At 31.4% G+C, this 72,089-nt stretch overlaps 3 protein-coding genes and 2 long non-coding RNA genes across 5 annotated transcripts in view; 2 read left to right on the top strand and 3 right to left on the bottom strand.

Annotated features, from left to right (window-relative positions):
* The window catches only part of LOC128035493 (uncharacterized), a 3,223-nt gene extending 562 nt beyond the window's left edge, over positions 1–2,661 (top strand). The window contains exons 3-7 of the mRNA XM_052625240.1: positions 223–539; positions 981–1,074; positions 1,654–1,965; positions 2,068–2,266; positions 2,640–2,661. Of these exons, the coding sequence (XP_052481200.1) occupies positions 223–539; positions 981–1,074; positions 1,654–1,965; positions 2,068–2,266; positions 2,640–2,661 (944 nt within the window). The remainder of the gene's footprint in view (positions 1–222; positions 540–980; positions 1,075–1,653; positions 1,966–2,067; positions 2,267–2,639) is intronic.
* A 32,776-nt stretch (positions 2,662–35,437) lies between these two features.
* LOC105763724 (scarecrow-like protein 6) lies at positions 35,438–37,820 on the bottom strand. The gene has a single exon (XM_012582050.2). The coding sequence runs from the start codon at positions 37,618–37,620 to the stop codon at positions 35,689–35,691; it is 1,932 nt and encodes a 643-aa protein (XP_012437504.1). The 5' UTR covers positions 37,621–37,820; the 3' UTR covers positions 35,438–35,688.
* Positions 37,821–39,409: 1,589 nt separating this feature from the next.
* LOC128035575 (uncharacterized) lies at positions 39,410–40,480 on the top strand. The gene is made up of 2 exons (XR_008192049.1): positions 39,410–39,661; positions 39,808–40,480. It is a non-coding gene; the product is annotated as an uncharacterized LOC128035575 (long non-coding RNA).
* Positions 40,481–47,167: 6,687 nt separating this feature from the next.
* Positions 47,168–49,929, bottom strand: LOC105763721 (scarecrow-like protein 6). Its single transcript, XM_012582049.2, has one exon. The coding sequence runs from the start codon at positions 49,643–49,645 to the stop codon at positions 47,549–47,551; it is 2,097 nt and encodes a 698-aa protein (XP_012437503.1). The 5' UTR covers positions 49,646–49,929; the 3' UTR covers positions 47,168–47,548.
* A 20,065-nt stretch (positions 49,930–69,994) lies between these two features.
* On the bottom strand, positions 69,995–70,670 carry LOC105762410 (uncharacterized). Its single transcript, XR_001123898.2, has 2 exons — positions 70,411–70,670; positions 69,995–70,177 (listed from the first exon to the last, which is right to left on the bottom strand). It is a non-coding gene; the product is annotated as an uncharacterized LOC105762410 (long non-coding RNA).
* Between the last annotated feature and the right edge of the window lie 1,419 nt (positions 70,671–72,089).

Genomic DNA, 72,089 nt, shown 5'->3' with positions numbered 1-72,089 from the left:
ATCCTTTAGGCAAATATGTCTTAGTCGATATGGTTTGCAGGAATTGTCCTCTGATGATTCAAGGTCACTGTTTCCCGGTTAATTTGATGTTGTTATCATTTGATGAGTTTGATGTTAATTTGGGGATGGATTGGTTGATATTGCATGATGCCAAGGTAAATTGTAGACAGAAAATCCTTGAATTGAAGTGTGAAAACGGTGAAATTCTCTGGGTTGAAGCAGAGGAGCCGAATAAACTGCCTATAGTGATTTCGCACATGTCTGCTCAAAAATACTTGAGAGAAGGATGTGAAGCCTATATTGCTTATGTGTTGAATACTAGTATAACTGGGTCGAAGCTTGAACCAGTGCCGGTAGTTTGTGAATTTTCGGATGTATTTCCAGAGGAATTACCTGGGTTACCTCCGATTAGAGAAGTGGTGTTTGCTATTGACTTGTTACATGGTACTGTGCCGATTTCTATTGCTCCGTATCGGATGGCTCCGACTGAGTTGAAAGAATTAAAAGCTCAATTACAAGAGTTTACAGATAAAGGATCTGTGAGACCGAGTTTTTCTCCCTGGGGTGCTCCTGTTTTATTTGTGAAAAAGAAATACGTCTCTATGAGACTTTGTATTGATTATCGTTAGCTCAACAAAGTGACTATAAGGAACAAGTATCATTTGCCAAGAATTGATGATTTGTTTGACAAACTAAAAGGAGCAACAGTGTTTTCAAAGATTGATCTAAGGTCTGGTTACTATCAGTTGAGAGTTAGGGAGTCCGATGTGCCAAAAACCGCTTTCAGAACGAGGTATGGACATTATGAATTTCTGGTAATGCCTTTTGGGTTGACTAATGCTCTGGCTATTTTTATGGATTTAATGAACTGAATTTTTCGATCGTATCTGGATAAGTTTGTGGTGGTGTTCATAGATGATATTTTAGTTTATTCTCGGGATGAATTTGAGCACGTCAAACATTTGAGAACTGTGTTACAGATTCTGAGAGGGAAGAAATTGTATGCTAAATTCAGCAAAAGTGATTTTTGGCTTCGTGAGGTCGAATTCTTGCGACATATAGTTTCAAGTGAAGGTATTCAGGTTGATCCAAGCAAAATTTTAGCAATTGTTGATTGGGAGCCACCAAAGAATGTGAACGAGGTTAGAAGCTTTCAGGGCTTAGCCAGGTATGACAGACGGTTTGTCAAGGGATTCTCGATGATTGCCTCTCCTATGACTAAGTTACTGCAGAAGAATGTCAAGTTTGAATGGACCGATAAATGTCAACAAAGTTTTGAGAAATTGAAGGCATTGTTGGTGCAACCTGAGTCAGGGAAGGAGTTTGTAATTTACAATAATGCATCGTTGAATGGTCTTGGGTGTGTGTTAATGCAAGAGGGCAAAGTAATAGCTTATGCTTCGAGATAGTTGAAACCACACGAGAAGAATTATCCGACGCATTATTTAGAATTGGCTGCCATTGTTTTTGCTTTAAAATTTTGGCGTCGTTATCTGTATGGTGAGAAATGTCAAATCTTCACTGATCATAAGAGTTTGAAGTATTTACTGAATCAAAAAGACTTGAATTTGCGACAACGAAGATGGCTCGAGCCAATAAAAGATTATGAGCTAGTGATTGATTATCATTCTGGAAAAGCTAATGTTATTGCAGATGCCTTGAGCAGAAAATCTTTATTTGCTTTGAGAGCTATGAGTACGAGATTAATTTTATCTAATGATGGTTCAATTTTGGCTGAATTGAGGGCTAGACCGTTATTCCTTCAGCAAATTCGAGAAGCACAAAATAATGACAGTAAATTGCAAGCCAGGAGAGCTCAGTGTGAAGCAGGTGTTGACTCAGATTTTCAAATTGGTTCAGATGATTGCCTGATGTTCCGGGATAGAGTATGTGTACCGAGAAATGATGAGTTAATTCGGACCATTTTATGTGAGGCACATAGTGGTGATTTCTTAGTCCACCCAGGTAGTGTGAAAATGTATAATGATTTGAAGAAATTCTATTGGTGGCCGGGTATGAAAAAGGATATCTCAGAATTTGTATCAAAGTGTTTAATTTGTCAACAAGTGAAAGCTGAGCATCAAGTATCATCGGGTTTACTTCAGCCGATAATGATTCCAAAGTGGAAGTGGGACAGTATCACGATGGATTTTGTGACAGGATTGCCTTTAACTCCAAAGAAGAAGGATGCTATTTGGTTAATTGTTGATATACTGACAAAGTCAGCCCATTTCATTCCGGTACGCATTGATTACTCACTTGACAGGTTGGCGGAGTTATATGTTGCTGAAATAGTGAGATTACACGGGGTGCCTAAGTTTATTATATCAGATAGAAATCCGAGGTTTACATCGAGGTTTTGGATAAAGTTGCAGGAAGCTTTGGGTACAAAATTGAACTTTGGTATTGCATTCCATCCGTAAACTGACGGCCAATTAGAAAGAGTGATTCAAGTTCTTGAAGACATGCTCCGGTGTTATATTTTAGAATTTGAAGGCAGTTGGGAGCAATATCTACCATTGGTTGAATTTGCTTACAACAATAGCTATCAGTCAAGTATACGAATGGCACCGTATGAAGCATTATATCGGCGTAAGTGTAGAACTCCTTTATATTGGACTGAACACGGTGAAAACCAGATTCATGGAGTTGACTTGGTGAAAGAAACTGAAGAAAAAGTGAAAATAATATGTGACTATTTAAAAGCTGCTTCAGATCGGCAAAAGTCATATGCGGATTTAAAGAGGAAAGAAATTGAGTTTCAAGTGGGTGATAAAGTGTTCTTGAAAGTATCTCCATGGAAGAAGATTCTGAGATTTTGTCGTAAAGGCAAATTGAGTCCACGTTTTATTGGACCGTATGCAGTTATTGAAAGAATTGGACCTGTGCTTATCGGTTAGCTTTACCGGTAGAGTTGGAAAGGATACATAATGTATTTCATGTATCGATGTTGCGACGCTATCGTTCGGATCCTTCACATATAGTTTCTCCTACAGAGATTGAAGTTCGATCGGATATGACTTATGAGGAGGAACCGATAAAGACTCTGGCTCGAGAGGTCAAATAGTTAAGGAATAAAACCGAAAGTGTTGTGGCAAAAACATGGAATGGAAGAGGCTACGTGGGAACCGGAGGAAGTTATGAGGAAACAATATCCAAACCTCGTTTTCGGTAAGATTTTCGGGGACGAAAATCCCTAAAGAGGGGAGAATTGTAATAGCTCGATTCTGGGCCTAGTCGAAACAGTGGTTTCCGGACCACAAATCCGACGAGAGAAAATATGATTATCATTATATTTTTACGGTCTACAGTTTCATGGAAAAGTTTCATAAAAATTTCATTCGAAAATTTCGACGTTTGGGCACTCAATTTAATCAAAAGGACTAAATTGTAAAAAGTGCAAAAGTTGAGTTCTACGTGTTAGAAGTGTCTAATTGTTATGAAATTATAAATTGGGGTTCCTTATACAGTAATTAGACCATTAGTTAATTGATGGACAAAAATAGACGTAAGAAATGGGTGAAATAGATTTTTTTTAAATGGGGGCATTTTAGTCATTTAGTAATAAAAAGAATTAAAAAGGGAAAAAGATGGAAAAATGTGCTCATCTTCTTCATGGTGAACGAAATCAGCAAGGGGGAAGCCATTTTTAGGGTTTTTAAGCTTCCAAGCTCAATAGTAAGTGATTCCAAGCCCCGTTTTTAATGTTCTTTTACGTTTTTGAAGTCCCGGTAACTTAATTTAGCTTATTCTAGCAATAATTTAACCTAGGGTTTATATTTGGAAAAATGCCCATAGGTGAAAAGTGTTTATTTTTCTGTTTTATGGTGGAATATGAAGCTAGAAATTATGTTAAACAACTTTTGCTAAGCGATTTTAAACGAAAACGGGTAAATTGACATAATCGGTAAAAATACCTAATCTTCAAAAGTGTGTGCTAGAGTGAGAATTTTATGTTGTCATAGAAGGGAAAAATGTTCAACATGTCATAAAACATAAGAATAAGAGATGAATTTTAATTTTCGAGCTTAGGGACAAAAGTGTAAATATGTAAAAGTTTGGGGGCAAAATTGTAATTTTTCAAAAAGTTGGGTGGAGGACTATTTTATTAAATGTGAACATTAAATGAGTTAAATTTGCAATTATAGATCAAGAAAGACGAGAAGACTACCTCAAATGGGGAAAAGAGAAGATAGTGGAGTAAATTGCAAAATTACGATATTTTGCACCGAGGTAAGTAAACATGTGATTTAATGCATTATTTTGATATTATTCAATATATGTTGGGATTTAATAGAATATAGAATAAATATTCGGCAAGATCCTAAAAATGTGGTTAAGTTAGGAAAGGTGGTAAAATGTTGAAAATATGGGTTCCGGTTGAACACTCAGAATAAGCCGGAGTACATTGAATATAAAGGGGGTTGCTAAGTGTTGATTCCCCGACTCATTGATGGTTGCTAAGTGCTGATTCCACCGTATCCTTGAATATAAAGGGGGTTGCTAAGTGCTGATTCCCTGATTCATCGGGGGTTGCTAAGTGCTGATTCCACCGTATCTTTGAATATAAAGGGGGTTGCTAAGTGCTGATTCCCTGATTCATTGGTGGTTGCTAAGTGCTGATCCCACCGTATTTTAAATGTGAAGGGGTTTGCTAAGTGCTGATTCCCCCAAGGGGCTGCTAAGTGTTGATTCCTCGAATCATTGGTGGTTGCTAAGTGCTGATTCCACCATATCTGTGAATGTGAAAGGAGTTGCTAAGTGCTGATTCCCCAAATCACTGGTGGTTGCTAAGTGCTGAATCCACCAATAACGGTTAACATTCCGAGTGTTCAACGAGTAAACTAGGAAGGTGAATATTTATATGTGGTGGACAAGTTTATGGGAGGAATATTGGGTTTGATACTTAATCAACCCATGTATAAGATGGGAGGAAATATAAAAAATACGAAAGAAACAATTTAAATACAAAACTGTTTTGAACAACAGCAGTTGGGAAATTTTGAAAAATCACCATAAATTGTGGAAACTTAAATAGAGGTTGAATAATATATGAAATTGAAGTTGAATGAGTCTACTTTCACATGAAAGAAACAAAGAAATCAAAATAGTTTTATATTTAGGGTTATTTTAATTTATTTGAGACAGGGTTTGATTGATTTTGAAATCCCCTGTTCCAAATTTGGAAAATCACCAAAAATTATAAAAAAAATAATTATGGCCTGAAATTTATATTCTTGGATTCCTTAATGAGTCTATTTTAATATAAACAAACGAGAATATTTTTTAAATTTTTTACAGGGAGTTAATTAAATTTTAGTAAAGGAAGGTCAGAACCGTCAGGCAGTGATTTAAGGGAATATTTAAAGAATAAACTGTACTAATTGGCTAAATAAAAAATTTTGAAAATTTTATAGTGGAAAGGTATATGAGTCTAGTTTTGAGGAAAATTTACAGAACTTAATTTTGAGTCCTGTAGCTCTAGACAAAAATAAATTAGCATCTGTGACGCAGAAAGACAGTTTGCTGGAAATTAAACGAACCTTGAAATTTATGTATGATTAAAATTATGTTACTATGTAATCATGTGAGGAATTTATTTATTTGCCATATGTTTACTTACTAAGCTATATGCTTACTCGTTTTTATTTTTCCTTGATTATAGTGACATCAGCTAGCTCGAAATTTGGACGAAGTCAGGAAATCATCCACACTAGCATCAACTTTTTGGGTATTTTGTAATTAATATTTTTGAAATATGACATATATAGATGACTTTATGTGATGTGGTATAAATATATATATAGTATTGCTCGGTTTAATATGTTGGTAATTATTAATGGAAAAATTATGTTTGAACATTATCTGTAATTGGTTGGAAATATTGAAGTTGTTTGAAATTATTTTTGGAAAGTTGCAGGGGGTTTTATGTAAAAACAAGTAGAAATGCTACCAAATTTTGTATAAAAAAAATAATTTATTAGTGTTTGAGTTCTAGTAATATTGCATACTTTGTTTCGGTAAGGAACATGAGTAAGGGGTGTTACATACAGACATACATACATACAACTCCTCAAAAAGATATGCTCATCTACATAGACATCAACCATACAAAAAATATCATAAAATATCGCGTAGAAGTTAGGTCTAAAGACTCATTAGAGACCTACTTTTACCTCAACTTGGAGCTTCTATTTCAATTGTCCTTCCTAATCCAGTAGCAGCAACTGGTTACAAGGTCATGAAATTTCCATTAGAATCCTTATTTACAGATAGTTTACTAATGTTTCAACTACGTGTGACCCCATGTAGGGCCTTTCACTTACACCCTACTGTTCTTACATATTTTAACATCCTTGCTCATCAACAATCCTAACTTACAGGGCTATATGACTTAGTAGAAGGTTGAATCATCCACTAATCAAACTCGGTCTTAGCTCTATCTTAACGAAGTAGAAAAGAGCATTTAGATTAGAAAGAATAACCTAAACATTGAGTAGAAAAAACATCTAGAATGTCTCCCTCCCTTCAATAAATATACTCTTGGTCCCCCATATTTCCCCACCAAATCTAGGGGTAGGTAAAAGAAAATTCGGTGAAGATCTACTTTACTGTTGGCCAGTCATGGGAAGGGTCAATTCAATCCAAGTGACTCTAAACTAATCCCATTACAAGAACCAACTTGAACAGTGCTCATGCAAACCGAGCATACTATATTTTGGCGATGATTGGCGTGGTCTTAAAGACAATAAAGTCTCCTACAACTTTCTCATACACTTGGTAGGCTCTTAGTGCTCAGCCAAAACTTTGAGGCGTACTCTTTCTTGGGCGTATTCTTTCTTCACTTGAAGACGCCCTATAATTAAATCCTTAAATACTGCCATCAGGCAGATGCTTAGATGTTAGTATGCGCTAATACTCTACTTAGTCGAAAAATCAGGATGGTGGATTATACTACAATAGTGGGCAAAAACAATTTACATATATACTTTACTCACCTTTTTGGATTCGCCGCTTTTGGAGTGTGACATATTCTTTTTTTTTAAAAAGGGGCTTATATATCCCACGCATAGAACATGCAAGGCTCACATGTCAACAACCTTGCAACATTTGGCAATGTGAGAAGCAAATAAAGCCATCTTCATGATTGATCACACAAAATCTCTCTGCATGATGGTTGATCTAGCAAAGTCTTCTAGACAAGATAGAAAAAATGTAATATATAATAAGATAGGATATATTTGTAAAACCTAAATTTTTCCCAGGCCCATTAAAACCAAATCAAAACCAAACTAAATAAAATAATGTCCAATCCATTACAAACAGCGGGCCCAATGACAAAAATATACAAATACACCAAGCCCAACAAACCCAAACCTAGATAACTCTAAGCAATTTCCAGAAACCCTAGACTATTGCCCCAGCGCCGCAGCAGCTCTAATTGTAACAGCCCAATTTTCAGTAGTGTCAGAATAGTGATTTGAGATCACTAAATTCGATGAAAAATTTAGAAAATTTATTAATTAATAATTATAAGTTAAGCGTGATTTTGTGATTTAAAATAAATGATTAGGTAAATTGGGTCAAAAACGAGGTATCGAGACCTCAATATTATAAACTAAGTCGTAAATATTTTTATAAATATTTACGGAGTGTCATTAGGGTAGTATTAAAGTTTCGTTAAGAAATTTTAATGTTTCGATGGTTAATTGATTAAAAAGGATCTAATTAAAAAATTAGATTTCTGGGACTCCGTTCCGATAAATCAGACTCGTAATTATTTATTATAAATATTTAAGAAGTTAATTAGGTGAATTTGACTTAATTAGGAGTTATTGTAAAAAAAAAAGGACTAAATTGAAGTAGGGTGAAAGTTGAATAATAGATTAAAGAAAAATTAAAAGGGCCAAATAGGCAATTAAGCCTTTTTCTAAAGTTCAGTCGGCATATGCATGATAAAAATCTTAGATTTTTTAAGTATATTATTATTTTATTATATTGTAAATTATATTAATTATATTATATTATTATATTTCAAATAAACAAAATTGTTACCAAATGCATGGTGTATATGATGACATGTGGAAAAATGAAATACATATATATTAGTAATGATTACATATTTACTTATTATTTAAGTAAGTAATATTATATTATTATTTTATTGTTATTATATTAAACTAATTAAATAAAAGAAATAAAAGATAGAAAAAGGGAATAGAAACAGATTAGGCAAACGAAACAGAGAAGGAAAAAAGGAAAGGAAAGAAAAAGAAAAAAAAGGGAAGGAAAGGAAGAAAATTTGGGATTTCAAGATTCCAAGCTCAATTGGTAAGTCAAATTAAGTCTTTTTCTTATAATTTTTGAGTTTTTGGTATTCTAGAACAAAGTATTATTGGATTTATGCTGAAATTTGGGAAGTTATGATATTTCTAGACATTGATTATGTTGAATAAATGAAAGAATTAGGGGTTAAATTGATTAAATTTCAAGTTAGAAGTTAGTAAAAGGTTGATTTGTAAAATAAATTATAGGCTTTGAATTAATAGGTACTAAATTGAGAGAATTTCAAATTAGGGATTTATGGTGAAAATGAAGAGTTAAAGTGAATTTATAGTAAGAATTAAGAGAGAATATGGAGTTAGATTGGGAAATAAAATTAGTATTGATAAGGGATTAAATTAGAATTTAAGTAAAGTTTAGGTATAAATAGAAATATTTTAATGAAATTGTGTATTAATGATTTTTAGTTAATTAATTACGTAGCTAATGTCGTGCAAGAGTCATTGTTCGAGAAAGGAAAGGAGAAGGTGAACAAGGAGTGACTCGAGAAAATTTACGGTTAGTATTACCATAATTCGAATTTAATTATTAATTGTTAAAATTTAAATTAATATACATGATAAGCAAATTGAAGTAAGTATCATGATTGAATTGAATGATAAATACGTATTGATATTGAATTTATTAATAGCAATTGTTGAATTTTGAATAATATGTTTAGTAAATAAAAATAAGGTGAATATCGATATTGAATTAAATGATATTGAATTGTATGTGAATTGAATGAAATTAAAATGAAGTATGAATATGTATGAGCATTTGATGGTATACTTGATTGGAAGGTGAAAATGTATTGAATTAAATTGTGATTAAATTGGAATTGAAAGTATGAGAAAGTGATTGAATTGAAATGTGATTCAATACCCTATTAACTTATCGGACTAGATTGGATACAAATGGCATGCCATAGGATTTGTGATGTGATGAGGAGATTTGTAGCTCGATCGAGAAGATGATTATGTTATTATATGCTTGGTTTATCCGGAGAGGCATTTAATGCCTTATTGGTGTGTTTGGGAGGATATGATATATTGGTGTGTTATGGAGGATTTATATTTATTTCGGTGTGTTTTGGTTGGATATTCGGTGTGTTTGGGTGGAATCCAGTGATCATCGAGTCCGAGTCAAGTTAATAGGGTAAATGAATAATTTTGATAATATAAATTTTATTGAATGATCTTGAATATGAATCAAAAGAGATATTAAATTGAGATATAGAAAATGAAATGTATGAACCATGGGTTCAAGAAATAGATAATGATATAGTTCATGAAGTGGTTTTGGTAGTATGAGATAATGTAAAAATCTAAGTGAAGAAAACCAAATTAAAATAGCTATTGTTGAGAGATGAGAAGTGAAAATAAAATGATTTGAAATAGTGAAATAATATGTGAATTTAATTGAATACAAGTTATTGAAATTTATTTATGAATTTAATGAATAAATTGAGTGTTAAAAGATTATAAGTGTAAATTGATTATAAATGAACTAATCGAATTAAAAGATAGTTATTATTATTATTATTGTAGTTGAAACAAGTTGATTTAATGTATTAAATGTTTATTGAAAGATTAATGGTATAAATTGAATTAAGAAATAGTGTATGAGCTAATTTGAATACAATTTTATAAAATTAGTTATTATAATTGTTGTTGAAAAATCGAATAAAAATTTAGATAGTGAAATAAGGTATGAATACAATTAAATATAAGATTGAAATATTGCTTATTGTTATTAATTATCAAGTTGATTTAAAGTACGAGATAATTAATGAATAATTGTAGACATAAATTTAAATGTATATAATTTATCGATTAATGTTATTAATTTGAATTATGGTAATACCACTGAGTATTCCTATACTCAGCGAACGGTTGTCTCCGTGCGCAGGTTAGTAGAAAGCTAATGTCTAGTCCAGCATCCAGAGCAATCCCGACCTCAGAGAAATTTTAGTGATGTACCTTTGTTTTGATAATGTGGAGTATAAGAGTTTTGTTATTACGGTTGTACAATGATGTTCAAATTGGTTATAAGTATGAAATGGAACTAATATGACATATTTGATTAAAGTATGCTATGTCTGTTATTTATTTGTGAATTAGTTATAAGTTATCTGATATGTCTGGTATGCTCCATAACCTTGTTCCGGTGACGGTTTGGGGTTAGAGGTGTTACACTAACCCCCCGCGCGTGCTGCGCCTTCGCGCGCGTGTGCTTCTTCTCCTCCAGGCTGTACCTGTAACAAATAGAATGACTGCAATAGCAAGCAAATGGAAAATGTGTGTAGATTACAGAGATTTGAATAAGGCTAGCTCGAAAGATAATTTTCCCCTGCCTCACATCGACACCCTGGTGGACAACACGGCATGACACTCACTATTTTCCTTCATGGACGATTTTCAGGGTATAACCAAATTAAGATGCATCCTGAGGATATGAGGAAAAACATATTCATAACCCTATGGGGAACTTTCTGTTATAAAGTAATGCCCTTCGGGTTGAAAAATGCGGGAGCCACATACCAAAGAGCCATGGTGACCCTCTTCCACGATATGATGCATAAAGAAATTGAAGTATATGTTGACAACATGATTACAAAATCCCAAACAGAAAAAGAACACATACAAGTCCTGAGAAAGTTGTTCTTAAGGTTAAGAAAGTTCCAACTCAAACTCAATCCAGCCAAATGTACCTTTGGGGCTAGGTCGGGAAAACTTCTAGATTTGTAGTCAGTGAAAAAGGGATTGAAATTGACCCGGATAAAGTCAAAGCTATTCAAGAATTGCCTCCCCCGCATACTCAAAAAGAAGTTAAAGGATTTCTAAGGAGACTGAATTACATAGCACAGTTCATCTCACAACTAACTCAGAAGTGTGATACTATATTTCGTCTCCTTAAGAAGCATAACTCAGGCGTATGGGATGAAGAATGTCAGAAAGCTTTTGACAAAGTAAAGTAGTATTTGTCCAGTACCCCAGTACTGTCACCACCTAGTCTGGATAAACCACTGATCCTGTATTTAACGGTGTTTGACCATTCCATGGGATGTGTGCTAGGTCAACATGATGAGACGGGAGGAAGGAGAAGGCGATATACTATCTCAGTAAGAAATTTACTGATAATGAAATGAGATATTCGCCCATTGAAAAATTATGTTATGCCCTAATTTGGAAAACATGGAGATTGAGGCAATACATGCTCTACCATACGACTTGGCTAATTTCAAAGTTAGACCCTTTAAAGTATATGATGGAGTCAATTATGTTGAATGGGAGGATGGCTAGATGGCAGATTTTACTCTCCGAGTTCGATAGCAGACTTTTTGGCCAGTAGAGCTCTAGAGGACTATGAACCCCTGGATTTTGATTTCCCAAATGAAGACTTGATGTACGTGGCAACTGCTGAAGAGGATTCTCAAGAAAATCATCCTTGGAGGCTAAACTTCAACGGAGCTTCGAATGCTGTAGGTAATGGGATTGGGGCGGTCCTTGTATCCCCTAACGAAGATCATTATCCTTTTACCAGTAAATTGGATTTTGATTACAGCAATAACATGGCTGAATATGAAGCTTGCATCATGGGTATCTGGGCAGCCATGGAGCGAAAAATTAAGATACTAGAGGTATACGGAGACTCGGCATTGGTGATATACCAGCTCAAAGGGGAATGGGAAACGAGAGACCTAAAATTAATCTGTCATCGGGCCAATATCGCCGAAAGCTTCTAATGGGCATCGTTTCATCTTTGTGGTTATTCATTATTTCACTAAATGAGTAAAAGCTGCTTCATATGCTAATGTCACGAAGTCATCAGTCAGCAAGTTCTTTGAAAAAGGAGATTATATGTCGATATGGAATACCTGAAAGAATCATATCTAACAATGTGTTGAATTTAAACAACAGCACGATAGCGAAAGTCTGCAGTCAATTTAAGATCAGACACCATAATTCGTCATCGTATCGCCCAAAAATGAATGGTGCAGTGGAAGCGGCCAACAAAAATATCAAGAAAATTGTGGGGAAAATGACGGAAACTTACAAGGACTGGCATGAGAAACTACTATTTACCCTTTTTGCTTATCGGACATCTATCAGGACCTCTACCGGGGAAACGTCTTTCTCTCTGGTTTATAGGATGGAGGCAGTTTTACCCATTGAAGTCGAAATTCCTTCTCTTCGGGTATTGGCTGAGCTAAAGTTAGACGAAGCAGAATGGGTCCAATCTCGATACGATCAGTTGAACCTAATTGAAGGAAAAAGGCTAAAAGCTATTCGTCATGGTCAGATGTACCAAAAACGAATTATGCGAGCTTACAACAAAAAGGTTCGTCCCAGAGAATTCCACGAGGGAGACCTGGTATTGAAAAAGATCCTTCCTCTACAAAAGGATTTTTGAGGGAAATGGATGTCAAATTGGGAAGGACCTTACGTTATAAAGAAGGCCTTTTCTGGTGGAGCTTTGATTTTGACCGAAATGGATGGGAAAAACTTGCCTAATCTAGTAAACTCAGATTCAGTCAAGAAATACTTTGCCTAAAACGAAGAAGGGACAAAGGTGAAAACCCGCAAAAGGCACTTTGAGTCCTAAAAAAAAAGACCAAGGTGAAAACCAGCAAAGGGCGCTTTGAGTCTAAAAAAATAAATAAATATAAAAGGAGAAAATAGAGAGGCTAAGGTGAAAATCCATAAAGGGCGCCTTAGACCAAAGGGGATTTGAGTTGAAAACCCAAAAAGGACGACTCAAATTTTGGATCAGAATGAGGTATGAGGTGATCAGAGCAGCTCAATTTTGGATCAGATTGAGGCATGTGGCGATCTTGTTATATCTAAATCAACAGGAAAGGGTAAGCGACATCTTAGGGCATCGACATAGTACTGTAGATCTCATAAACACATGTCAAACTCAGAATGGTCTTCAGAAAGTTTGTACAAACAAGTTCAAGCTGCGATATCTGGGACACCTAGTCTTCATACTATTTGTTGTTCTTGGAATACTTTATTCTTTTTTTCAAGATACATGTTCCCAATTAATTCCTCTTTCATTTCCTTGATAATTTATTCATTTCGAGCCATGCTCCCAAATTAATTCTATTTTATCCATTGTTATGATCTTTTTGCAAGCGTGTTGCATTAAAATAATGATTAATGGACTAATAATACTTTCATAAAAGAAGTTTTGTATATTACTCTAGAAGTTTTTAAATAATACAGGAACCTGAAACAGGACTATTGTTTAGAATTCACCAAGTTTAAAGGTTGAAATATTTGAGAAGGAAAAGTATAAATTAAGAATATCTCCTTGGATTTTTTGTCAAAAGTATTGATTGAACAAAACGTCAAGATATAATGTTGGTGACAAAACTTCAATGAACAAACAAGCAATGATCATAGAGTGATAAGAAGAAGTTTTCTTGGAAAAGAAAGTTCTACAATTGTACATAAACATTTGGTATGGCACCCTGGGAATGTGTAAGAGTCCAAAGAGATTCAGATCCTGTATCTTTGAATTGCAGTAGGAGAGGATTGAGAAAAAACCAGATCTTATACTCCTAAATTACAGTGGGAGGAAGATAGTTCAAATTTTATGTCCCAAAAGTACAGTGGATTGAGCCTTAAAAATTACAGTAGGGGCAATCCGATTTAGTAAGATATGAGTGTTACCAGCAGAACAAAATGATTCTGTAACACGTCAGTGATAAAACCTTAATGAACAATGAGTAATGACAACTCAAACATTAAAGGATCATTTTCATGACATTCTGCATTCATTCATACGCATCTAGTTAGGAGATTTTGATTTCATTCTAATCATAACATCCTAATCACTAGGCATGAATAGGCTTATGAAATGGATTTTACAGGTTAGATCAAAGAAAGCAAGTCTTATCCCCCTAAAGTTGCAATGGGGCAGACTGAAGATGGCGAATCTTATCTCATTGAAGTTGCAGTGGAGCAGATTAAAGCCAATAATCCTATTTCCCTGAAGTTGCAGTGGAGCGGATTGAAGTTACAAGTCTTATCTCCCTGAAGTTACAGCAGAGCAGACTGAAGATAGCGAATCTTATTTCTCTGACGTTGCAGTGGAACAGATTAAAGCTACAAATCACCACAGATCTTATCTCTCTGAAGTTGCAGTAGAGCAGATCGCATCCAGTCTTATCTTCCTGAAGTTACAGTGGAGCAAACAGAAGAAGCTAATCCTATCTCACTGAAATTGCAGTGGAGCAGATTAAAACCACAGATCTTATCTCTCTAAAGTTGCAGTAGAGCAGATTGCATCCAGTCTTATCTCCCTGAAGTTGTAGTGGAGCAGACAGAAGAAGCCAATCCTATCTTCCTGAAGTTGCAGTGGAGCGGATTAAAACCACATATCTTATTTATCTGAAGTTGCAGTAGAGCAGATCGCATCTAGTCTTATCTCCCTGAAGTTGCAGTGGAGCAGACAGAAGAAGTCAATCCTATCTCCCTGAAGCTACAGTGGAGCGGATTAAAACCACAGATCTTATCTCTCTGAAGTTGCAGTAGAGTAGATCGCATCTAGTCTTATCTCCCTGAAGTTACAGTGGAGTAGATTAAAGCCACTAGCCTTATCTTCATGAAGTTACAGCGGAATGAATTGAAGCAACAAGACACAGTGGATCGAAGCAATAACAAGAAGCCAAGACTCGGCGTGACCGGGCAAAATTTGTCTTTTTAAAGTCTTTGCTCCATTCTCGTTACACGACAACGAGTAAAGCGGGGCAGCTGTAAATCCCAAATTTTGTCCGGGCCCATTAAAACCAAACTAAATAAAATAATGTCCAGTCTATTACAAATAGCAGGCCCAATGGCCCAAATATACAAATACACTAGGCCCAACAAAACCCAAACCCAGATAACCCTAAGCAATTTCCAAAAACCCTAGCCTATTGCCCCAGCGCTGCTGCAGCTCTAACCCTCCGCGGGTGCTGCGCCTTCGCGCACGTGTGCTTCTTCTCCTCCAGGCCGTACCTGCAACAAATAGAACGACAGCAACAGCAAGCAAATGGCAATACAACAACACCGAAAAAAACAAAAGAATAGTTGTAATATTCGGTTATATAAAGTCAAAAAACGATGATGTAAAGTTTTTTTTTTACAGAGAAATACAAAAGAAATATAAAAAATTAAAGAAGTAAAGGTGATTAGAATTTTCTTTTCTTTTCTTTCGATTATTTGATATTTTGATTCTTTGATTTTTGTTTGATTTTACTTACTATTTGAGAAAATGAAAATGAAGAATGGATGAGAGTTTACCTTTATTTCAGCGCCGTTGAATCCCTGTCCGCTTCGTCGCGATCGGAGTATGGATGGGGACTGAGAGTCTTTGAGAACAACGGTGCATTCAGCGGCGGAGAGGCTGGGATCTCTACTGATCTGTTTCAAAATAGCCAAATCGGTGTTAGGGTTTTGTTTTTTTTAGTTTTTCTGAAAGCAATGAAACGATACCGTTTAAGCTCTGTTTTAATAACGGTACCGTTTAATTCTCCGACCTGCGCGGTGACCCAACTCGAGGGGAGGATCCGCGCCCTTTTGGATTAAAGGGGAATTTGCGCTAATGGTCCTTTACTTTTGTAACGCACTTAAATTGATCCTTTTATGTCTCTTAAATTTTGCCACATATTTTATCGTTTATTCCATCTTGGTCCGTGATGAAACGTCGCGTTTTAGGGGTTGGGATATTTTCTCATTTAATCCCCATGTTATTTGCACATTTTTCCTTGGCCCTCAATTTTATTTTACTTTCATTTTTCCTTTTTAATTTTGTATTAAATACAGTTTAACCCATATTTTTTAATTTAATATGTTTGATTTCTTTTTATTTTTTATTCATTTTAATATTCATTATTATAAATATATCTAGTTTTACATCTAACATTATTTTATGCTTAAGCTTAATATATTTTTAAATTCATCATCGACATTATTTTAACTTATAATATATTTTTATTTAAAATTTACCATTTATATTATTTAAATTTGTCATGTATTTGTTATTAAAATTTATTATGGATTATTATTTTGATTTAGTCATGTATATTTATTTTTAATTTATCATGAATATTTTAAATGTATCATATATCATTATTTTAAATCTATTAGTGTATGTTTTTCTAATTCTATTTTAAATCTATTTCAAACTCATATATTGTTTATTTCGAATTCTTATAAGTATAATTTATTGATTATAATTTTTTCCTCCTTCTGCTTTTTATATATTTGGTGTATGTTTTAAAATAAATTGATAATTCATTTAATTTTTTTGAATGTTGATATTGTTAGCATTTGCATAATATTTGATTGAGATTATTGTTGCTAAGTGTATTACTTGTTTGTATTCATCTATTGTTTATATGATTAATGTACGATTTATTTACAAATTATCCTTTGCATCGTATGTTGTCATTCAATCACATTACATTTTCATTCCAAAGTTTATGAAACAAGACTCGGTATCCGAGATTTTCAAGAAGATTGGGCCCTAACTTACTTGGCTTCAATTTTTATCTCGTTAAATTCAAATAACTGAGTATCTCTTTTTCAATAAAATTGTACAAATTTCAAATAAAAGCTTATTCTCGGGAATTCAAAAATGTTGTGTCCTAACTCACTGGACATGACATTTTGTCATCTCGAGATAAGAATTTCTAAAGAAAAAAAAGGGCAATATTCGATATTTGGAATTTTGAGAAATTGTGCCCTAACTTACTGGGTTCCGATTTTTTTCATTTGACCTAAATAACTGAATATCTTTCTTAAGTTTAAAAGCATGAGTGTTAAAAGTCAAAAGACAAGCTTAGTTTCGAGGATTGGAAATGTTGTACCCTAACTCACTGGGTGTGACATTTTACTTTTTCGAAATAAGAGGGTCTTATCATCCAATTCAATTTATTCAAATTTTCTTTTAAAAAAGATCATATTTTAAAATCTTTTCAAATTTTCGACACTAACACATTAAATAATCAATTTGGTACCAATTTTGGGCGTTACGAGGGTGCTAACCCTTCCTCATGCGTAACCGACTCCCGAACCTGTTTTCTCAAATTTCGTAGACCAAAATCGTTATTTTAGTAAATCAAAATGTTTTATTAAAATCTCAAGATGACTCGATCACACCTTGAAGAAAGATTGGTGGCGACTCCATTTTCGTTTTTAAAGTCGACTCCCCGTTTTTCAAAAAAATGGTTTCGACAATATTTGTACAAGCCCAATAATGCCCAGACCCACTCAAAACAGGCCCAATTAACAGCCCAAACCCCCAAAACAGAAACCCTAAGCGCTTAGTCAAATCCCAACAAGAACTTCTCCAAATTACCGCAAGATCCGGAGTCGACCACCTCTGCGCGCGCTGAAATCTCCACTTTCACCTGCAAACACGGATTAAAGAGTCCAATAGAAGAAAACATGTAAAATAGCAAACAATTTTCGGGCTATAAAAGCGCTATTTCATGTACTCAAAAGGGGGGGATTGTAGTGAAAAGAGATACGAGAATAGAAGGAAAAATACAGAGAAATACAAAGGAAATTTGTTTTTTTCAAAGGTTTTTATTTTGTAGTATTCACTGTTCTTTTTGTTTATATATTTCTTTTTATTTTCTTTATTTTTTATTTATTTTACCTAAAACAACAAAGAAAAGAAGGGAAAAACACTTACCTGTTCGTCGAGGTCGCCGTGCCACCACCATCTCCGCCGTCATCGGAGCTTTGGTGAAGGGGCAGATGGGCGACGGCGCGGAATGGGTTAAAAGAACCCTAGCAGAGCCACACTTTGTTTTTTTTTTAAAAGGAACCAAATGTTTTTTTTTCTTTCAATTGCTTTTATTTATGCAAAGACATGAACGGCGCTGTTTAATGACCAGACCCGCGCGGTGACCCGACCCGGAGGGGAGGATCCGCGCGTTCTGGCCAAATGGTTAATTTGCGCATTTAGTCCCTTGATTTTTAGGAGCATGTTAAAATCATTTTTTTTATTTCTTTTAATTTTGGCCACATGTTTTACTTTTGTTTCAAGTCAGTCCCCATTGCTGCGCAACATTTTAGGGAGGCGGATTATTTCCATTTTGATCCCCCTCATATAATGCGCATCGCAATATAGTCCTTCATTTCGTTTTAATTACATTTATTGTTTTTTCTTACAAATTCGTTTTTAATTTCGTTTTTATTTATTATTTCCATTGCTATTATTATTACATTATTTACTATCATTATTATTATTATATTTTCTGTACATATACATTCGCATATTTTATATATCATATCTATGCATACTTAATATATATATATATATATTAGGATTTTATATATGCATGCTTCTGTTTTTATATATATTATTTTATTTCCATAATCTTTACATTTATATATATATATATATATGCCTATATACATACGTTTTTATATATGTTCTTTTTATTATTTTTAATTTTTATACTTTATATTATATATATATATATATATATATATATATATATATTATACATTTCTTTTATTTTGTAAATATATACACATGTACATATTTTTATATTTTTACCTTATTTTCATAAATTTCGCATACATATATATTTTCCTTTTTTTTGTTTTCATAGCCTTTATAAATAAGTATATATGTATGTACACTTATATTTTACAATACATATGTATTTTCCTTATTTTTGTACATATATGCATACTTTCTTTGAAATCTACATGCATATTGTTGGAGATTATTATAAGTTCATTGTACATGTTTTTTTACATGCATACACTTGTATATGTATGTTGAATATATGCATACACATTTTTCAAATGTACTTGTATATTTTGCTTGTGTTTACATATTTTGTAAGTACATGTATATATATATATTTTAAATTAAAATATTTGCTTCATATTATACATTAATTTTAACATACCCTTTGGAAAATAAATCTTGGTTTTTTTCGATATACCAAAATCATTTTTTCTTGATTTAAAGGTTTTTTGAATAAAAGCATTATTTGAGGTTTGGGATTTTGAGGAAATTAAGCCCTAACGTATTGGGTTCTGATTTTCTTTGTTAATCTTAAATGACCGAGAATATTCTTTATTCAAAATGCATGAGCATAAAAATCATTTTTGGGAACTTAACTTGTTGTGCCCTAACGTATTGGGTGTGGCCTGTTACTTTCTCGAAATGAAGATTTTCGCATAAAATAAAAGTGATATTCAAAGTTCGGGGATTATGAGGAATCGTACCCTAACGTATTGGGACTCGATTTCTTTACATGACTTGAACAATTGGTTATCCTTTTACAAATTTCATCATTCAAGCTTATTTTAAAATCTTTTTTAACTTTCGACACTAAGACATCAAATAATCAATTTGGTACCGATTTTGGGCGTTACAAGGGTGCTAACCCTTCCTCGTGCGTAACTGACTCCCAGACTCGTTTTCTCAAAATTCGTAGGCCAAAATATTTTTTTAAGGTGGGCCGATCACACCTTAATAAAAGGATCGGTGGCGACTCTAGTTTTATTTTTAAAAGTTGACAACAAAATTTTTTGTTTTCAAAAAACGGTTTCGACAATATTAATTTAATATAAATACTATATATTTATTAAGTATAACAATAATGTAATAAACAATGTTATATAATAAAAGTTAGGATTAAACATTTAATACCTATATCAAATCCATATATGTAAGACATTAATAAAATTAGAGTTACACCTTATCAGGAAGAAAATAAAAATAAAAATATTATATTTAATATTTTCATGACTAAAATGAAAAGAAAAACATAAAACATTATAGGTGATAAACCCTTTACAATTACTATTATATAACATGGACTTAACTTCAATCTTATCATAATTGATTTTGGCAGTTATGATAATGATACTTGATGCTACTCCTCATATTGTCGGTTCCACTATTTAATTACTTTTTAGATCTTTCCCATAAAAACTATTTAATATACTCACGTTAAAAATTTTCCGAAATTGAGTTTTATATGCCTATTAAATTTTAGTTCGATTGACATTAACATTGTTATTTATACGAAAAGACATAAATTTAAGCGTGTTGAAACACATTTATTTTTCTATTAAAAGATTGAGGAAGGACTATAAATAATTCCAGACACTTATTAAAACAAAATCAAACTTCCGTTAATTCTCTATAACCAAAAAGAAATTAAAAGAGAAAAAGGAAAATTGAATTAGAAATGGTGGCGAGTCCAATTATTATTAATTAGTGGTGGCAGCAAATGAAAGACAAGACCCATACACGAAGTTGCCAAATCCTTTTTAAGTGTCACATGGACTTGTCTGTTTAACATAGGTATATGTTACCTTAAATTGTTGAGGTTAGATTTTTTTTTTAAAAAAAAAAAACTTTAAATTTAAGCCTATGTTTTCCAAGCTCGCTCAAAAAGATATATTCTTTCTAACATATTTTAATTGAAGTAGTTAACAATGTTAACTTGAACATAGTAAAGGGATTATGATTATAATTTGACCTAATGTATTTTTTGATACAATGTCTATTTCTATCTATAATCCCCCTTCAACTTTTAAATTAGAGAAAAAACATACTTAAACACGCTTGAACCTACGTCCTTTTTATTGTTGCAATAACAACGGTGTCAATTGAGTAATATCTCTACTAATATTAAATTATTTATTGAATTTGGTGTTACTGGCCAACCGAGCACCAACTCAATTGGGTAATAACGAAAATACTTACTTTGCAACTTAAATTGTATTATTTTTAGAGTATTTTATCATTTTATATAGAAAAATAGTAAATTTTGAACTCAAATCTCTATAGTTTTTAATATTTATACTTTAACCTCATTTATAATTTATATTATTTTTATAATTGCTATATAATTTTGTTTTTCAGTCACATCGTAGATGTACTGTAAACTAGTATATATTTATATCGAAAAACAAACCTTTAATATAATCCACTAATTTATTTGACATATAAAAGAATTAACAACCATAAAAAAGTGATAAGAATAAGAATAAAAAATTATTATAAAATTATAATAATGAAAAATTAAAAGGACTTAAGCAATAAATAATTAACGTCGGGTTGACATCTTAATCAGATTTTTCTAAAGATACAAAAAGGAAAGATAAAAAGAGAAGAAGAATGGGATAAAGAGAAACCATCCATGCAAAGTACCCCGTGTGGGGCCAAACCCTCCACCAAATATAGGAAAAAGAGAATACGAAGTCTAAAGTTGGAGTCTCGTGAATAGAACAAATAATATTGATACATTTTTATTTTATCTTAAATGGGTTTAATTAAGTTTGGCTCAGAATTTAGTTAAGCTGTATTTAAAACTCAATTTTTATTTAATTTGATCAAACACTTACCCTAATCCGAACTCGACGCAAGAGTCTTGAGTATGAAGGAGAGCTGTGTTGGTTGATGGAGGGCCTACCATAATTGGCTTTTCACAAAGCCTCGAGTGCTTACTTTTTTAGTATAAAAAGGCAAAATTTCACGATACAAAAAGGAAAAAAAAAAAACATTGTGTGGGATGGAATGAATGCGTTGTGTCTAAGCTGACTAAAATGAAAATTGGAGAAAGAAAATGATTGGGAAAACAAACAAACGAGATTTTAAATGAAAACAATGAAGGAAAAGTTTATAAAAAGAAAAAAAGAAAAGGAAATGAGTACTTGGAGAAAGATATGGTGGGCAAGCATCTATTAAAGTTGGGCACTGAACACCAAATTAAAGATAATTGTATGAGGAAAAAATACGAATAATTACGTCATATTGTATTTTTAAGAAAAAGATTCAGGTTTGAATTTTATGACATTATTTAGAAGGGTTACTGTGAATCCTGTAAAATTAATTTTTATAAATCGTAAAATACAAATGAAAGGCCAGTGAATTCAAAAAAAAAAAAAGATAAAAACTAGTAAGTGTTAATAACACATATTGTACTCTTAAAAAGAAATATAAGATTTAAGGTTTAAAATTTAAGTGTATCATGCTTGCATTATTGGCTTAGCAAAACATAGATTTAAATTTTAAAGACGATTCAATGAGCTGTAAAACGAACATAAATAATACTCAAAAAAAAAAATATAAAGGAAAAAGTCCCGACGTCTATTGCATACGCACACCTTATGAGAACCTTACCTCATATCGCCTTTTTGCTTTTTTTAGGTACATTTTGCCTTGGATGCTCCCTAGGTTTTTTTTTTTTTTTTTTGGCTTTTAGCTTCATTTGTTTTCATGATTTCCTTCTTTTCTTTTTTGTTTTTGTGTTTAACCATATCATAATTTATTAGTTGATGAGTAATAATTAGGGTATGAAGCAGTTTTAAAATTCGTGATCGTATTTACTTTAAGTAATATTAATTTATTTAATTAGATTAATTTAATTAAAATCTAAAATTAAGTTTTTCAAATTTTTAATTTGGTATGACATGTGTGTTAAAAGGGTTGCTATCATTGTGCTTTATATATGGCTCAACCAATTCTCACTTTCATATATATTATTATTATTATTATCTGCATGGTTTTAGCCAAAGATTGAGAAATGAAAATCATTAGCAATATTTAGTACTAATTTTCAATTACAAAATTAGTGGGGAGATCAAATCATTGGGAAAAGTTTCTAATATTGAAGAAATCATGCAATTAATCATGTGGAATCGAATCATAGAATATGATTGTTAATTAATATAGAGCACATGATAAACATAAAAGAGATTGCTTCATTGCTAAGGGAACATCAAATGCCTATAAGGAAGAAAAGGAAAAGGAATATCAAATAAATTAATAAATTTATACACATCGAATATAAATCATAATTCTAAAACTTCTTATGTGTAGGAATGTGATGTTTCTAGTGCCAACGTGAAATGTTTTGAAGTGAATCAAATTAACATTATCAGTAACATATACCTCATTATTATATTTTCGTCACATCATCTTTATTTGTGTTGTGAAATTTGGTAAAATTTGACCTCGCATAATCTTAATCTTATCTCATCAAAACACCGTGTCAAGTAACCCACATAATCCCTACAAAATATATGACGAAGAGTTTTTGCCAGCACTCCTCAACCATCATATCCCTGTACCGGACATCAGCTCCAACAGTACTCCTAGCTAACAATCCTTTACTCTACCATTCGCACATATAGACAAAGGGGAAGCTAGAAAAAATTTCTAGAGATCAAATCAAAATTTTATGTTTTTGGAAGGCTACTAACTTAAATTTTCAAAATTTTAAAGATCAAAATGAAAATTTTTATTTTAGGAAAGCCGAACTCCTGCGGACCTCCCTAGCACTACCCCTGCATATGGCAGAGACCCACCTCAAGTCAACGTCTTTCTGTAAATACCTCATCTTAGTATAAAGACAAAGGGACATACACGAGATGAACAATATAACTCTCATTCTGCTCAAACACCACTTTTAAACCTCCATCCTCGATTACCTACAATGTAAATCATCATCGTTATCTACTCCAGCATCCCGCAAAACTTAATAGCTATACAACTAAACTAATGATCATCTAAGTTTTTAAAAACTCAACAATGAACCTTCATAAATCATAACCTTTTGTTTTGGGACAAATCTAAACAAAGATTTTAGCAATTTCAACGCAACAGTAAATTAATAAGCTTAAGTCACCTCAAAAAGGGTTATTGACACTGGGCTCTTTTTTTTCCAAAAAGCTTTTCGATATTCTTTTACCCATGCGAAGGGACCCAATTTCTTTTTTCAACTTTGAAGAAGACAAAAGCTGCCCAATGTCCCAAAGTCTTTAGCATATCTTTGTTCTTAAAAACAATACATACACATACACATATATGTATACACTCATATATAACTGAATCCCTCACTCCAAGGAGGCTTCTTGAAGACAAAAGTGCTTACCTCAATTCCTTAATGAAAGTTGCTCATCATTATTATACTTTCCAAGGAAGGGCATTTCTATGGAGTAAATTACACCCGAAGTTACTAAATTATTACTAAGTTTATGTTTTGGTCACTCAATTTTAAAACGTTACGAAATGGTCACTAAACTATTCAAAAAAATATTATTTAAGTCACTGGGCTGTTAAGGTTTTTTTTTTTTTTAAAGTTCGGCTAGTGAGCTCCAAATGATGATTCGATGATTGATACGATAGATCAATACCCATCGACGAGTAAAAGAATATATCTTATATCCAAGTTGATGTGACGATCATTGTCAAAAACCAAAGAAGAAAGTTGTTTGGATTTTGTTTGCAGATTCGTGATGTTCAAAGTTGTTTCATGAAAATAAATTGAATTGTAGAAAAGAAAGGGAAAGAGAGTTTTCGATTGATGCAAGGAGTGTGAACAAAGAAAGGCATACAACAACAATTTTAACAACCCAGTGATTTAAATGAAAATTTTCGAATAGTTTAGTAACCATTTTATAACTTTTTATTGTTAAATGACTAAAATATAAATTTACTAATAGTTTGATCACCTTAGTGTAATTTTTTTAAGAGCTTCAAAGTTTAAAGAAAAAGTGAGCCACTTTAATGGGCTTCCATATCTAGAAGATGCCTAGCAAAATCTTAAGCTCTTTTCTCTCTATTCTCAATTCCATGGAATCTGCTTTCAACTATTGAGGTGACTAAAGGAAATTACAATGGCAGGTCCAGCTTTGAATTTGGGTTTTTTTTTTTTTGTGAGAATTATGATAAGGGCAAGACAAAGCCACTTTCCTTTGCATTTTGCTCATGTTCTTTCACTTTCCTCTCTCAAATGGACCACGTACCTAGGAACAAAAGCAAATGGGAAAAAAATTTAAAAAAAAGAAAAGAAAAGAAAAGAAAAACATCCATATAGTTTGTTTTTACTCAAGTCTCTATCCAAGTATATCTTTTTGCAAAAAGGCAAGCTCATTTTTTGTCATTTGTTATTATTACTCTCTTTCTTAGGGCTTAAATTGCATTTTTTAAGGGATAATATAACTTTTGGCCCTTAAATTTGACAATTATGTTCATTTTGATACTTATACTTTGTTTTGGTTCACTTTGGTGTCTAAACTTAGCAACTAGATTCATTCTGGTCTCTGAATTTCGGTTCCGTCAAGATTTGATAATGTGACCAGTATTATTGGAACATGATTAGATTGGTTGGTCAAATTGATTGGACTGAAAATCGACCAGTATACTGACCCAAACAAAGAGGTTGAATCGATTGAATCAGAATTTGCTCGAAATCGATACAAATAGAAAACTAGGACAAAAACCAATAGTTGAATAGGTTGAACCGATTTAATAATTTTTTATTATTTTTATAAATTTTTAATTATTATCGATCCAGTAGTTGAATCGATCAAATCAATAGAATTGAGAATCAATGGTCTAATCGATTCAACCACTTATCCGAATATTAGAACACTGTATGTGATACTCTAAGTTCTTTTTTCTTTTTTTGAAAATATGTAACACTCTAATATTGTACCATGTCATCAGACTTTTATATTTTTTCAAGTTTAAGGACTAAAATAAATCTAATGACCAAGTTCAAGTACCAAAATGGATAGAAAAAAGTACATATACCAAAGTGGACATAATTACCAAATTCAAAGGTTAAAAAATTATATTATCCCTTTTTTAAACTTGGTATAAAACTCATTGTTGTTGTGGTCTTTGTTCCATGAAAGCTCATTGTGGGGTTGTCTATGGTTTGTGGAGGGGCAAAGGTTTCTTAGCTAGCTACTAAGCCAAGAAAATGACTATACATTGTGTGTGTGTGTGTTTTTAATTATCCCATTTATGGATGTATAAAGGAAAAATTATTCTTTCTGTTCCTCCACCATGAAACTTTGCCTTTCCCGATTATATGTATGCATATACATATAGCTTTTGCTCCACAAATTATCTGTCCTCGTCAAATTTATCACCTCTCGATCTGGGTTGTTTTACCATAAATGTATAAATTTGAATATCGCTATTATCTTTATAGATGTAGGATATATTTATTATCGTTCTTCTTTTATTAGTTATTTTTAAATTTTTTGAAATAATTTTATTTTTACTCATAATTTTTAAACTCCTTGAATTGAAAGATAATTCATATTAAAACGCACTCGAACTCACGCCCTTTTGTATAAGACTCAATTGATTATTTTCAATCTTTTAAAGAAAAACAAGTATTTAGGTTTTTATTTCCAATAATGCATTTTACAATTTTATCTTTTAATAGTTATATATTATAAGGGTAAATTGACAATAGCATATAGTAAGCTATTAACATAATTTAACTTTTCCTTTAAACTTTCTTTTTCGAATTTTATTTTGGTTCATATTTTGCCATTGGAGTGTCAAAGGCATATAGTGTTTCCAAGAGTAAAATAAGCCGACAATCTGCTTGATTACATAATTACCAATAAAAACATTTAAAGAGAAATGTCCAAAGAAAAAGCATAATTACTTGCTTTAATCATAAAGAGACTACTATACACATTATATATTTATACTAGGTTAATATAATATTTGGTACCTAAGTTTAGTTTTAATGTTTAATTTAGTGCTTAGACCAAATGTTATCATTTGCCATATGCGATCTAAGAAAAAAAGAGTTAATATACTATTTGGTACTTGATTTTGGCTTCAATGTTCAATTTGGCACTTGATTTTTTTGTCCCAATTTAATACATGAGTTTGGCTTCAATATTCAAATTGGTATTTGAATTAGGCATCTAAGTTTGACTTTGATATTCAATTTGGTATTTGAGTTTTTTCTAGTTCCAATTAAAGTACTTATGTTTTTCTTTTTACACAAATATTCATTCGGCCACATGATCTCGTTTTGTTTGGTACCAAATCGAAGATTGAAGTCAAATTTAAGTACCAAAATTGAACGTTAAAACCAAACTCATATATCAAATTGTATATTAACTTTAAAAAATATAAATACGATTAAAAAAACTCAAATACCAAATTAAATATTGAAACAAAACTCAAATTTTAATTTGAGTGTCGAAACCAAATTCAAATACTAAATCGTATATTTACCCTTACACGAAGAAGATAAAATAATTTTGGCATGGATAGATGGGGAGATGAACAATGTGATTTCCTTTAAATAAAACACAAAATCTGCCATTGATAAACACGAAAATCCTTTGAGTCGGTAAGTTTCTTCCGCCACTGGTGCAGTGTCGCTTTGTTTGAGGCAAATGAGATGGTGATTTGTCCCAAAAACAGCATGAATCCGACCGTAAAAAGATTGCTTAATCTTAATTGACGAAGACATTTCAATAGGACGGTCTGTAGGTGATCTGAAAATAGACATGTTTCCATGCTCATTTTACTGGGCTCTCCAGCAATGAAAGTACATTGGTCTCTTTGGCTCTGCAATATTGGTAGGCCCCCACTTTTCTCTGCCTTGCCATTTCAGTCCGTAGATCTTTGGATTGGCTTCATCGGGCTCAGTTTTCGTATGTATTGTACGGACGCATGTACCAATGTAAGATCATGACCCTTCATTCTATTGTACCTCTCCTTGTTGGAGTGGTAAGATGAGTTTTATAACGTATCCCATTCGCTTCGAGGTAAAAATATTTAAAGGTTTTAATATTTGAAGTTGGATTATATTTTATTTTTTTACTTAAAGGAATGGTAAATTAGCTTTTGTATGTAAGGTTAAAAAGTAAATTGGTTGTTTCTATTAAAAATTTCATTTATTTATACTATTAAAAACTGACGTGGCTGATATGATAACTAGTTAGTGATACATGACATGCTACATTTACCACATATTGACGTACATGGGCTAGTCTTTAACAGCTGGAATGGATGAAATTTTTAATAGAATAACCAATCTACTCTTTAATCTAAAGTATATAGATTAATTTGCACATTTTTTTAATAATAGGGTAAAATACAATCTGAATCTCACTATAAGAGCCTCCATAATACTTTTGTCTTCATTTCGATTATTTCTCATTCGAATAGTTTCAAAATTAAATAATTTTGAAATCGAGTTTGAAAGCTGAATATAATGCATATGAATAGATTTCCCCCAATGTGTAAGAACATGGCGAAGTCTTTTTTTCTTGGAATAAATTATTTATGATATAAATTATGTGAATATAATTTAAATGGATTCAAAATGTTAATTTGTTAATAATGAAATTAATTTGGATTTAAAAAATTAAATTAAAATGACTAAATTTGAATTAAATAAACTCGTGTTAATCATTGATTAAGTAGGCTCAAAAGTTCAACATCTAAACTATCGTTCGCTTGTCCGTCACAATCTTAAACAAATTACAGTATTAGGTAACAAATTAATTAAAACCAATTAATGATTCATAAATTATATATATATATATATATATATATATATATATTGTTTGAGACCTTAGGTGTACCATGATCACATTTAATTCAAAGTTGAATCATATCACACTGTTAAATGAGAGGCATAGCATTTTCATTTCTATATTCTTCATCCACCATACTCGAACTTAAGACATTAGTTAAGAGCAATGGCGAAGTTAGAAATTCTTTTTGAGAGACTAATTATGAAAGTGAAAATATAATTTCATCATTTAATCACCTTATATCTTTATAATTTTAAAAGTCTAAATTGGATTTTATCATTTGAGAGGGATAAAGTGTAAATTTTTCATATACTAACTTTTAATTTTATAAATTTTAAGGAGTTAAAAGAAATTTTTCATTTTAGAAAGATCGAGCCCTTGCCAGCTCCTTGGTGTCACACCCAATTATGAGACTATTCGATTTAATACACTTTTAACAATTTACATATAATTATTTCTCTATAATATTTGATAATTTCATTAAAATTAGATGTAATTGTAACATATAAAATAATCAAAATACAGTTCAAAATTAAAATTAACCCACCATAAATTATTAATTTACAAAAATCACAATCATAATTATAATAAAATAAAAATAATACATCAATTTTAGGACATTAATTTGAGGGTAACAACAAAGTGCAACTACTCAAGAGACTTGTTTATAGAATTGCCAAATAGAAAATTAAGACAGACAAAACATAAACATCAATCATTATTGAACATTTCTAACTCTATGTCCTAAGTATTATAAATATACAAATTGGAATTAATAAATTTATGATTTAATACATTATTTAATATTAAATTTTACGTTTATATTTAGTAAATGTTATACATTTTGGTATTTAAAGGTAATGATTTTAGTTTTTCTTTAGTGTTTAATTCGAGTTTTAGAGTTGATTTGATGAAAATTGATAGTTAACTAATAATATTAGCAATTAACTTTCATTAAGTTAACCTTAAAGCCCGAAAAAACCACAATCATCATATTTTGTTTAACAAATTAAATAAATTCACAATTAACATTAAATTTATTTTAGGGTAAACTGCACTGGTAGTCACCCAACTATTAGTAAATTTCTTTTTTGGTCACCCAACTATTTGATTTTTTGTTCTTTTTTAGTCACCAACTGTAAAATCACTAACGGAAAGATATGTTGATAGCTTTTAAAATTGACATAATAGCAACTTTAACACTCAAAATTTATACATTGTGTCAATTTATTATTGATTCTAAAAGTTTAACACTCAACATTTACACATTATGTAGTTTTGTTTTTTTTTGCGCTTTGTTTTTCTTTGTAACATTAAGTGTTAATTTTAAAAGAATGAGAAAAGATGAAGATTATTATCTTGAATTTTTAGTGTTTCTATTTTTGGTATATTTCGATCAAATTTAACGATAAATTTTTTTAACTTTTTATATGAAAGGGTCACAAATAAAAGAGAAAATGCAAAAGACTAAATTAGACAATTTGTAAATATTGAGAGTTAAATTTTTAGAATCAAGACTAAATTGATACATTGTATAAATGTTGAGGGTTAAAGTTGCTATTATGCTAATTTTAAAAGCTTCTAAGTTATCTTTCCATTAATCATTTAATGGTAAAGAAAAATTGAATAATTAAGTAACCATTTCAGAATGACAATTCAACTAGTTAACGCCACCAATCCTCAATCAATGTCGGTTAAAATTAGAAGTGTTTTTAAATAAACCCTAAAACGTATAACTTTTATTAAATATATGTATTACATTAGAACTTAAATACCCAACAAAATACTAACCCTAAATTTATCTTACTAATATTTTACACTTAGGCAATGAGAGAATAAAATAATATTGAAATTTACAAGAATAGTTAAGTTTTAGAGTGATTGGCATTGAAGATAACACATTCAATGTCTTATTCTTTAATAGGATAAAAATATTAGTAATGGTAGTTATCATTATTATAAAAATATTTCTCTTTGTCTTTATCATAAGTCATATGCAACATGGCCTTCATCCTTAAATAATATGATTGTGATTTTTAAGAAATTAAAAAGTTTTTTTTTTTAAAAGAGAGTTCTAAACTAATTATGTGGGGTCCAATGGTACAACACCCATGTGATTGCATTATGGAAAAAGTTAACATTAAATTATCAATGATATGCACACCAGTCACTATATAATATAATGAGATTATTTATCTATTGCAACCACCCTTAATGGACATCCTCATGAAAGCAATAATTATTTAATATGTTTTGGTTAATTCATCAACATATGAGGAAATTTAGGCATTTGATGCCATAAACCTATGATTATTTTAATTTACATATTATTTACTGGAGGAAATCATTGTCACACATTGTTAGTAGATAAATTCTGTGATTTGATCCCACGACCTGAGTATGAGGTGAACACTTTTAGTTAATGAGTTAAATACTAAGGTTAGGGTAATTCTATTAAATCTTATTCTAACTTGAAAATCAACAATTCAACAAGAAATTAATAAAATAAATAAATTTAGTAATTTATATACAACAAATTAATAAAAATAATTGGTTTAAGTTCATATATTTACCAGCTATATAAACTTCTCGATTCCAATTGCAATGGTCAAATTCGAACAAATAAAAATAGAATGATTAGTTTCTCAATTTCAAAGGGATAATATAATTTTTGCCCTTTAAACTTTACAACTAGGTTCACTGTGATATATATACTTTTCTCTGGTCCACTTTGACACCTGAACTTGATAACTAGATCCATTTTGGTCCTTGAACTTGAAAAATATAAAAATTTGATGATGTGGCACTTTGATTGTGTCACATCATCACTTGAAAATTAAAAATATATATAAAAATTTTTAAGAGATAATGTGTTGTAAGATCATAGTGTTATATTTAGTTTTTTAATAATTGGACCGATGGTTGAACATATTAGACCACTGATTTCCAATTCAATTAATTTGACCGTCTGACCAACAATGATTAAATAAATATTTAATAATTCATAAAATCTAAAAATAATTTTTTTATTAAATCAGTTTAACGTGTTTAACTGTCGATTTTGTCTTGGTTTTCGATTTTTATCAATTTTAAGCAGTTTCTGAGACAATCAATTCAACCCATTTGTTTGGATTGTTATATCAATCAATTCTCGATCCATCCTATTGATCGTGTGTCAGTAATTTTGATCACATCATCAAATTTTGACGGAATAGAATCCAAGTTCAAGGACCAGAATTGATCTAATTGTCAAATTCAAGGACCAAAGTGGACTAAAAAAAGTATATGTATCAAAGTGGACCTAGTTGCCAAATTCAGGGGCCAAAAATTATATTACCCCTTTTCATAAAGTAAAAAGATAGAATTCATAATTAAACCAATAAATATTTACCCTCGTTAACCATGATTTTAAAAACTAGATAGGTGATCAAATCGATCAGATTACCGATTTTTAATTCAATCCTGGTTCAATCGATTTCATTTGAAAATATATTCAAACCTATTATTAGGATTGATATACCAATCGATCAGATCCAATTCAGACAACCATATTGTTAACACACCCATAAACACTCCAATAATTGTGATTTTATCTTGAAAGGACAAAAATTATTTGGAAAAGCTAACAGAAATATGTCTTAATAAGCTTTTTTTCAGTTGAACGGTTATTGTACAAGCCCATTTGCCAGGGCCCAATAAATAAACCAGTGGCCCAAACATAAAAATGTGGCCCAAACCCGAATAAAAAAACTAGGGTTTCAGAACCCTAGTCTTTAATGCAGGTGAGCCGCCAGCCCCATCATCGCCTCTGCTGCGCCACTTGCACCGCCCCCACCTACTCTCTGCCACCCGCTGATAGACCTGCAAAGTGAGAAACAAACACGCAACAACAAACAGTAGAAATAGATAAAAATAATATGTAAAATCAGGCTATAAAGGCCAGATGAAAATGTAGTTTTCCTTCTTTTTTTCTTTTTTCTTATGAACATTAATAAAAAAACCGAAAACAGAATAGATTTGAGAGGTGATTTCTTTTGCTTTCTAGTTCGATTCTTGTTTTTATCCTTTTTATTTTGTTTTTGTTTTTATTTTTTTTACACATTAAATAATAAGAAAAAGGGAAAAAAGGGAAAGAGACTCACCTGTGTTGCTTCGTGACTCGCCGTCGGACACTTTCTCCGGTGTTGAAATCGGTAGAGAAGGCTAAAGGTAGAACCTTTTCCATTCTTTTTCCCTTTTTTAGGCATTTGCCTCCTTGATCTAAAATCTAGGCTTAAAACGGGCTAAAAATAAAAAATTTTGGGTTTTCCGGCCACCGTGGGTGGCGGCGCCGTCACCGACGACCGGCGGTTGCCACAGTGGCCAACGGCTGGACCTTTTCCTGGAAGCGGAGAGAGGGAGAAAGGGGTTGAGAGGTTTTCTTTGTTTTTTTTTTAAGTGAAAGTAAAAATGAGGGTTTTAAAAAAAAAGTGATTTATATAGCAAGGCCAAACGACGTCGTTTTGGCCTGTGCGCATAGGTATCAAAACGGCACCGTTTTGGCCCTGACCCGCGCAGTGACCCGACCCTGGGAGGGATCCGCGTGTTTTTTTAAAAAGGGATATTTGCGCACGCGGTCCCTCTGCTTTTGCAACGCGTTGCAATTTGCCCATTTTTCTTTTCTTTTCTTTTATTTCAATTTAGCCGCATAATTTTATTTTTGTTTCATTTTAGTCCCGCGTAAAGTGATGCGTTTTGAAGGGCGGGATATTTTCTTTTTGGTCCCCTCCTTTCGCGCACATCACAAATTAATCCTTTGCCTTATTTTATTTTTGATTTCTCCCCTGGGATTTTGTTTTATTTTCAATTTAGTCTCGTTATTGTTATTTATTATTATTATTATTAAAATAATTAGTTTTATTATTATTATTATTATTATTATTATTATTACTTACCTTATTATTATTATTATTTACCCATTTATACCGTTTTTGATTTTGTTATATATATACATACTTACATATATATACATACTTACATATTTTTAATTTTTATATATGTACGTACTTATATTTTTTATATATACTTTATAATTTATATATACATATATACATACATATTTTTAATATATTTTTAAACATATATATACAATATCATTATTTACTTGTTTATATATATATATATATATTAAACTTTGTTGTATTTATACACATATATTTTATAATTTTATTTATTTTCATTATTGCTATTATTGTTTTACTCGACATTTATTTATTTATTTACATATCCATTATTATTATCATTATTTTTTAATGCTTTCATTTTATTTGTTTATTACTTGTTATTGTGTAATAATGATTGATTTTTTTATATATTTGTATTCTTATTTATTTATCTTTTTGTTTTTGCCCATATTATTTTTATTTACATTATCATAATTGTTATTCCATTGCATCAATTTTTACCCAGATTCGTAAAAAAGAAAATTTTGAAAATAAAAGCAATCTTTTGTATTTGGGATCTTCGAGAGGATTGAGCCCCTAACGCATTGGGTTCCAATTTTTTCATTGAATTTAAATAATCGAGAATGCTCTTTAATTAAAAACATAAATAAAAAGCTCATTATCGAGAATTCAATACGTTGTGTCCTAACGCATTGGATATGACACGTTGTTTTCTCGAGATAAGAATTTTTTTCTAAAAAATAATAAAGGTAATATTCAATGTTTAGAATTTTGAGAAATTGTGCCCTAACGTATTGGGCTGCGATTTCTTCATCTGATTTAAACAATTGAATATCCTTTTGAATTTTGTTGCATGAGTTTTTTAAGGACAAGCTCATTTTTGAGGATGTGAAATATCATGCCCTAACTCATTGGGTGTGACATTTTCTCTCTCCGAAATGAGAGGGTCTTAACATGTAATTTGATTTATACAAGTTTTTAATACAAGGATCGTATTTCAAATCTCTTTAAAGTTTTCAATTTTCGACACTAAGACATTTGTTAATCAACTAGGTACCAATTTTGGGCGTTACGAGGGTGCTAATCCTTCCTCGTACGTAATCGACTCCCGAACCCGTTTTTCTGAATTTCGTGGACCAAAATCGTTGTTTTAATAAAATTAAATTGTTTATTAAAAACAACTAATTTTCAATGTGGCCCGATCACACCTTATCAAAAAGGATTGGTGGCAACTCCCATATTCGTTTTCATTTTTAAAATCCAAGTCGACCCCGTTTTTACAAAAAAAATGGTGTCAACAGTTATTATCCAACCAAAAACATGATAAAAGGGGAATTTGCAAAAAATAATAATAGACAAGTTAATGGTAAAAGTATTACAAAAGTCCTTATATTAAAAGTTAAATTACATTTTGTTCGTTTTATTAAAAAAACAAATAAATTAATCTATTTATGTTATACCAAAGAGAAAATTGATTCTTTCTATTAAAATTTTTATCCAATTGTGCAATTAAAAACTAGTGTAGCTAACGAAATAACCAAACAATGACATGTGAAATACCATGTGTACATCATACTGATGTCCAGAGACTAGTTTTTAACAGTAGAAATAAATAAAAATTTTAACAAAAAGATCAGTTTATCTTTTGATCTAACACCTATGAACCAATTTATCAAGTTTTTTAGTAGAAAGAGAACATGCAATCTGATTTCTAATATATGAATTTCCATGGTAGTTTTACCACAATTTAGTGCTGCATTGAACAACAATTTTAGTGGATTTGAATGTGTAATTGTGAGAGAATTGATGACATGAACAAGCAAATTGACAAAGATTGAATTAAGTTCTCCATTAACATAACTTTGTTTCGCCTTTGTTGTTAACTGTATAACTAACAATAGCAACTTAGCCAAATGAAAGAAAAGAACCAAACCAGTTATACCCACATCCGAAGTAAGCTGTACAAAAGCCATACAAATGCTAAACATGTTCGGTTTCTTGATAGAACACAGACAAGGCAACAAATAATAATAATAATAACCAATAAAGTTATGAAGCACCTACAATGGTGGTTATCAGCATCTCCAAGCTGAAGCAGCAATTAATTCTCTCCTTTGCCAACAAAGAACAAGTGCCGATTGTCTTTTTTCGACATGGAAACCTCGAATTGGTGTTCTTTGAACCAAACATTCAGCTTGTGATTCAGTGAAGTTACTGAATGTTAATGGTGAAAATCCGAATTGTATAAACAAACTCCTCCATGGAGGTCTTCTTTCGAGGGACCGATGTCGACCTAACACGATTTTTTCAATGCTTGGTTGAAGGAAGAACCTTTCAATCTTTTCCAACGCATTGAGGTTCATGTTCACCGCGTCGAGGGATTCGAGTAGGCCGGAATATGATTGGAGTGCATGGATTATGTGGTGAGGGAACGGAACATCGGTTCGGTCACAGCCACGGTCAGACGAGACAACGATTTTGGGTGATAATTGCTTCACGAAACGGAGGATCAACGGGAGAGTTGAAGGGTAATTGGAAAAAGAACCGATCGGTAGATTAACAGCAATCGTTTCGTTTTCACTGAAATGCAGGGGCAATGAATACCAAGAACACGAATTCAATGCCTCGAGGCTAACGATTTCGATATCGAAACCCATGTTGATTTCATTAGCAAAATGCTTAAGATTCTCGATTGTGAATCTGAGTTCGAATTCATCGTAACTTGTTAGACAAGCAAACACAGTAATTTTCATACAAGGTGCACCGCCATTTCTTAAAACAAGTTCTTGCATCAAAGAAGCCCATTGTCCACCATATCCGATATCAAAATCGATTATGTGAACTCGATTACACCCTTCGAAAACCTCGAGAATCGCTTGATTACAAGTGAAATTCATGAATTGAATGGTCGGAGATATCTCAGAGAACGATTTGTAAGCAGCGATCTTGAAAATAATATTGGTAGTATACAAAGTTGAAGTGTTGGTAGTGTTGAAACGAAGGAGTAATTGTAAGGCCTCCTTAAAGTAGAAAGCAGCCCTTATAAAGGGCTTACCTACAGGGGAGAGCTGGTGATTGAGCCGCGCCAATATCCCTTGCGCGAGTACCGGATCACCGGTTTCGATCAGCTCTGCGGCCTGAATTAATTGGTCTATTATTGCCTGCTGAAGCTGTTGGTTCGCCATTTCATCAGTCACTATCTTCGGCGTGGTTGGCCTTTGATGAAGCAATTGTTGACGCTGGAGATAATGCTCCGGTCCCGAACCCGAAAACTGAACTTTCGGTACTTGATAATTCGGTCCACTTGTGCCGGAATTGAATCTCTTCGGCGGTGGTGGTGACAAAAGATTATGTTCCTGCATTTCAGCAGCATACGAAGGGAATAACATAACCGGGTTCTGGGTGAACTCGGCCTGGTTTTGGTCAAATACAGGATTCAAACACGAAACCATATCATTGTTCATCAAGCTAACACTACTAGTAATGGAGTCGAACCCGAAACTATGATCGACCATACCAAAACCAGCATTAAACTCTATATTTTCCGAAGACCCACCACCGCTGCAGCTGCCACTTGGTGGTTGAAGAATCTTGTTTAACCCCAAAGAAGGGTCATCAACATCACCCATAATTAGTCTCAAAATGGATTGGTCATTCTCCCAATCCTCCATATTTAAACCACATTTTCCCGTCCCTATATCAAAAGACTGACTTTTACCTTTGGAGACAGTTACTGTTTCTGCCACGCCGCTGCTGTCCGTGGAGGCACCACCGCTGCCTCCGTCGAATGAGGAAGACAGTGTTGATGAAGACGTTGGTGGACTCGGGCTTCTTGTAGATGTGGGATCAAATCCCACATAGCAACAACTTTCCTCGTTGTTTTGCCACTTTTTCTGTTGCTGGTGTTGTAATAACAGTGATGAATTGGAATAAGATGAAGTTGAAGAAGCAAAATCTAAAGCCCCCTTCCCTTGAAATTCCTCAAAGGATAGGGGTATGGCATTCATCTAAGAATAAACTTCAAAAGAAAAATAAAAAAAAAGTACACTCCAAAATTTGAAGCACCCAAAATTCTAGAGGTAGAAGAAAGGGGAAGACTTGAATATGAAGAGAGAGAGAGAGAGAGAGAGAGAGAGAGAAATAAAAGGAAAGGGGGGAGGGGGGCAAATTAAGGTGTCGTGTTCTTTAATGGAGGTCCTACCATAAATGGCTTTTGACAAAGCAATTGAGTGCTTACTTTTTAGTTTTTGGTATATAAAGGGGAAAAAATCAGAAATATACAAAGAAATTTGTGTGGGACGCAATGAACGCGTTGTTTTTAAGCTGGCTTAAAAAAGAAATTTGTAGAAAGAAAAATGAACAAAGGAAGATGATAAATAGAAAACAATGTAGGCAAAATAATAAAGTGTTAGGAGAAGATATGGTGGCCAAGCATCTTTTAAAGTTTTCTTTTACAGACTCCAATTTTATTTGTTTTTCTATTATTTACTAAGAGAGAGTAAAAATCCGATTTTTATTTATAAAATTCCAAATTAGACATTTTTAATCAACGGTGATGGCATAGGGCAAGCAGAGTCTTGAGCACTTCAAATGAAGTTCAAGTATTGTTGGATAAACTTATAAAACAATTGCCATCAGAATCAACGTTAGATGACTAGAGGTATGGAACATAATCCCCATATTGGTAAACCCCACCTTTGAAAACCAACAATGTGAATACCTCTTATTGCCCTTTGCTTTTTTATGTTTGCCTTGGATGCTCACAAGGGTTTTTTTGGCTTTAGGTCCATTTGTCTTTTTACATATATATAATAATACAATATTTACGATGGTCTATAACCTCTCTACAACCTTTCACACGAATAACATTAATGATATTAATTAAATTAAGACTCAATTGATATTTATATTATATTTTTAATCTATTAATTTTAGTATGCCAAATAGTTAAAAAGGCTGCAATCATTGTGTTCTATATGTAGCTCAACTAATTGTCACTTTCTTCTATTCCCTCTCTCTCTCTCTCTCTTCCAAAATGTTGGAGAATTAAAACCATGAGCATTATGAAAACAAAATCATCCTACTGGATTGCGAAATTTTATATTGGTTAAAATATGTAATAAACTTAAATTTAAATTTTGTATTTTTATTTTAGAAATTTAGTTTCTTATTTTTTATATTTGAAAATTTAAGTCTACTTATTAATATTGTTAAATTTGTTGATGTGATATTTTGAAAAAAATACTAACTCGATAGTCATGTAATTAAAAACTGACATTATAATGAACTTTAATTTAATAAAATAATTTTAAAAATATTAATAGTTGAGCCTGAATATTTAAATAAAAAGTAAAATAACTAAATTCTTAAAAATAAAAGTATTGGGATAACATTTCAAATTTGTGACAAATACAATGACCTATGACATTTTAAACTTTTATATTTGTTTGGTAATGTAATATTATTACGTTTGCATTTCAAGCATTTCCTTGAGATGGTATGTCACATAATAAAAATTAGGTTAGTAGAATTTGGGTTAGTGAACCAAGAGTGGTCACGTATTGTTTTTGAATTAACGTTGTAGGAATCGTGGTAAGTAAATTAATTTGATTCAGTGGTTAAGTGTTTAAGTTGTGTGCTTGAGGTTCTGTGTTCAATTTTTTTCCTTAGAAAATTCTTTATTAATTTTGATTCCATACCTGATTTGGTTCGTAAGGGTTATCTTTAATTTTTGTTAATTTGCTGGCAAGAATAAGTTTACTAGTTCAATAGTAAGGCCTTAGCTTACCCTTTGTTTTTGCCATTCCTCACTTTCCCAACTCCCCATTTTCCACTTTCTCCATTTTGCTTGCACGTCTGTTTTTCTCTTTGGTTACTGGGAATTTTCTTTTTACTTTTTCATCTCTCTCACATTTTTCTTTGTATTCTTCACATTAGTCCCTTTGATTTTTCTTTTGTCGCTCCTTTTGTCTTCTATTTTGTTACTATTCTGACTGGTGTCGTCGCTTCTTCTGGATTTGTTACTGGTTGTGTGAGATAAGAGAGTTGGTATGATCGTCGTTTTTTCTTTTCTTTTATAAAGCATTATTCGTTTAGGGTGCTATTATATTTTGGTTTTTCTAAGAAGGCTGTGATAGATGGTTGAGTTCAGTTATGGAGATTTTGATCGTTTTCTTTCGTGTAATTCTGTTTAGGTAAAGGTTGTGATGCATATTCCTCCAATGAGTTGAATTCGATAATCTTCTTTTCTAGGGTAAGTTTCTAACGCCCAAGTTTAGGGGCTGGTTGCGAAAATTTAGTTCACAAAGGGTCGAGTGCCTTATTGCTATTGGTCGAATGCTAGGGAAGTTAGGGTTGAATCTTTTTAAGTGATCATTACTTGTTTAATTGTGGATGCCATATGGGCAAATTTTGGTATGTTGCTGTTCTGTCAACATCCCGAAAGTATTCAGGTGTGTGGCGCTAACTCAAAATTTCGTAAAACAGTGAAAAACCGAAATTGTCGATGCTACACGATTTTGTTTCTAGTCGTGTGGCAAGCCATGTGAGCCAAAAGGGCATGTGTTCGGCTGTGTGGCCCACACGGGTTGTGCCAGGTAGGGTGTGTGGGCCACATGGGCATGTGGGCCCATTTTGAATAAGTTTAATTAGGGTTGAGTTTTGGATTGCATATTTGAGGTCAATGATTACATAGACTCTGACGAATGATATTTATGATTGATCGATCAATGTAATCTTTTGTTCTGTTATGTGTGTATATTTTCTGAATAAATTGTATATATATGTGATCTATATAGTATTAGTAGCATGTGACATTATGGCGAAATTGATTTGTGATTATTGAATTTGATTCTTTTGTTTTGTAAAGTATGGAGTTTTATGTCTATTGATTTTTGTTTATTATAAGGTTGCATGATCAACTTGCTAACTGTTCTAATTCTGTATTTGCGTGCCATGTCACATTGTATGGGGTGCGAATGATATAGTAAGGAGGAAGTTCTGGTAGTTTAATGACCTGCACTATCTAGTGGTTTAACCACATATATTTGTTCTAGCAGTTTATCTACGACTCTGATGGCATTGGCCACAATTATCTGTTGGTGTGTTTTGGATGGATGAGTATTGGGGAACTCTATTTGGTGTGTAGCGGAGTTGGGTAGGAAATTTTTGAAAAATCTGCATTATATTTTTTTTTTGAAAAATACTGTATTGACATAATCATGCATTCTCAGTTTTGCTCAATCGATCATTATAAAATTCTCTGTGATATTCTAATATGGTTATTACATTATCTGTACTTATGCTTGAGTTAAATCGCACACTGAACTTCATAGCTCACTCATTTACTTTATCTCTTCAAGTAATCTGCAAAATTAGGGATCGGCAGCGTCTCGACAGCTTGGATTGGGTTTTCCTCGCATAAGATGGTTTAATTTAATTATTAATTAAAATTTCAAGACTTTTGAACCTTTGAACTAATTTTGGGACTTTATTTTCGGTTTTTAGTTTTCTGTAGGATATTAGTTAAATCATTTAAATAATTTGTCTGATTTCTGCTAATCAAAGTTAAATGTTTGATTTTCAAAATAAAATAAGTTATGGATTTTTCCACTGCAAAGCAAAATAAGCTATTGGGATTTCAAAAAGATAAAATAAGTAAAATTAATATGCATGTTTAAATTGGTTGTTATTGGTGAATGTTCTTTTGTTTAAACACTTATTTGGCAACGACTAAGTTTTCTAGGAATGAACTGAAACGTGTTTTCTGCAAAATTATCAACACGATAATATACAATGTTTTTGAAAGAAAATAATTTGTTGTTTTTAAGTGGGTATTGTAACTTTCAAGATCTGACCATAACATCTAAGTTGGGTTTGAGGTGTTACATAATAATTTCACAATCTCAATAATATATAGATCCTGAAACATATGATATAATCCTTATATAATTTTACATTCTAGACGAAATTTAAAATTTTATACAATTTTGACGATTATTTTATTATTTTAATCAATTTCATTTTTTTACTTTGCAAAAATAAAGTGTAATTCTGTTCAAAATTTATTATTTTTTATTAGAGTACATTGCAAGTTTTAATATAAATTTGTATATATTTGATTTTTGTGAAAATTTTGGTTTAACTTCCGATTTCACAATAAAAGCTACCAAATTCTCTAAAATAAACAATTAACAGGTCATATAAATAAATTATTGTAATTGGGTTCAATTGTTCAAATAAAAAAACTAAAGTTCAATAGTTGAATTTAAATATTAAAATTAAGATAATTAAATTTCATAAGTTATCGTAATTCTATGAAATCATTTGTGACTAAAAAATATGAAAATAACTAAACTTATTTAAAAAAAAAAAAACAACGACTATATCTTACATTTTGCCAATCATACACTAGAATTATACCTCCCAGCCAAATGAACCAAGCAGCAAGGGCGTTGCCAAGGGAGGGCAAGCAAGGGCCTTGCCCCCCTAAAATGGGAAGATTGTAGTTTATACCTTCTAAAATGTATAAAATTATAGGTTAATACATAGTAAAATTACACTTTGGCCCTTCTAAAAATGATAAAATTTTGATTTAATCCTTTAAAAATTATATATATATTAACTAATACAATGATGAAATTATATTTTAGTTCTTATAAAAATATAATTTAATTTTGGCCCCTCCAATTTTTTTTTTTTTTTTTTTTTTTGCTTCACCATTAACAAGTAGGTAATGTAACCTACTCAATAATGTACCAAGTAATCTCCCATTCCAATAATACTATTACCGAAAATAGTCTTACATTCCTTAAACCCAAAGTTACCCTTAGTGTTATTAAATTTTGGTTTCATAAATTGTGGGGGTCCTTCATTAAATACTAATTAATCATGTTAATTAATTGATCATAAACTAGAACTAACAATAAAGGTTAATTAATGTGGTACACATGATACACACATCAAGAGATTGCTTCATTGCTAAGAGAACATCAAGAAGCATCCCTAAAGGTGGCTGCCCTCTTCTTTACAGCTTATCCTATACCATATACGTTATAGTAATGTGCATGTTTCTAGCATGACAACGTAAAATACCAAAGAATTTAATCAAATTATCACTTAGAATCATAAAAAGTACATACACATATATATAGTTGATGATGATATATATGAGAATCATGATTAAGTTTTTTTTTTTTTTAATTATAAGGGGATAGCATGGTATAGTATAATTCTTGTGATTAACTTTCATAAACTTTGTTTTAGCCTAATCTAAACAAGATTGTTAGCAATTTCCGATGCATGATAATCAATAATTAGCTTAGGTCACCTCAAAAAGTGTTATTGAAATTGGGTGTGTGTGTGTTCTTTTGAACCTTTTTTATATTCTTTACCCATGCAAATGGACCCAAGGTGGTTTTCTATGGCTATACCATATAAAAAAAAGTATAATTTTGCAGTCAATCCCTGTATTTTTTTAAAATTGTGAAATTTAGTCTCTATTTTTAATTCAAAGAATTTGATTCTTCTAATTTGTTTGATTAGAAAATTAGGGTTTAATTGATAAGATTGTTAATGAACTTTCGTTAAAATTGAATATATGGAATAGTGGCAAAGCCAGGGGGCTGGCAGGGGCTCTTACCTCCCTGAAATGAAAAATTTTCTATTTAGGCCCTTTATAATTTATAAAATTTTAAATTAGTAATGAGAAAATTGTACTTTGCCCCCCAAAAATGATAAAAGTTTGGTTTAATCCTTTAAAAACTGTAAAGATATAGACTATTAAAATGGTGGAATTGCATTTTTACTATTGTAAAAATATGCAATTTAATTACGTCCCCCCAAAAAAAATTTCTGGCTTTGCCCCTGATGTGAAATTCTAATATCCAAAGGTTTAAATTAAAAATGAAAATTCAATTGATCACGCATATTCAAATTTAAAAGAAGACAATGAATAATATGATTTTATCATGTATTAATTTTATTATTTGATCATTTTGTAAGGGATTCAATAGACTTTTTTTTTGAAGAGCCAAATGTAATTTTACCATATATTAATTTGTAATTTAATCATTTACAAAGGGGTTGAATCACAATTTTTTTCATTTGGGGGAAGGAAGGGGCCAAGCCCCTGCCTATCCCCTTAAATTCACCTATGCTATCAACTGAATTTTAATTTTTAAATCAAACAAAGGGACTAAATTTCAAAAGTTCAAAGGATACAAGGACGGATAGCAAAATTAGACCTATAAAAACTGGAAGTTATACAAGGATCCGACCCCAACAAAGATGTTTTTGAAGAGGAAAAGCTGGCAAATATGTCTAGCTAGCCTTTAGCATATATCATTGTTGTTAAAAACTATATAATATATGTGTGTATATAACTGAATCCCTCACTCCAAGGAGGCTTCACCAACACAAAAGAGCTTACCTTCAATTCCACAATGAAAAGTTGTTTATCATTATACTTTTTCAATGGAAGGTTGATTTTTTTATATATATTATTATTATTAGAGCTTCAAAGAAACAAAAAAAAATAAATTAAAAGTGTACAACTTTTATAAATGGGCTTCCATATCAAGAAGATGCCTTAGCTCAAACCTGAGGTCTTTCTCTCTTTTTCAATTTCCATGGAATCTGCTTTCAACTGTTGAGGTGACTAAAGGAATTTACAATGGCAGGTCCATTCCATGGGGGTAAAAATTTATGATAAGGGCAAAGCCACTTTCCTTTGCATTTTGCTTATGTTCTTTCCCTTTTCCCCCAATGGACCACTTACCTCTAGTCTCCATGCACCAAATGCTTGTTTTTTTAACTTGTTAAAAGCTACTTTTATATCCCCAACAATTCATTGAGATTTTGAGCGATTAAATTTGAGTCTTATTGTGTGGATCTATTCCGATTAATAATTTATTCTGATTAAAACTACAGTTCTGTTCTAGAAAAACTTATCGAAAGAATCGGGCTAAAAAGAACAAAATTGGGATTGGCTCTAGTTTATGGAGGGCAAGGTTTCCAACAATGTACTTAAGACATCCCTTAACCCCTCAAAATGATTCCAATATATGGATAAGGATGAAAAAATATTCTTTCTGCTCCTTCAATGCTTTTTCCCCAGTCGTGGTTTTTAGAGCAACAACAAAACCAATTTGTTTCTTCTTCTTAACTTTTCATCAGCCGAGAAGAAAAAACGTGATTAAACATACTCAACCAATCTATAAGATTTTCAATGAGTTAATTAAGTTGGTATGCTGTAGGTTTGACAAATACTAATTCAAAAAACCACAAGTGTTGGTTTAATAACAGTGCACATTGCACTTTCAAATGCAAAATGTTGGGGTGATACATTGATTTCACCTTGTATTTTAACTGCTTGCATTAAAGTCATAGATCATCGAAACTTATTGAATCGAGTGATAAGAAATTTAATATTATTTAAGGAACGTCTCAACTTTAAATCTTATAAACAAAGAAAACAATATCAAAAATACCCTATTTAAAGATTTAACTTGGCTCGACTTCAAATTTGTCATAGGATACCGTTGAAAGTAAAACCTAGATTTCTTTTAATTCGGGAGTTTTCTCAAGTTTAAAAAATGGAAATACCGACAATAAAAACCCAATATCAATGTAGTTGAAATCAATATGTATGCGTATAGGATTATATAAGCAATGTTTGGCAGGGGCGAACCAGAACAAACTATTAAGGGGCCGAATGAAATTTTAATTTTTTATAGTCTATATCTTTATAATTTTTAAAAGATTAAATCAAATTTTTTATAACTTTAAGGGGGGCAAAGTGTAATTTTACTTTTACTAATTTAAATTTTTTTAAAAAATTTAAGGGCCTAAATAAAAATTTTACATTTTAAGAGAGCCGGCCCTTGCCAGCCCCCTAAATCCACCTATGATGTTTGGGACGCGAAGCACAATTTCCCATGAATGACAAATTAATTCTATGGTGGGAAAATTTTCTTTTAAGACCATCCTAATAGATAATTTCTACCATAAGAATCCATCATTAAAATAAACTGTGGGACTAATAATCAAAATAAATCTCAAAAAAAATGTAAATACGGGACATTGCCCCTAAAAATAGAAAAAAATACTATACAGTCCGTTAATGATGGATTAAATTATAAATTAATGTATAATTAAATTATTTTTAACCCTTTAAAATAATAAAATCATACATGATAAAATTATATTTTAATATCTCAAAAAATTATAATTCAATTCTAGCCTTCCGGATTACTACCTTTTGTTCGCCTCATACATGCATACGATGAGCTGACATCATCAAGCTAGGTCTTGTTATATATTTTCGGTACGTGTCCGAACGCAAGATCATGGCCTTTCATTCTTTTAGGCCTCCTCCATTGGTTAAATTCCCTTATGGGTCCTTTTACTATAAGCCCGAAGCAAATTAGTCATTACACAATAAAAATAATCATTTTTATTTTCTATATTTAATTTTTTTAAAAAAAATTGATAATTTTGTGAACATTGATAAATTAATTGTACGATGATTAAATTACCTATTTCAAAAGTTAATCGTCTTTGAAGTTGGGTTGGTTATGAGATGTTCGAGCTTGAAATGAGCTATGAAAGTGTTGAAGTTGATACTCGAAACGTTTTTCAATATTAAGTTAGGGAGAGAGACTCAATTGGAGAAAACTTTAAAAAAAAAACAAAGAGTAAAGGAGAAGAAAATGAAGATCAATTAGAAGGACTAATTTAGTATTCAATAAATAATACAAGGACCTGCCAAAGAATTTAACATTCTCACTATCCCCCACATTTGTGGCACCATTCAGACAATCAGTCACCTCCGTTTGATTGAGCTTCTATGAATTTTGATGATTCGATGATTTCAAAAGCAGTCCACGTGTAATTTGTACACTTCAGTAAAGTTTCCTGATTAGTAACTATTTTGTAATTTTTTTAAGTTGAGTGGCTAAAATATTTTAGTGACTTTGGGTATAATTAACCTCTTTTTACATTATAAGATAATTAAAATTTTTGAATTGTTGTCCAAGACAACTTGGAGGGATGGATTGAGTTGGGTAAAATTTCACATAAAATTACATTTTAATCCTCTCATGTCTTAATCATTGCTTAAGATCAGACTCACTAACTAAACTATCGCCTGACTGTCTGTCGGCTTGTCACCATCTTCAACATTGACCCCAAACTCCAATTAACACTTTAAATAAATAAATTATGTATTAATAATTCTACAAATAGGACTTAATTTAATCACCCATTTTTTTCTGTGTTTTTTCTCCTCTGCTCACATGCAACATGGCTTTTATCATTAATTTATATCATTGTGTTTTTTCTTTTTTCTATAATAAAGCAATGAGTTTTATAAACTAATCATGTAGGGGTCCAATGGTACAACACCCATGTGATCATATTAACAGAGGGATTAAAAATATTTTCATTTGGGTTTAAGAAAAAATCATCTCAATTTATTTTTCATCTAACATAAAAAAATAGAAACAAAATATAATGCGTACAAAAACCTACATAATGTTTGAAGGGATGCTGATATAAAAACCAAACCTTTATGGAACTGCTGCGCCATAAAATCCATATAACATAAATAATCAAATTTGTAGCAACAATTCATTCGGTTCTTTACCCATAATCTTGTTTTTTGCCTTGGTTGTTCAAGTGTACAACAAAGGACAACTTAGAGAGTAAAAAGAACCCAAAACAGTTGATTCCCACATCGGAAGTAAGCTGTACATAGCCATACAGTTTTTAGCTAAAATGTTTTTGGTTTTTGATTTGAAACAATAGGGACCTAATGGTACATAATAGACAATTAGCTTTTTAAGAGAATCACAGGCAAAACAAAAATTTCAAGGAAAACAAAGATATCAGAAACTAAAAATGCATTAAGTTACGGGCGAAAACCGGGTATCATTATCAGCACCTCCAAGCTGAAGCGGCGATTAGTTCACGTCTCTGCCAACAAAGAACGAGCGATGACTGCCTCTTCTCGACGTGGAAACCTCTAATCGGAGTTCGTTGAATCAAACACTCGGCTTGAGACTCGGTGAAGTTACTGAAAGTTAATGGAGAGAATCCGGATTGTATAAACAAACTCCTCCATGGAGGTCTTCTTTCAAGAGACCGATGTCGACCCAACACGATTTTTTCAATGCTTGGTTGAAGGAAGAACCTTTCAATCTTTTCCAAGGCATCAAGGTTCATGTTCACCGCATCAAGGGACTCGAGGAGGCCGGAATACGATTGGAGTGCATGGATTATATGGTGAGGGAACGGGACATCAGTTCTGTCACAACCTCGGTCTAACGAGACAACAATCTTGGGCGATAACTGCTTGACAAAACGAAGGACCAAGGGCAAGATTGAAGGGTAATTGGAAAATGAACCGATCGGGAGATTAACAGCAATCGCTTCGTTTTCACCCAAGTGCAAAGGCAACGGCCAAGAACCCGAATTCAAGGCCTCAAGGCTCATGATTTCGATATCAAAATCCATGTTGATTTCACTAGCATAATGCTTAAGGTTTTCGATTGTGAAGCCGAGTTCGATATCATCATGACTTGAAGGTGAAGCAAAGGCAGTGATTTTCATAGAAGGTGCACCACCATTTCTTAAAACAAGTTCTTGTATCAAAGAAGCCCATTGTCCACCATAACCAACATCGAAATCGATTATATGAACCCTATTACACCCTTCGAAAACCTCGAGTAACGCTTGATTGCAAGTAAAATTCGCGAACTGAACGATCGGAGATATCTCGGAGAACGATTTGTAAGCACCAATCTTGAATATCATGTTATAATTGGACATAACTGATGTATTGCTAGTGTTCAAAGGAAGTAATAATTGTAAGGCCTCCTTGAAGTAGAAAGCAGCTCTTATAAAGGGCTTACCTACAGGGGAGAGCTGGTGATTGAGCCGCGCCAATATCCCTTGCGCGAGTACCGGATCACCGGTTTCGATCAGCTCTGCGGCCTGAATTAATTGATCAATTATCGCCTGCTGAAGCTGCTGGTTCGCCAGATCATCCGTAACGATTTTCGGTTTCCCTGTAATTGGCCTTTGCTGAAGCATTTGGATCTGTTGTTGCTGTTGACGCCTTAGATAAAGCTCCGGTCCCGAACCCGAAAACGGTCCACCGGAGTTGAATCGCTTCGGCGGCGGAGGCGATAAAAGGCTATGCTCTTGCAATTGAGCATACGAAAGGGGTAAGAACATGGTCGGGTTTTGTGTAAACCGAGCTTGATTCTGGTTTATTATCATCTGCGGATTGAAAATCTGTGGCTTTTCATCCATAACCTGAAGGTGTGATTGCTGTTGTGGAAATACACCCGGCGGAGGAGGCGGCAAAAGACTCGGCGGATTTGATGTCACCGGAAAATCAGAGCAGCTTATAGGAGGGTCGACGTTGTTGATCAAGCTAACGCTACTAGTAATGGAATCGAACCCGAAACCATGGTCCACCATACCAAAACCAGCATTGAACTCCATATTTTCCGACCCACCACCGCCGCCGCCACTTGGTGGTTGAAGAATCTTGTTTAACCCCATGGAAGGGTCATCAATATCACCCATAATTAACCTCAAAATGGACTGGTCTTGATTAGGAGAACCAGACAAAACACTCTCCCAATCTTCCATACCTAAACCACATTTTCCTACATCCAAGGACTGGCTTGTATTGGTGGTGGCAGAGACAACAGTGGTGGTGGCTGCCACACCGGCTGTATCCGTGGAGGCACCACCACCGCTGCCTCCACCGCCGAGAGAAGAAGACAGTGTTGAAGAAGGACTTGGACTTCTTTTTCTTCTGGTCTTATTATTATTATCAATGGGCTCACTGCCCACATAGCAACAATCTCCTCCCTTGTTCTGCCACTTCCCTTCTTTTTGGTGGTGTTGATGCTGGTGTTGTAATAACAGTGATGAATCTGAACAAGATGATGTTGAAGAAGAAAAATCTAAAGCCCCCTTCCCTTGAAATTCCTCAAAGGATAGGGGCATGGCCTTCATCTAGAACAACCAAAAAATAAAAAACACCCAAAACCCAAAACTTTCCTATTGATAAACTTTCTAAAAAAAAAAAAAAACAACACTCCTACCATGAAAGGCTTAGCCTCTTCTTCATCTTGTACCTCAAAGACTCCATTTTTTTTTATTAGTACCACAAACACACCATTTTCTTTTCTTTTTTTTGCTTGTTGTTTGAGACTTTGTAAGTAGTAGTACTATGGGGTTTCCTTCTGTATTCTGCTATGGATGCGTGCAACATATAAAAGTGGTAAAGTGCCCTTCATCTTCTTTCTCTCTCTACTTTATTTTTTCTGTATTTTTTTAAATTTTTTTATGTGGCTTTTGTCTGTAGACGTAGTTATCTCCCTGGTAGGGTTTTCTGTCGTTCATTTAAGCCCTACTCTCACATCCACCGCGCGTGTATACCAGATGTTTCCTTAATCACTCCATTTTACTAGGAAAATATTATTAATGGTTATCGAAAAGAAAAAAAGGAAATTATAATTAATGACCCCTCAATGAGGGCTTGGTTGTAAATCATATGCCACTTTTTTTTCCATTTATTTTCAATTTCACCTCCCTCTCGATTTCTTTCTTTTTCCTCTTAATTTCTTTAATAAAAATATTGATTAAAATTTTAAGGTAGTGTTTAATGCTTTTCCATGTCATGATTTCAATGGAATATGATTTCTTAAAATATAATTGATTGTTAAGAATCTGAATGTCGGAAAGCTACTTTACAACAATTTGTATACATTAAAAAATATTAATTAAAATCCGAGAAAATTATAATATTACGTTTGGTTCATTGAGTTTTTCTTAGGAATATGATGATAATTTATGAATTTATCATTATTAAATAATAAATAATATTCATTTATTTAATATTTACAATAACTTTATTCTTAACAAATATTTGGATTAAATATTTAATAATGAAAATTAATTGATAATTTTAAATTATTTTTAATTTATAATTTTAATTGAAAGAAAAATTATTTCAATTTTGTCTTATATATATTTTTAAATGAAATAATGCACATATAAAATTATGAACATATAAAACTTAATTTGGAATAAATTAAAAAATACTTGAAACCACGTTTTGTTTTAGCTAAAGGCTAGCCATAGGAAAATAAATTGATCTCAGGTTTTGCTCCAAACAAAACTACAAGTAATTAAATTATAGGAATGTAAAACCATAAGTGTTCTAACCCAAAATTCATACACAGCTTAAATGGAACAATTCTACCCATAATCTACAAAAAAAAAAAACCCAAGCATTTCACTCAAAAAAGTGCTAAATCAAATTACTTGCAAAGATTTTGTTGAAGTAATAGAGAACATCATGTAGCAGGAAGGAGACAATAGCTTCTTCTTTTTATGTTTATTAATAAATTAATACCTAAACCAATAAAAATAGGGTTAAATTTATCTTAATTTTTTAACTTTCAAATTTAAATATGTATGATGTAATTAACCTTTAATTATATAAAAAATCTAATTACATAAATAAAATTAAAAAATTCATATAGTTTATTTTTAAAATAATCAATCCATTTTCAATAATAAAAATATTATAGAGGTTTTGTACTAGTAGTTAGATTGTATTTTACGTTCTCTATTCAAAAATTGATTCTTTTATTAAAATTTCATTCATTCCTACGGTTAAAAACAAATCTATATACATTAACATGAGGTACATATAGCACGCTATGTGTCACTATATTATGAAATCGTCAACAATGCCAGCTTTGAATAATATAAATGGATGAAATTTTAACAAAAAAAATTTACTTTACTCTTTAATTTAACGTAATGATTAATTTATCCATTTTTTAAATAGAGAAAGCAAAATAAGTCTATACTATTTTTACAGCTTCCAACGTTGTGACATGCTTCTTATAGGCACGTCGAGATTTTTCCTTTTCTGTTTTTTATCGTTTTATTATAAATATTTTATTTTACATAGACCAAACGTGAACTGGCTCAGAAGTTAGATTTGGTTATTTAATCAAATTCCCTAAAATACCCTTGTCTTGTCCTAAGAATTGGGTCTACATTTACTTGGGTGATGACAGTGATCGCTGGGAAGGACAATTTATGAATTTCGGTTGAACAGATCCTGTTTTTGGCTTGTTTTTCGAAACTGAATCTGACGACACAAGATGATAAGAGTGGCTTTTTTAAGGAGTTTTTTTGAAAATATCGAGAAAGTTTTTAACGGTTGAGATATTTTGCTCTAATTTTATTTAGATTAAACTACATTCAAAGTCATTAAACTATTAGTAGGTTTACGTTTTAGTCACTCAGCTTTAAAAAGTTATAAAATAATTATTAAATTATTCAAAAATTTGCATTCAAGTCATTGGGTTGTTAAAAATTTTTCTTTATAATGATCATGAATTTACGATTCAAAATTCAAATAGCTTTCTTCTACAATATTTAACATTAATTGTCGGATCAATTTGGATCTAAGTTATATTATTATACTCATCAATGGGTACTGTCCACTATACCAATTGTTGAATTATTGCTTGAAGCTCACTAGCTAGACTTTAAAAAAATTAACAATCTAATGACTTAAATAAAAACTTTTGAATAGTTCAATGGCTTAAATGAGAACTTTCGAATAGTTCTATGACTATTTTGTAACTTTCTGAAGTTGAGTGACCAAAGCTTAAACTTACTACTAGTTTAGTGACCTTGGGTGTAGTTTACCCTTAAATTTATTTAATGACTATTTTCAAACTTTTATGATATTTTAATAATTGAATTGGTGATTGAACCGATCAGACTATTAATTTTCATTTTGACCGGTTCGATTATGAACTAGCACTAAATAAATAATTATAAATTCATAAAATTTAAAAATATTAAAAAAATATAAAATCGATTCAACTACTAATTTTTATCTTTATTTTGATTTTTCCGATTCCAAACAATTCACTTAGATAGTTTAACCCCTATGTTTGGATTAGTATATTAACCTATTTTTTTATCCAATTGGTGTGAATGATATGTGTAATCTAGATCAAACAACAATCCCTTTTAACTTATAATCACGTTAAATTTCAATTAATTTAAGGGTCGAATCAAGTTCAACATTTAAATAGAGGCAAAGCTCTTTAGCACTATCTTCTCCATTCACAAAATTTAAGAGGGCATTGAAGGCTTTACTATTTGACTGCTAAAACGATATTTTATTTTTTCAAAAATTTATAATTAAATTTCGGATCTAAAATTTTCTAGAATAGTAGAACTTAAAGAAGAAATATTAGTTGAATTTCAATGGCACTCTCTCTTTTATTTTTAGTAAGTAAATGCAATTTTAAATTTTGATACATGCCATAAATGGTGTATATGTGTTTTCTATTTTGATATATATTATAATTTTGATAGTTAAATTTAATATTTTAAAGTTTTAAATTTAATTTAAAATCTTCTTTACTTATTTAAAAATACACTATAAAAATCAAAAATATTTTTATAACATCAAACCCACGTTTATTAAAATAAAAAATATTTAACTTCAAAATTATAAAATTAAAAATTAAAATAGTTAATTGAGATTCTTTAAATTATAATTTTAAAAATAAAAATATATTTAATAGTTTAAAAGCTTAATATATTGTTAATAAATTAAAAGGTTTAATTTTTATTTTTACTTAATTAGAATTTTTACACTAATATAATTTTTTCAAAAACTATGAAATTATAATATAATATAATTAAAAACAATTTGACCCAAAAATTTATTTAATTTGAATATGTCTAGTATAACATTTTTTTTCTTTTGAAAACTTCCATCCAAAATTAAAAGAAATTTAACTTGTTATTTCTCTTGAATCACAATATTTGGAAAAAGGAATCCAGATTTTTAGTGTAACAAATAGTTTTGTTTGAAAAGAAGGTTAAAAGATATGTGTGACTGCCTCTTAAATTAAAAATATTATATACATACGATAAGTAAAGATAATTTTGTGTGTGCAATTAAATATGTATAGAAAATTGAGGGATCTAAGGAGGATGTAAGAAGAATTAATTCCTCTTAACTAAGATAATTAAATGTTTTTCGGTGGATAACTAAAGTTGTGTGAACTAATAAGATTATTTGTCCCTTTTCTTCAATCATCATAATAATAATACAAAAATATTTCTTGAATGGAGGCTAACAATGCCAATCAAGCCAATTAATCAATTATTTTTAGCAAACAGTCACATGATTATGAAACTAAAATAATACTTTGGACTAAATGATTAATGTGAAAGCATATATTGTTGATACAATACTCAACAAGGAGAGAATAGAAGAGGGAGAACGGTTGTTGAGAAGATCGGTTCATCCAGTTAGGACGGAAAGCCGGAGGTTATGGAGAATGGAGGTGGAGAAAGTTTGAAGGCTGAGTAGAGATACCGTAGGCTAAGTATCTTTTTCGAGTCGATCCTCTTTTCATCATTATTAGGGGTATTTATAGGCAAGGGTCCCGTATAATATGGTGTTAACATGTTCGACTTGCTATCTAGCCATCATTACGGAGTGCGTGGTAGAGACGTCTTCAATGGGACGAGGCTGTCTATGGCAGGACAAATCCTGCCGTCCATTCTAACTCTTATGGGATAACGCAATTGAGCTCACGTGATGTTTAGTGACCAAACGACTTCATGTTCCCAATAAAGACTAGCCCATTTGTTGCCCGACTGGTAATCTTTTGGGGAGGATGATTTCATAGGTGGCCTCTGATCACTCCTCGGCGTCCGTGCACCGGGGCTAAGAATCAACAAAAAAAATCAATAATAGGGCAATATACAACAAGTGTGTTAGGTCAAGTTGTAATATTTTTAGTGTTACAATGGAATACTCGAGTATTCCAAGGATCAAACCTAAAAAAGTTCAGGGACAAAGTAATTCCTAAGTAACAAGTATGCAAAAAAGAAGTCTAGCTAACTACTCATTAAGTTCCATATTATGACAATTCATGATTAGGGTTAATTATGCTAAAAACTACTTAACACTGACGAGGACCAAATTGTAAAATAAGCAAATTACACAATTAACAATTAATATTTCAAGAAACACAAGTCATCGGTTGACTTCCATTTTGTTGATTAGTCTTTGGATTAGGGATCTAAAAGGCTTAAACTTCTAATTGGCTTAATTTTACCTCTCGGTCACCATTTTATCAAATTAGATGATTTAGTCTAATTTATCTCTCGACCTCACCCAACTAACTAAGGATAAATGAATTGATGCTCAATAGGATCTCCTCTCGGTCTCACTTATCTATATGTTCCCTTAGAGGTGTCAATTCTAAGTTTTGAAGTTTATTAAATTTAGTCCAACTTTTATAATTTAGTCCTTGTACCAAAAACTAACCAAACAACATTTCCATCAACCAACCACCATAAACTTAGTTACCTAACATCATTTCCATGCAAACAACAACCTAATAAACAATCAATTCATACATTAAATTAAGCACAAAAGTAAGGTTTAAGAAAGCTTAGTGATTTCTTGATGGTTGCTTGGAGGAGAGAATGTTGGAAACAATGGGAGCCACAAATACTATCAAAGATCAGATTTTTGTGCTTTAAAAGAAAATGAAGCTAAGATATATTAAGAACTTAGGATGAAAATGAAAACACAAGGTAAAGTTTGAGTACTAAAGTGTATATAACACCTAGCTACAGTAACAAATAACTAACTAATAGCTAACACCACAAAAGCTCTAAACTAAAACCCTAAAAAATGAAGAAGACAACTACTACTTAGCTAAAAATTTGATAAGAAAGTAAAAAGCAAGCAACCCTTGGGTTCTCAGCCAAAATTGGCTTTAAACTTCTTATTACGACCCAAAATTTTAGACCAAAATGCCCTTGGGCATTGTATTTTGATTGGTGTTGGTATTGGAAAAAATTACCCCTATAGTCAATTTTTTCCTCGTCATGCAGTGGTATCACGATACTTAGGCTTCGGTGTTGCAATACCCCAAACAATATTAAAATTGGGAGTCTTGGGGTCTTGATGTCGTAATACCCACCCTTGGTTTGCGATATCATTGAAGTTGACCTCAATTTTCTTCACTTTAACACTGTCAGGGGTAACTCGACCTCCATGGCCTCAACCTCACGATACCCCCCTCTGAATGATAATTTCTTCGAGTTCGGGTCATTATCGACTTCCTACACTACTCAATCATATCATTAGGTCCCCCATCGCACCATTTGGCCAATTTGGGTCTCAAAAGGGAATCAAACTAATAAAAACCAATTATTAATGATCGAAGTTTAAAAAAGCATCAAAAATAAATAAAAGACACCTAAATTGCTTGAGAATAAGCTCCTTTCGTGTAATGGAGAGCCTAATTTAACATATCAAATTATGATAGATCAAACTCCCCCACACTTAAGTCTTTACTTGTCCTCAAGCAAACAACAAGACACATGTATAAAATACGACCCTTGGAATATATTGAACAATAACAAGCATGACATTCGAATATTAAATTTGTACCAGATACATCTCACATGCAACTTAAGACTAATGTTTAGATAGCAATATATCGAATTCACCAAGTTAAAAAACTAACAAACCTAGAGGCTATTCAAATGAATACATATTTGATTATGTCATCCATTAATATAAACTATATAGATACATAGTAGACACAAAATGCAAATCAAAAGCATTCCTCAAGCTAAATATAAACAAATAAAAAAGATTGCGTAAAGGAAATGTTTAAGTCACATAGGTCTTCTAGGCTTGTAACATTTAGAGGCTTAGGAAGGTTTAGATTTCAAACAAAAAGATAGGTCAAAATGGTTTCAAGCACTAGAAATAATAAACCACATGACATTGTTCCCTATTCATCCCTAAAGTAGTCATTAAGTTCAGCTCATTATTTCTCCTTCTCTTACTTTCCTTATCTCTCCAAAGAATGAGAAGATATTGATTAATAATTGTGCATACAAAAAGCTAGCTAATACTTATGCATTATGAAATGAAAATTTTCTTTTAAGCTCGAAAATGATTTTTGTTTGAGTGTTTTCTAAAAATTTTCACTCTTTCACTCACAATGCTTTTAACCCTCACATTGTTTTTATTCACTCAAATTATATATATCATTTTTTATGAGTACACTTAGCAAAATTCTATATACATCCTATCAAATAATCTCTTTTTTTTCTCTCCAGAATAATTTGAAACCACCAAAATGTCCCTACCTAACCCTCAATATTCATGGCCCAACGTCTATTTCATAGTGCATTTTAAGATCAAAGACAGAGAAGGGTTGAGTTTTTAACTCAATTTAGGCTCAAAGTTTCAAAAATATAGGTCAACCAAGAAAAGATAATTTGAGGCTCAAATCATGGGAACTAGGGATAACATAGCATAAAGGTCAGCCATTTAAGCTCTTGGTTAATCAAACAATGCTCGAAAGTCAACAATACATTATTCAATATCAACAACCAATAACCAATTGCCAAAATAGTCCAAGCATCGTGCAATAGTAATAAAAAAAAGAAAAAAAAAAGGGAAAAGTTTTGAATCTTTTTGAAATTTATGCAAAAATAGAAAATATGCAAACAAAGCACACAAAGGTAAAATCTATGTACACCCCCCATACTTAAATTACACATTGTCCTCAATACGTATTCCTTAAACAAAAGTAGAAAGGATACCGGACTTCCCTGAATATCGTGAGCACTCATCAATGCAAGCTAGGGTCGTCCACCTCGTTGAAGCTTAAATTTGTAGTGCAATTCTTGAATGAGTGGCATGCACGGAAAATACAAAAAAACACATGCAAATAACAAAATAAAAACAAACAATCCAAATCCAAGTTCCATTCAAAATAATTCAGCATTAAATAGTTACATTCCATATAAAAATAAAGACTGCAAAAAAATGTAACTAATCTTCATCATCGGAGTCCGATTCCAATTCCATTATATGCTTCCCCTTTCCCTTGACTACATCTCACTTGTAGAATCGATAAGGTGGTTGGCTATGTGACTCATCCTCCTCATGGTTGCATAAGACTACCCCATTGGTTAAGGGACGCTGGGAGCGAACGCCGCTTCCATTGCATCAGCATAGGGCTCGGGGTCTTCTTTTCCTTAGAAGGATGCAACTCGTGGCTTCATCAGCCAATATGGATCATCCAACCCATGTCTCGCCGCGTAATGATCAACATACAGCTTCATCGTTTCCATCATCAGAGTGTTGTATCGCACCGTCCCTAACAACTCGTCAAGTTGCATTTGTATGCCTCCGAAAGCCTTCTTTGAAACGACTTCCTTCAGAAGGGCAAAAGGCATCTTCGTCTTGTGTTTCCAGTGCTAGTTTCACTCTTGAATTTTTTTCTTTGCAACTCTTTGAATTGATGGAGCATGGAGTTGCCTATGATGCTGTGAGTGGGGCGATGGAATTGCTTAGTTTGTTTTATAACCACCCCTGCTTTACAACATAAATTTGTAGTCAAGCGTGGAATACCAACCTTGCCTCCAGGCACACATCACAACATCTTTACGATGGGGAACATAATGGCTTGATTGAATGCAAGAGGAAATTCTTTGTACAGTTCTTGCTTCCACTATTGGATATGGTGCCTTGAGTATAACTTAATATAATGTGCTCTAATTCATTTGGTGGCTGCTCTAGTATGTGCAACCTAGGCTCTTTATTGATGGACATTTTAGCAAGGAAATCAACTCATTTATTCGCTTCTCTACAGATGTGATCAATGTGTACCTTCCATTTCTTGCAACCAAGTTCTAATATGCTTTTCATCAGTTCAAGTCTATTGTTTTTTGCCTCACTCGTACACACCATTCATACTACTACTAAATTATCGCATTCGAATGAAACTTTCCAAAAGCCCTGATCCATGCTAGCTTCAATCCAACATATATGTTCCAAATTTCAACTTGTGTGATTGTATAAATGCCTAGGTTCCTGTTGAATCTTTCCATCCAAGTCCCATGGTTATCTCGAAAAATCCCTCCGCAACCATCTTGTAAAATTATAAGCTAATACAATGATAAAATTACATTCCAAATTTCATAAAAAAAATTATAATTCAATTTGTCCTTGAAAGAAATTCTAACTCCACCCCTAATGCACTACAAATAAATCTGATAATAACAGTAAAAGTACCATGGAGGCCCTTGTATTAGGAGCTAGATTGCATTTTGCCCCCTTCACTTTAAAAATGGGCAAATTAGTCCCTATGCATTAGATCAAAGAGTAAATTGGTCTTTCTGTTAAAAATTGCATCCACTTCAACTATTAAAAACTAGTTCATATACGTAAGTATGAGGTAAATACGGCATGCCATGTGTCACATTGTTTGATTATTCCATTAGTCATGTCAATTTTTAACAGTATAAATAGATAAAAACTTAACAAAAAGAATCAATTTGCTCTTTGATTCAATGTATATGAACTAATTTATTCATTTTTAAACAAAAGAAGCAAAGTGTAATATGACACCTAGTATAACAACCTCCTTAATATTTTTACCAATAATAGCTTATCATAAAGAAGTTTTGAAATTAGATTTTATGGCATTCCATAAAATCTAAAAAGTAAAACCTATGAAAGAAAAACTATATCTCATCCAATCAGTAGGTTTTGATATGATTTTCCACCAAACCTAAAAGATAATTGAATAAAAACGAAAGGAAATGACCTTCATAAAGAAAAAGAAACAAATCCCTAAAGGGTGGGGCATAATAAGTTTACTTCAATGCACATTAAAACTTATATATATATATATATATATGTGTGTGTGTGTGTGTGTTTCAACGTTTTTCAACCTTCTTTAATATTTTAACCTTAAAAGAGTCAAAGTTGGCATTGCATACGTAAAATTGACAAATTTTATAATTGAGGCTAACTTTATTGAATTTTAGAATTCAAATTAAAATGATAAATTTTATAAACAATAAGGGTTAAGTTTGTTGAAAGTTTTTAGATTTAAGATCAAATTGATAGAATGTGTAAATACTGGAGGGCTAAATTTATAATTAGGCCAAGAAAAAAAGAGAGTTTCCGTCAGCTTTTCATCAATCGTCTAACGAAAAATTGACTAAAATATTTAATTTCAAAAAGTTAAATGACTAAATTGAAAAAAAAATAGTTGAATGATTAATGTTATAACCTTAAAAGAGTCAAAGTTAGTATATTACATGTGTTAGGGACCAGGATGAGTTTTCTATCAGGTTACAATCAACAATGTCCTTGTCTCTTTACTATATACACTTATTTCCCTATGAACCTATACAATCATAGAAATGAAAATAAAAAGGGTATTAATATTTAATTGTTGAATTCAAGTGGGGAAATTGATTAATGTGAATAGATAATATTGGAAAAATATAGGGGGGCATTACAGGGACTCTATGGAAATTGGTCTTTTTTGGCTTGTCTATTTGTCTGAAAATAAATAAATAAATAAATTGAAATTTTAGGTATTAATGTGGGGAGGTGAGACATGCTTAGGTTTGCCATGAATTGTTTAGGAAATCCATGATTTGGACATGTCAGGGAAATGGTTTAATTTATAACCTTATCCCATGTGATTGTTAACAACTCCTCCCTCATATGAAGTGTAAAGTGACACAAAACAAAACCTTTTTCTTATTTTTATATTATTAGTAATAAAAATTAGGGTTAATTGTACCCAATTCTCTAAATTTTATATTCATCTCATAAATTCAAAATGTTTTAATTAAAATATTAATATTATATTAACTAAACCCTTTGATCAACATTAAATGTTGATTTAAATATAGCGTGTAGTATATTTAAAAATATGTGGGGTAAAATTTTAAATATATGTATCTATAGCATTAATTACTTGGATTTAACATGTTAAAAAATTCTTCCTAAATTTTAATAACACGCTTGTTTTATTTATTTATTTTAAGCACGTAACATTCAAGTTGCCTATTAAATAGGTAAACATGTCACTTAACAATGCTTTATGTCAAATCTAAACTTCTATTTAACTACTAATATGATGACTAAGTTGATAAAAGGATTTCATTAATACAATATTAATAATTAGATGTCTCGGTTATAATGTTTTGAAGTTTATAGACCCTAGTTTGGAGGCGTTTGATGTAATTAACCCTTTTGAAAATATTAGTAATACCAATGAGCATTGGGTTCATAGAGAACTCAAGTTCGAATATTGAAAATGACATTTAGAGACGAAGCATAAATTTTTTCTTGGGAAGGGGTTAAGATTGAGTTATAAATTTTTATGAGAGCCAAAATGTTCTTTTATCATTGTATTGACATATATTTTTATAATTTTTAGAAGACTAAATCAAAATCTTATCATTTTTTAGGGGGACACACTCTAATTTTACCATTTATTTACTAAAAGTTTGATAATTTTTCAAGGACTAAAAACACAATTTTTCATTTTAAGCCTACGCTTCCTTCGTCCCTAGTGGCATTGTTAAAAAAAATAGAGAAAGAACCATAAATAAGATATTAATATGAAAAAAAATTACACTTTTGTTATCCTTATTTCTCTTTTCTCCTCGGCATATCTTTTCAATCTTTGTTGATTGTTGGCTAAAGTTCTTTTCTCTATTCTCAAGACACCCCAAATCTCAAGCAACTGATAGGGGAAAAAAAAAATAAAAAAGTGGTTGCTAGTCTAAGCCACCCCCTTACAAAGCTAAACCTATGAAACAAACGTTTTTCAAGCCAAAAAATCAAAAGAAACTTGGCTTGCTTCAATGGAAGAACCACCTCTAAAGCATGAACCACGACGTGAGAGCCTCTACCAATGCTTTAAAAAAATAATATTATTAATATATCATATATTGACAGGTATATAATTTTATTAGAAATCTTATTACATGCGTATGTATGTGAAAATTACAAAATTTGAATATAGATATATGTTTAAAAATAACATACAATAAAAATTAAGCGGTAAAGTTTGAAACTAATAATAAGAACAACAAATATGCAATATGTACGGAATTATAATAAAAATAATTGAACTTGTGAGTAAAAGAATTGAAATAGGTAAATACATCGTAGTAAGAATATTAAATGCACTCCAATTGTTTATCATGATATTATCATTTTTCTATAGCACGTCAAAAGAGATCAATTTAGTGAAAGAAAATTTAATATTAAAGTTAATTTTCTTAAGTTTACTTAAGAATTATTATTGGTGTAGTTAAAGAATTTTTTTATAACTCCATTAAACATGACTTCACTCCCCAAAATGTTGATTTTAGTTCTTTTATTTTAAAAATATATAAAAGTATGAAAAGGCCATCAAAATAATAATAGTAGCCATTTGATAAAAGGGTATATTAGTCCTTTTCCAACCGAATTGGCACCCGTGACACCAACTTAGTCAAGTGATTTTATTAATAGTATAGATAGATACACAAATTTTGTGAGAGAGAACATTTTATGTTAAAAGGTTTTTTAATTTACTTAAGAATTATTATTGGTTAGTGTTAAAGAATTTGTTTATAACCCCATACAGGTTCAATCCCTAGACATGTTAATTTTAGTTATTCTATTTATAAACTATATAAAAAGTATGAAAAGATAAAAGGTTATCAAAATAATAGCGTAATTTAATAAAATGGTATATTAGTCATTTTCTAATCGAATTAGCACCGGGTTAACCTATGACACCAATTCAGTTAGGAGTTTTGTTAATAGTATAGATATATATATATATATATACAACTAGTAGAGATAGTAATTTGTACATCTTAAAATGTATAAAAAACATTAAAACAAAGTTTGGTTGTGTGGTAATTTTAAGGTTTTACTAATACAATTGGTGCAAGTTCAAATCCTACCATATGTATATTTTTCTTGGTTTTTGTTAAAATAAAAATACTAAAATACCCTTGAATAATATGACTGATTTTAATTATGAAAGAATATTTTTGTAATTTCCTAACTGAGTTTGTAACAACCCGTTTTTCAGTGGTTCGGGGCCACCAAATCTGATGAATAAGTTCGTAAATATTATATTGAATATTTATGAGTTAATTGTGACTTTGAAAATGTTTTTGATATAGTGATTTTTATTTTATAAGCGATTTATTAAGTTCAAGTGGTATGACCCTAAGATCAAGTGGTTTTAGAAAATAAGGTATCGGGACCTCGTTTTTATAAACTGAGCCGTAAATATTTTATAAATATTTACGGAATGTCATTAATATGGTATTAAAGTTCCGTTGAAAAATTTTAACATTTTGATAGTTAATTAAAGAAAAGGACTAAATTATATAAGATGCAAAACTTAGTAATTATTACATTTAGATGATTAAATAACTTATTAACAAAATGAGGAAGGACCTATGTGATAATTTAGCCTTAATTAATATGGTTGGACGGCAACTTGAATGGAAATGATAAAATAATATAAATTCAATGACAATTTTATAATTAAATGGAAATCAACACAGATTAAAGTGAAATTAAAACATTTTTATTTCATTTCTTCTTCTTCACTCCAGCGAAAACCATAGCTATGGGGTAGGTTTCTGTTTTGGCTTTATTCCTTTACATGTGAGTATAATCCATCTTATTTCTTGTAACTTTTATATTTTTGAGATCGTTGCAATTAGGTTCAGTTAGCCCGTAACTTCGATTTTAAAACTGTTCAAGATTTTAAATGTTTCCATTAATGAATCTTGTGATTTTTTATGTTAAATGATGAATTTTAGATATTAATTTTTATTTAAAAGTATTTTATTAAGTGATTTTGATGAATTTTTTATTTGGGACTAAATTGTTGAAATAGTAAAAATACAAAGGTTTTTGTGAAATTATTGCAAAAATGGGCTGTATTTAATGTAATTAATATTATGATAGCATTGGGTTGCATTAAAATGGTTAGTTTGCATGTTTTGGGCTTAGGGCTAAATTGAATAAAAGTAAAACTTTAAGGTTAATTTTTAAAAATATAAAATGACCAAATTGCATGAAATGAATTATTTTATTGTATAAATTAATATATTGAATGAAATTATTAATTTAGATCAAGATCGGGAGGAAAATAGAAAATTACCAAAATGACCCTAAACTTTGGTATTTCTGTAATTTAGCCAGGTAAGTTCGTATGGTTAAAATTTAATATTTGTATAAATTGATGATTGATATTATATATATGTTCTATTGTTGAAATTGAATTATTTTTGTAAATATATTATCGAATTTAATACTAAGTTTGGATTGAACGCGAGATTTGAGTACATTTGGGATTTGGTGTATGACGGGGGTTTGGAGTGGAGATGGTAAACGAGGGAGATATCAGAATTTTACCCAAGTAAATTGGGGTTCAACATTTGTTGCGAACTCTCGTGTTTTACTTTCTGTTTGACGTGATTCGGGTGGATCAGCTCTTACGAGCATCTGTTTAGCTCTCACGAGCTTATGTTCAGCTCTTTTGAGCTATTGTTCAGCTCTTATGAGCTTTTGTTGGCGTTTTCGGGAGGACCAGTTCTTATGAGCTTCTATTGACGATGTACTCTTATTCGTAAGTCATTCTTCGAATGGAAAATCTCAGTAAGGTAATATGTTTAATGAAGTTTGAAAGATTTGTTATTTATTGAATATTGATCTGAACATAAATGAATTCAATAGTTGAGACTGTGAATGATGCTTAGGTTTGTTCTAAGCTTATGGTTACATTATATCATGTTTAATATTAATGATATACAATGAAATGGTAAATGACAAAAATGGGAATATGCTTATGTTCATGAAAAGCTGGTATGATTCAAAAGGTGAATTTTCTTATAAAATGATTTATCATGTGATTGACTCCAAATGAGTTGTATACTTAAATGCACTAACTTGTGTATTGATGATGGTGATTAGGCTTATGTCAAGTTTGAGATCATGATTAATGTTTATGCTTATATCGATATTATACAAATGAAACGGGTAATAAAAGGTAATGAAACGGTAAGTTCATTATTGAAATGTGATATGATGAAAAGGGATTGATGAATTGAATGATGTACTTATATATGAGAAATTACGTATGCTATGGATAAACTTACCTATGATGTGAATAAATATATTAATCGGTGAGTTGATTTTGTTATTTAAGTTTATGCTTACTAAGTGGAATGGAAAGTAAGTAAATGAAGTAATTCATAGTTCTATGAAAAGATTAATGATGGTGTATAATGTTTATAAAATCCTATTAAGTTAGGAATGAAATATATATATATATATATATATATATGATGTTGATAGACTTACTCATTTATATGTTGATGGTTATGTAGTTGACAAATCTTGAGGCATTGGTATAAGTTTATATTTAATCTATAAAGTTCATTGATGAAATGGAATGTTATGTTTAAAGTTTATACGAGCTTACTAAGCATTCATTACTTACGTAGTTGTTTTTCCCTTACTTTATAGATTATCGGAAGCTCGATAGGGTTGGAAGCTTGTCGGAGTTATATCACACTATCCATCAGTTCTATCGGTACTTTCAGATGTTTTGATTTTGGTTATAATAGCATGTTTAGGTATTCTGGTTAATGTTGGCCTATATGTATTTTGTTGAGATTAGCCACTTATTTGGCTTGTGTTGTGGCCCATTTTGGGTTGTGCATATTTGCCTTATATGGTTGATGTGTGATTCAGTTTATGGTTGTATGGTGAAAGGTAAAATGTTAGCTAAATGTGCATTTTATACATGTGTTCTGGGATTTGATGAATTGATCATGAATCGGTACCTTGATATGTAAGGTATATATATCTAAATATGTTAGTATTTGAAATACATTTTAGCACCAAATGGTATGTTTTCGTAGGTAAGTGACTTAGTTTGAAATAATGCAAATTAGATTGGTAAACCTTGGGTACAAATATGCATATAAGTTAGTTATACACATGAATATATTGAATACATGAATACACATGTTATAAGCTATCATTTAAGGTGTCTAAAGGCATATTGGTTGTAAGTGAATATACTACATGTTTAAGGATTGATTTTACTTGTTTTGGATGCCATAATATGGCTTGTTTATATGCACAATGTTAACTGTAGGTACATGCCTTGTTAGGTGTCAAAAATGGCTTGTAAAGTAGTCTATTTTCGTCCACACGGGCAGAGACATGGGCATGTGTCTCAGCCATGTGTGACACACGGCCGTGTGTCCTCTATAGCTTGTAAAGGTTTGCAAATCAATATGTTCACATGGCCTAGCACACAGGTGTGTGGCTTGGCCGTGTGACCCAAGCCAGTATACTCACACGGACACGGGCACGGGCTTGGACACGACTGTGTGTTCCTATTTCAAATGCCCATACGGCCTAAGACACGGGCGTGTCTCATAGTCGTGTGAGTCACACGGCCGTGTGACCCCTGCAGTTTTGAAAATTTTAAGTGTTTTCGAAAAATTATCTAAGTTTCTAATTTAGTCCCAATTTGTTTCTAATGTGTATTTTGGGCCTCGAGGGCTCTATAAGGGATAATATATATGATTTTAATTGGTTTTTGACATGAAATTTATATAATATGAAAAGTTTGCATTTTCTATCTGTTTAATTTGTAAACTTCGGTAATGCTCCGTAACCCTGTTTCGGCGACGAATTTGGGTTAGAGGTGTTACAAAGTTGGTGTAACTGAGTTGGTACCCGGATAACTCATGACATCAACCCAGTAAGAGGTTTTATTAATAGTATAGATAAAGATAAGTGAACTTATTTTTAAAAATTTTAAATGTGTTATACTTTAGTTTGTTGATAGTGCATGAAATTATATATTATCAGTACGTAAAAAAAAAAGCTTTTGAGATTTTATAAGTATAGATATATGTTCAGGTAACTATAAAGTAAAATCAAACCATTACAACGCATAAACAGAGAAAGAATTAATCCAAACAAAATCCACCCCATGACAAGGACGAAGTCAGAAATTTTTTTTGAAGGGTCGAAATTAAATTATATATTTTTATAAGAGCTAAAGTACAATTTCACCATTATATTCGTTAATATCTTTATAAATTTTAAAAGACTAAATCAAAATTTACCATTTTTAGGGGGCTAAAGTGGAATTTTATTATATACAAACATATAGTTTTATATATTTTAGAGGGTAAAACTATAATTTACCCATTTTAGGGGAGAGAGGGTGATTCGCTTGCGTGCCTCCCTTTGGCACCACCGAAGTCCCATGATAACTTTGCATGGTGAGACTCGAATCTAAATACTCATTGACCTAGAACCTCAACTTTTGCCAACAATATTAAGGGACGGCAATATAAAAAATATTATTTAATACTTATGTTTTACATCTTTATATCATCAATACTATTCTTTAAGAGATTGATTGAGTTTGCATCAAATTGCATCTAAATTCAGCTATGAAATTACTAAAAACCTATTATTTGTACAAAACAATAAATATTATTTTGAGAATATTTTTATCATTTGCATATAATATAAAAAAACATATACATATAATAAAATTTAAATTACTAAAAACACATTTAACATTTACATATGTAGTAATCATAAATCTTGTTTAAATATCATAATCATGATAGAATAGTAGATGTCTTAGAGGCAAGTGGTGATAAACATACACACGAATTATTCATTGGTCCACATGGAGCATAAGTTAAGTAACCATGGCAAGGCGCCGCCAATTTAAGATCACGGATCAATCAATTCTAAGCATTTGAAACTCTTTGAATTTAAATTAATTATTATGAAAAATGCATGCATTACACTTACCAATTTAACATTATTCAAATCATCATGCATCTTTTTATTTTTAAACTTGTTCTTAAACTTATCATACATATACACCCCCCCAATGTCACATATCAAAAATATTTTAATTCAAACCAAATTAATGGTTCTTCTTTCAACTTCAAAATGAATGTTAATTAGATTAGTTTAAATTTTGAATTATTATTTAAACTTCAAAATATTCTATATTAGTATCGTGTGAACCAAGTTCTTTTGTCTACCTAGTTATTATTTTGGGTGTTTGGATTTGACATGTTGCATTTAGAAAAAAATGTACATATATCTTGGATTTGACATGTTTGAAAATGAGATAGATTTACTAAATTTTATTGACACGGTTGGGCAAGCAGAGGCCTTGGCCCTTCTAGAAACGATAAATTTGCTATATAGACCTTTTAAATTTTAAAAACTTTCAAGTTATTATAATGTTAAAATTGCACTTTGACCTCCCAAAATTTATGATTTATGTCTGTTTTTCTTTTTTAACGTGTTTGATCCATATTGTCTAAGTGATAAATGCACACATGTTTATAATATGGTTCACTTGTTCTAAATGTCTTTCCACATCGGAATCGAACTGCATTTAACACCTAAATTAATGACTTGATTGACACAATTATTTAGTTTTCGAGATACATGATGCAATTAACCCAAAAATTATATCCTAAAAAAATAAAACTTAAAATATATGTATGTTAGTCAATGGTTTTTATTATTAAATAAACAAATTAGGTTTTGGCATTTGCTGTTTTTTTGAGTAATTGAGTTGGTGAAGGGCAATTGGAGACCATATTTTCGTTAAATATATTATATTTGTTACCTTCTAAAGTTCTGCACGAAACCGCAACTCTAAGACCAAATATTTAATTAAGTTCCTAATTACAACCCGACAACTCACTTAAATTGACCATTGGTGGCCACCAAGGGAAAAGGTGATGAATCCGTGAAGGCCAGACCGATATAATTTTTATTCTAGGCCAATCTACTAACTTGATTTTTTTTTTTTGTAATTTAGTCCTTTTTTTGTGCTACGTGAAAAAAAAAATTAAGTGTAATAATTTCTACATTAATATAAATGGTCAAATTCTTCTAATACTCTATGTACTATGTGTAACTTATGGAATTGGTTTATGTATTTTAATTTGGTTAGTATTAGTCCTTGTCCCTTTTCAATTGGTTAATTTTAGTTTTATATTTTCAATTTTGAAATTTTAATCATGAACCAAATAGTAGTAGTTAGACCCATTAGGTCAAATTCTAAAATTGATTTTATAATTTGTGAATTTAATCCTTATTCTCTAATTTGATTACTTTTAGTCCTTATGTTGTTTGAATTTTCAAATATCAATTCTGACTCAAACGATAGCTATTAAATCCATTAACCGAAATAACATGGATTTTTTGTGATGATTATGTGGAAATAGTAAGCTCTTTCTTCTTCTTTTTTTCTTTTTTTTTCTGAAAGGGTGGAAATAAAAAGTTGAAATGGTATTACACGTGATAATATATTTGTCGCATAAAGATTTTCAAAACAACAAAATTTAACTTACCATTTGATCAATACTGAAATTTTAAATTTTGAAAAATATAAGGACTAAAGTTGACCAAATTAAAGTGCAGTAACTAAATCCACAATTTACTCGTACTACGTGGACTAATAGCAAAATTTGATAAATATAATTGCATGCATCTTTTGTTCTTTTAAAGATACTTCAAAATCCGATAATCATATTAAGTTTGGACTAAATCCAAAGTTAAATCAGATTAGAACTCCAAGGAAAAGATAAAGTTTTCTCAAAATTTATTTTTCATCCCTAAAATAGGAATCCAAAACCTTAAATAAATATCGAACTCTTTTACCTCTTCATCTATCCTAGTCCTGAACTTATTATAGCTTTAAAGGGTTTACAAATATAGAGTGTATTAATATATATGTTTGCTTCATCTTTTACGACAAAGATAGTCCTTGCCTCTTGTGTTTATGACCAAAGAAACCACATGAAAAATTCGACAAATGAAACTAGGCAAAGGTGGCCGGTGGGCTTTTAAATTCATTCATTTACCTCATTGATTTTGTCTTGTTTTTTGTCTTTGTCATTTAGCTGTTTTGTTTTATGATATTAAAAGAAAGATGACTTGGTTTGGGAAAAGCCCTAAATTTGGGCATATATTATTACTTTCTCTGTCACATTATGCAAAGCCCATGTGGGTTTCTATTTTTGGACAATATGGGCATATATGTTTCACTAGGTCTGGTCAGCCTATGTTTCTGTTTCATGTTAACCTTTTTTAGCCCAAATTGTACACTTTTTGTTTACTAAAAACCCATTATCAAGGGCATAAATCCATGGCTTATATTAGATTAATCTTAATGTAATATAACTTAGTGAAGTTTTTACGTAACAAAATCATGTTCATACCTGCACAAATTGGTAAAACTATCATGAGGTTTATATATTAGGAGTCAACTTATATTTTTTTTACTAAAAATGGTATAGGAACCCAATTTAGTCCGACCCAAGACCCAAAAAATAAACAAACAGAATACAAAACCAAAAATAAAATAAAATCCAAAACACTAAAAGTCCAAATTACAGTCTCACTAACACAAACTCTAAAGCCCACAACATTAAGTTTTTTCAGAAAACTAAAACAAAACCCTAGCCCCTTCATGCCGCACCCCCCTCGTAGGCACGCCGCCCGAAGCTTCTCGTCACCCGAGGTCTGCCACCGTCAACCACCACCTGCAAGGACAACAACCAAACACGCAAAAGAAACAATAGCAAACTATAGAGAAAAAATAGAAAAATAATACTGTAATTTGACTATAAAAAGCCTACAAAAACCGATTGTAAGTGGGTGTTTAAAAAAAAAAGAAATTGAATAAAAAATCAAATTAAAAAAAAGGGTGATTCTCTTAATTTATTTTTATTTATTCTTCGAAAAAATAGAAAAACAATAAAAGAGTTTTTCTTACCTGTTTTGGTCGCCAGAGAGAAGAAGAAACCGAAGGGCTTCTCTATTTTTGGCCTGATTTTGCCCAGACTCTGGTGTTTTTAACCCCAAAACGGGGATCCTCTTGAAAAGGGTGTTAAAAAGGGGCATTTTGGGTTTTCCTGGGCACCGAGAACGGCGGAGCCGTTGCCGGCAACCTGTGGCCGGCACGGTGAATACTCGTCGAGGTCAAGGGCGGCCGAAGGGTGGCTTGGCTAAAGGGGAGAGGATTTCAGATTTAAAAAAAAAAACTAGGGTGTGAAATGATTTTTTTGAAAGATTATTGGCTTAAGTAGTGGTGCAAAACGACACCTGACTCGATCCACATTTGGAATCCGCGTGTTTTTATTTAGAAGGGATATTTGAAATTTTAATCCTCCCGCTTTTTAAATACCCTTCAATCAAAAACCGATTGTAAGTGGGTTTTTTTTTATTAAAAAAAAAGAGAAATCAAATACAAAAAAATCAAATTAAAAAAAAATGTGATTCTTTTAATTTGTTTTCATTTATTCTTTGAAAAAAATAGAAAAATGATAAAAAAGTTTTTTTTACCTGTTTCGGTCGCCGAAGAGAAGAAGAAACCGAAGGGTTTCTCTATTTTTTGCCCGATTTTGCCCAGATTCCGGTGTTTTTAACCCCAAAATAGGGCTTCTCTTGAAAAGGGGGTTAAAGGGGGCATTTTGGGGTTTTTCGGCCATCGGGAACGACGAAGCTGTTGCCGAAAACTGATGGCTAACACGACGGTGACTCACTAGGGTCAAGGCTGACCAAAGGGTGGCTTGGCTAGAGGGGAGAGGGTTACAAATTTAAAAAAAAAAAAAAAAGGTTTGAAATGATTTTTTTTGAAAGATTATTGGCTAAAATAGTAGTGCAAAACGACACTATTTTGGGCCGATTTCCAGAAGTCAAAACGACGTCATTTTGACGCAACTCGTGACCCGATTCGATCCACATTTGGAATCTGCATGTTTTTATTAAGAAGGGATATTTGCAATTTTAATCCTCCCGCTTTTTAAATACCCTTCAATCTAGTCTTATTTTCAAATTTCTTTTTTCTTTTAAATTTATCCACTCAAATTTTTTTATTTTAGTCCCCTAAGAACGGTGCGTTTAGAGGGTAAGGGGATAACTTTCTAGTTAGTCCCTGTCCTTTTTAACGCGTTACATTTTAATCTTTATTAGCCTATTTTTTTATTATTTATAATTTATACCTCCTAATTTTATTTAGATTTCAATTAAATCCTCTTTTATTTAATTTCAACCTCTTCTATAAATATTTTATTTATTACTTCTTTTATATGCTTAAAATTAGATTGTTTATACTCTTTGATTTGTGCATTTTTATTGTCATTATTATTTTATTTTTATTTTTATTTTTGTACTTGTTATTTTATTAATTATTTTATTAATTTTAATTTTTTCGTGTTATGTTTATTTATTTTTTAATTATGCATTTTCCATTTTCGTTTTTTATTTTAAGTTACCTTATTTATTTTATTATTGCCATCTGATTATTAATATTGTTATCATTATTATAATTACATCATTATTATTATAATATACTATTATTTATTTATTATTTATCATTTTAATAATATTCTACCCTTATAGCTATTTTACATTATTTCATTATCATTGTACTTTACATTATGTTTAAAAATA

Source organism: Gossypium raimondii, chromosome 12 (genome assembly GCF_025698545.1).
Source record: "Gossypium raimondii isolate GPD5lz chromosome 12, ASM2569854v1, whole genome shotgun sequence".
NCBI classification, from domain to species: domain Eukaryota; kingdom Viridiplantae; phylum Streptophyta; class Magnoliopsida; order Malvales; family Malvaceae; genus Gossypium; species Gossypium raimondii.
The sequence above is the reverse complement of the archived record's forward strand: the minus strand, read 5'-3'. Positions and strand labels throughout refer to the sequence as shown.

Bases quoted from the DNA above. Each gene is read 5' to 3' on its own strand.
- LOC105763724 (XM_012582050.2), bottom strand. From the start codon at position 37,620: ATGAATGCCATACCCCTATCCTTTGAGGAATTTCAAGGGAAGGGGGCT.
- LOC105763721 (XM_012582049.2), bottom strand. From the start codon at position 49,645: ATGAAGGCCATGCCCCTATCCTTTGAGGAATTTCAAGGGAAGGGGGCT.